This window comes from Daktulosphaira vitifoliae, unplaced genomic scaffold (genome assembly GCF_025091365.1).
Source record: "Daktulosphaira vitifoliae isolate Bord-2020 unplaced genomic scaffold, ASM2509136v1 Scaffold_1, whole genome shotgun sequence".
Classification (NCBI taxonomy): domain Eukaryota; kingdom Metazoa; phylum Arthropoda; class Insecta; order Hemiptera; family Phylloxeridae; genus Daktulosphaira; species Daktulosphaira vitifoliae.
The window spans coordinates 27,403,252-27,475,340 of NW_026099572.1; the positions used below are offsets into that span (position 1 = coordinate 27,403,252).

General features: G+C 30.4%; 1 protein-coding gene across 2 annotated transcripts; it reads right to left on the reverse strand.

Annotated features, from left to right (window-relative positions):
• Window positions 1-698: 698 nt before the first annotated feature.
• On the reverse strand, window positions 699-33,761 carry LOC126903287 (dual 3',5'-cyclic-AMP and -GMP phosphodiesterase 11-like). 2 transcript variants are annotated; one of them, XM_050681406.1, is made up of 22 exons: window positions 33,077-33,761; window positions 12,098-12,400; window positions 10,701-10,923; window positions 8,557-8,902; window positions 7,204-7,621; window positions 5,887-6,113; window positions 4,377-4,484; window positions 4,181-4,318; window positions 3,965-4,075; window positions 3,801-3,895; window positions 3,439-3,502; window positions 3,131-3,366; window positions 2,956-3,055; window positions 2,812-2,898; window positions 2,556-2,723; window positions 2,389-2,498; window positions 2,239-2,326; window positions 2,069-2,169; window positions 1,690-1,831; window positions 1,550-1,624; window positions 1,403-1,486; window positions 699-1,339 (listed from the first exon to the last, which is right to left on the reverse strand). In XM_050681406.1, exons 2-22 carry the CDS (start codon window positions 12,327-12,329, stop codon window positions 1,226-1,228), a joined length of 3,267 nt encoding a protein of 1,088 aa, XP_050537363.1. In that variant the 5' UTR covers window positions 12,330-12,400; window positions 33,077-33,761; the 3' UTR covers window positions 699-1,225. The 2 variants fall into 2 exon arrangements, with proteins under 2 accessions (XP_050537363.1, XP_050537354.1); XM_050681397.1 differs by lacking the exon at window positions 3,439-3,502 and adding an exon at window positions 3,611-3,674.
• Window positions 33,762-72,089: the final 38,328 nt, after the last annotated feature.

Sequence of the window (72,089 nt, forward strand, 5' to 3'; positions counted from 1 at the left end):
AAATAGATTACCAAATATAGTAATATTTTACCTTGTGAACGATGCTGCCGGTATTCCAAACACTGCTCGTAGGTGCATGCGTACCCCCACATATACTTAATATATTATTAACACACAACTTTAATGTTCGCACACGACAAATGTATAATTGCACTAATGTACTATTTAAAAATTTGCATTTTTAAAAAAAATGGAGAATTAGGAATATAAAATTAATTTTCTTTTTTTAATTAATTTTAGTAGGGGGTGCGATAGTCCCATTGTCCAAGCCACGATCCGCCATTGTGTCTGGATATTTATGATTTATTAGTGTGTACTCATTTCCAAAATATGATCAAGTAGATAGACATGGTTCAACTTTTCCAAAAATTCAAATCATTATACATAAATTTATCTGCTAATATTAGAATAGATTTTCACATGAATATGAATACTGAAAGATAATCATATAAGAATCAAAATAGATTCTTTATTCACATTCTATGCGAATAGTTGTAATGTTTACTGTATCAAACACTAAAAAAATTTATATTAGACATTTTGTGCTTATTATCATAAGAACATAACCCAAAATTAATATTATGTCCATCACCAACATTAAATCCTGTCTCAAGTATACATCGTGACTCAAATTTCATAAATTTATTGCCATTATTATAAAAAAAAATATTTAATTAACAATAAAAAAAAACCACAAATTATTAAGTAATCAAAATGGGTACACAAAATAAATAGTTTAGTAAAAGATTTATCTCATATAAATTTTGGTCGAATACGAATTGCAACGGTAAGAACTTAAAACCTTTTTATACAAATACATATAAATTTTCAAACGAACACATACATAACATAAATTATAACTATAATGTATATAAATTAAAATACATCATATATATAATAAGAACAAAGTACAAGGATGTCACTCTTAACAATATTATCATAGTATTTACAGAAGTCTATAACACAGAAAAATACTATAATTTTCTATAACTAAACACAAATTAAAATTATGTTTATGTTCTAATTACATTACATACATATTCATTAAATATTTTTATATTTCAAGTCTTATAAATCTAATGAGAAAAAAGTTAGGTAGGTTGGTTGATTACATAGATATTGTTTCACGAATTTCATATATTATTATGACCATAAATGTTTATTCTAACATTCAATCGCTCACATCGAACACAAATTTTCCAATAACACAAATCATTTTTTTTTTTCATTTATGACTTTGCGGGCGATATGTTTGTTTAGATTCTTCTAACCAGTGTATTTTGTTCTGTCGGACACCTTTGATCAATGGTTCCAGTTTCTCTGACAAATCAGCAATAGCCTAGAACCAAATTAAATACGTCATAGAAATTCTAAACAATTATTTCTATATTAATTAGCTCACCTGATAAATAGGTAAACAAATTGAATCAATAAACCCGACTTGCATCATTGGCAACTGATCCTCTTTTTCTCTATTCATTATGTCCTATAAATCAAATGAAATTGGATATAATTTTTATTTAAATTTCTAATATTCAATAATACATACAATTGGTGTTATATTAAAATTTCTCCTTTCAATATCACCTTGTTCGAAAAATTCATTAGTTACAAGTTCAGCAACCTAGAAAAAATGAAAAAACAATAAATTTAGTTATAAATTAAATATTAAATCCATGTTTAACTTACACGTTTCTCAATCTCCCATGGTTTTGTAATTGCTGCTAAATCGCAAACCGTCATCAGCATCGCCCTCAGCAACTCTCGGTCTTCTTCTCTAGTCCAATCATACATACCAGTACGAACTAATTCCAAGAATGTACCTCTTTTTCTATAAATTTATAATAAATAGTTAAAAAAGAATTATTTAATTAGCAATAAGTCCTAAATATACTGATTAGAAATATATTTTTCAAAAAAACATATGTATTACAGATATGTAATTGTTCAAGATATAAGTCATAGTTTATATTTTTTCCCGACACATTTTATATATGGAAATTTTATTTTAATATGATTTTACAATTTAATTATGGATAAAACTAAATGACACGCTATTAAATTTTACCTGAAATATACAGCTAGATCAGTTGCTAGAATAGCATCTTCCAAAACTTTTATAATGCGGGAATACTCTTCGGGCGACAAGTTACTCAATATCTGATTTCCCTGGAAACCATAACCGTCATTGTTACGTTTAACTCGTAAACTTTTGCAGGTAAACAAAACTTTACATACCTGACTATTCAAGATCATTAGGCATTGATCGAAGTGATGGTGTTCCATGGTAGATGTGGAATAAAGTTGCGCGAGCGGGGAACATACCCTATGAAATCAAAATATAATTGAAACACTCGTATTAAAGCAAAATTGTTTTATAAAACGTACTTTATTTGAAAAGAATTATTTGTTCCACGATGATCCAAATCATGACAAAGACAGGCAATAATTAAAGCTAGACATTCTAAGTCTCCAAATACCTTCCACCATTGAGTTGCCTACAAATAACCCAACAATTAGACGATATCCTTGCAAATTCAGTTTTTAAAGCTTACTGTTATTATGGAAAACATCATTTGAGCCACGTTAAACGCATGCCTCCAGTTATGATAAGTAACCGATCTATAGTTTTTCTTAACACTCAGTAACCACCGGCACATAACATTGTAATCAATATGAAATCTTTCAACAAAATCCATGTCTAGGAACATTCTAATACAAGCCTAAGAAAATGAATATTATACAATGTGACTTAATGCAAAATAAATGAATATGCAGAAAATTATTTACTAAATTCGAATAATTACTTACCAATAAAGTATCGTCATCTGTCATATGAATATCATCAAATGAAAAATTGTATAGATTATAAGTGGCGGCAGACGGAACTTGCAAAGCCTAAATAAAAATGAAATTATCAATTTAAAAAATAAAAAAATGTTAATAACACTTTACTCTTAATCTCTGCGCATCTTCAAGCGAAGCTGACGCATGGTAACTTAGTACATCCAAAGTAACGTTTTGTTTAGCATTTGCTATGATAGCTTTCTCAAACCTGCGTGAATGAATAGTTGCTCATTAATTGGACATTATTATATACAAGAAATCTGTGTTTTAATTGTATACTTACATGTGTGTATTGTGAATACCCATGCCACAAAATATAGCAAACGCCTCAACAAAATTTTCGTCATTTTTTGTGAACACAAGTTCATCAAATTTATTTACCAATTGTATAACACCAATTATTTGTCCATGTGAGTTTTTGATTGGCATACATAGGATAGTGGAGTGTTTGAAACCAGTACCTTGGTCAACGGACTTGTCAAATCGGGAGTCTTCATATGCGTTAGCAATGTTGACAGTCTGGAATAAAATGAACAACTTAATCATACTAGAGCAACAACTTTTAGCAAAATTCTGTACTAAGTGACTTACTTCTCCAGTGGTAGCAACATACCCGGTTATACCAACATTCACAGGAAATCTGCTCTCGAAAGGGCTAAAAAATTATGGGCATTGTTAATAGGTTACCTAAGTAATAAAAAGGAGACTAGGAATAAATCGACTGATAAGTGTCGAAACTTTTAGATTTTCTTCTCCTTTCNACTTCTCCAGTGGTAGCAACATACCCGGTTATACCAACATTCACAGGAAATCTGCTCTCGAAAGGGCTAAAAAATTATGGGCACTGTTAATAGGTTACCTAAGTAATAAAAAGGAGACTAGGAATAAATCGACTGATAAGTGTCGAAAGTGAAAAGAAGAAGAAAATAATGAACAACCCATTCGATTTTTACCTGGTTCGTTCACTGTCTTTTCCCTGTAAATCGTTGGCTTCCAAATCAAATACTCGTGAAAAGCTCGCTTTAGATGCTTCGTGCAACAGTAACACCTGCACAATGATACCAAAAAAATAATAAATATAACTAGATGAACACTAATAGAAATAAGTGTCTCCTACCTGTACTCTCTGGCACTGGATCAATGATTGGGTGTGAGTAAGAATTCTGAAAACCATATGTTCAATGGTACTTTGTTCTTCAAATATCATACGAGCCAGATCCAATAAAACCTGATCGAAAATAAAATATAATTTATAATATATCAATATTCCAAAATTTTATGACGTCATGGTGTCATCCAACCTTTTATGTTAGCTAAATGTTTTATTTAGTACCTGATTTCGTTTTACTTCTAACTGGCTTTTTTCGTAGAGTTGCGCATTTCTTAGACCAATTCCACAAAATTGTAAATAATCAGAAAACACTTTCTCATCATTTTGTGTAAAGCATGGAGCATTTTTCTTGTTGATGACCTGCAAAATATCACGCCTTATTATACTTAGCTTTGAAGTTATTTATAATTTGTCTTACTTGTGCCACTCCCATTACCTCCCCATTAAAGTCTTTGATCGGCATACACAATAAACTGTGCGTTTTGTACCCAGTGCGAGCATCTATGTCGTGGTTGAATCGCGTATCCTAAAATACACCGGGGTGTTAACATATAAATACGAACGTCATATTATACTCTAACACCTATAGATATATTATGTATATAATATAAGAGAGTATTATGTCAGATGCGTATTTATGCTTGTAAAACCCACGGCTTAAGGCCAATGCATATCTTGCATAAGTCGCTACTAAACCTTGACCCAATAAAGGTCACTAAGTTTATCTGCCAAAACTTTTTTAAATCGAATGAATGGTTAAAGGTATTATAACAACTATTTGAAATAGTTTTATCGAGTTGTTCGCTGATTAACTAGTCATTTTATGAGAGGACCATCATTAGAAATTTCCAAAAAACTAGTGTAAAGTATATTTTTCACAAGACATTATAAAATTAGTTCTTTAATATAGGATTTAAAAATACTAAAATTAAATAGAACTTCAAATTTCCACACACATTTTTAGTANGCTGATTAACTAGTCATTTTATGAGAGGACCATCATTAGAAATTTCCAAAAAACTAGTGTAAAGTATATTTTTCACAAGACATAAAATTAGTTCTTTAATATAGGATTTAAAAATACTAAAATTAAATAGAACTTCAAATTTCCACACACATTTTTAGTAATACATTATTTTTTCCAATATTTTCTATAACATATTGTCTCCATCTCACAAATTTAAAATTAAACTAAAAGTTCAATATCTAATTATTGTAACATTCATACATAACAGTAATAATGATCAGAACAGGTTGTTCCGGTTGACGATAATTATTACATGAATACAAAAGCAAGGTTGACTATCCATTAAATTATTACACACAAATTTGCATAGGCCCTAATGACATTTAACTGAAAATTATTTATTTCTATTTAAAAACAAATAAAAAAATCTTAGCAGCATTATGATATGGCATGAACCTTATTTCTCTCCATTCTAAAATTTCGAACTTTGCATCATATACGCCCTTTCTATGCTATTGTATTTAATGAGATCGACTTCTTTTACCATTTTATTAAAGCCAACTTAACTATTATCTTTCTTATTAACTTTATATTTGCGAACTATTACACAAAATTACACTATTGATTTTTTTTTTTTATTATTATTATCCACAACGAAATTTCAATCAAGTGGAAAAACTTTCAACATCAGCCAAGTACTACTAAAAATTTATTCATTTAACAACGCCGCAATCCATAACACTCACTTTTTGTAGAACTGTATATCCAAAAACATAAGATATCATTAAGTACGCACTCGTTAATACTTTTTTTATAATTAATATACGTGATAAAGTATTCAAAATTATAAACAATGAAGATTTATCATTATACTAAAATACTGAGTTTATCTGAAAATCACTAATATGCTATTAATGATATAAAAAACTAATTAAAAAAATCGTTATTTAATTTTTTTTACCTTATACGCGTCAGGTATGTTGACGGGTTCACCACTTTCAGCTACATACCCGACAATTCCGGTTCCCCATGGTATGTGGATCTCTTTTTTCTTTTCCATTTCTTGGAGTGTTGATCGAGAACAAACATCAAATAATTTTGATACCAAACACTTGGACTGACATCCTTGGTAATGTGGTGGTGGAGCAAACGTTGATTTTGGTGCCATTGAACCCACGTTAGTCGAGCCTATAAACATAAAATTTCATGATTTCCATATTTTTAAGGGATAGTGGGCGTTTACTGCCCAACGAGTAAAGTCATTCATATTTATATAGGGCCTTCGAATTCATTTTATAAAAATATTGCCATGACTAACAAATTTTATAACCCTTTCGAAGTTAATCAAATGCATATTTTTGAATTTACATTTAGTTATTAATATTATATATGCAAATTAATTATAATAGGCTATTGATCTAATTATTCGGCTTGATGATTTCAAATGCAAATATTTGTATATTTAATTAATTTAACTAATTTATAAACCATCATTCATTAAGTATAAGTAATATAAAATGTTCACTGGAATTAAATATTTATAACCCATAGTTATAAAATAGTAAACGCTTAATTACAATATAGAGATAGTGGGATAATATCATCTACTGAAAATTTACTATTATTTTTCTAAAATTTTCTCTGAATATGTTAAATTTTGTAAAATTATAATATGATAATTTGATTCTATATTTACAATCTATGTTTATTTTCAATAACGTATTTAAATATGTTATTCTAAATAAATTTAGTTTTTTAATTTTTTTGCTCTTTAATTGATAATATGTTTGTGAAATTTAATATTATTGGTAGTGCTATATAAGAAGACAAAGGCTTAATTAAAATCTTATGAACTCATCTATGTATCATACTTTTATTTTTATAAAGATAAATTTACATTTTTTTATAACTATAACTAAATTTCAAAATCATGGGCGTCATTACCAATACCTGTGAGTGGCATTAGACATATGTGATAGTAATCACAGCCAAAATTAATATTTATTTATAATTAAAATTCATCCAATCCCTTAAAGTGAGATGAAAAATTAATTAAGTGTTTGGTAATGGACAATTTTATCATTTTTTTAAGAAATAAATCAATATTTAATTATTATTGAAATGCTTCTCATTTAAAATATTCAACGATATACTCTAATAATACCGTGTTTTTATTACTTAAATATAGTTCAGGATTAATCATGTGAATGTTGCAGTTTTTTAAACTCATATATAATTATTTTAATTAATATCTGATAACTTTATTATAAAAGCTTACCTATTGGAGATCCAACGATTAAAGCGCCTACTTCTTCAACCGGTTGAATAGATTGTTGGTTAGGAACATTTTCTTGATTCGAATGATGATGAGTGTGATGGTGGTGATGGTGGTGTCGAGAGTGATGATGGATTTGCTGTTCGCCCTTAGACGTTTCTTCGTCTGAAGTTGCAACTGCTGTTGAGGAATGGTCGTCCTTGCTCAAGCATCCAACTGTGATGCTGGCGTGCAGCCTTCGAGGGCTACACATGCGCTTGATCGTTGGAGCCGACCTGTGGTGATCATGCTGACAGGCTGATAGTCCACCACCTTGTACTAAGAACAAAGACCCTCTGTCGGCGTTCAACAACGTGCTAACATTCTGGAGGATCTTGTGGCAAAGTGAACGGACATCTAACTCATTGCAAATATCTTTGACCTACATAAAGCAGTAAATATAATTAAAAATGATCATTTTTAAAAAAAGTTTTACATAATGAAATAAAGTTCTAAAAAAACATATTAAAATATTACGTAACTTAAAAAATATACATGTATAATTTATAACTATAGCTCAAGTAACATTTTTTTGATATCACTATAAAAACTAAATGCTATTACAAGTCAATTTAAAAATTAGACTAGAACGAATAAAAATGAAATCAGTAAAAGATTCATGAAAAAATGTTAGTCAATTTGTATACATTAAATAAATATTTAGAATTTTTTATATATTTTTTTTTATTAAACTTGTAACTTATAATAAAACTTCATCAATCTTTTCTATTTGTGCATATATTAACGAATCATCTTTCACATTGAATATCACTCAACATATTAAAATGGAGATGGTGCGAGTTCGGGTTCATTGCAATTGATTTATACGATATTGTACAAAGGTAGTGGTCTAATTATCATTACATGTCCAAGGTTTTAGTAATATCCAATTGAAGACAGTTTAATTTAAAATTAAAACTATGTTAAAAATATCTAACTCAAATAAATAACTCAAAATGTGCTTAATATAAGAGAAGCAATAGAAATGTTTATAAATAAAAACAATTTAATTCATTGGTATCTTGATCCACTGAAAAAATCATTTTAAACTTGTGTCCACTGGTAAATTGTGATAATATTACATAACAAATGTAATTTTAATTTTAAAAAATTAGCGATAAGAGATAAATTTTTATTTTTATTAAAGACTGTTTAAGTTTGTACCATTGAAAATATATTCCACACCATAAATAACGTAATGATTGACTTTATAAGTTGGAAATAATATAAATACATTTTACACCATTTTCATTTATTTAAGAAACGTCGCGCAGGTTCAAAGTCTTAAACGGTATGTTTTCATTGTTGTACACTCACTAATTCGAAAATAAGCTGTTTTTCGTCAAGCTGCCTTAATTCATGCCGTGACCGCCGTCTGGCCACTGGAGCAGTGGTTGCTTCATCTGGATGGTCGTGGGCTAAAAACGTAGGAGTACCGTCAACTGTGGTCACCATTGGTTTGAGGCCTCCACGTTCAAACTCGTGTGCAGATATTTTCCGAACCGGAGTGGTTGTTCCACTACTGCCAGCTCCCGCACCCCCCGATCCTCCAATAGACTGTCTTTCGTTGCCGTTAGGAGTGGCTGCAGTATTTCCAGCTCCACAACTGCTGGCTGATGCGTGCGATACCAACCAAGCATCCACAATATTCCTCGTTGCTTTTCTATAAAAAAAACGTACAAATTATTAAAATTACTTGTTGTAAATTGTAAAAGTAAAAAAAATTGTTGTACAATTTTCAATTCTAAATAAAGGATACACAAAATTTCTAGGAAATAATTAGTTTCTACGCTCAATTGTTCAAATATTTTAATAGATATAATTTTTTTTTCTTAATACAGTTTTGTTCATTATTTGAGTTCAACTTTCAATTTCACTAAGAATACTTTTTAAGAAAACATTTAATATTTTCAAGAAATTTTAGCAATAAAAATTTCATAAAAAGTAGATTTTATAAATCCCACATTAAAATGAAATTTCATTATAGATCTCATTAAAACGTCTTATTTATTTTCAATCTAGTAATTGCTACACTTAAATGAAAACAATTATAATAGCATATCAAATTTAAAACAACGTATTAAACTATAAAATTGTACCAATAATTGAAATTTACCTCTACGAAGACTGATAAAAACTTGTAACTATGTCGTCTTTGTCCTACTAACTGGAATGGATATGAAAAATAAACTAAATTAGTTGAACTTTTGTCGTTTAACAATTATTTTGTTTATGTGTATCATTAGAGGGTGGCAATTACTTACTGTCACATATAAATGAACGTACAACGTCTGGACTGATATATATTTCAATAATAATGATTTTTTTTAACAGATAACAATCAAATGAAAATTTAAAAAAAAAATCTAATCGATATTTTTCTACAGTATTAAGAAAACGACTGCAAAAAATGAAAAATATTTTAGTAGAACGTTATTTGACATTCAATTATTTCATTAACCTACGCCTAATTCATTCATATGGCTTCTATTTTTGTAACTTTATATAATTTTATTGAAATAATCGTTTAAATTGATGATTTATTTAACAATCTTTTCATTGGTTTCGATTTCAATTGATCATTTAAATGAGTTTTAATGAATCAATTCATTGAAATATATTTATGTATAAATAAATAAAATTTAATTCATCAATAAATTCTAAAAATAATAAATAAAACGCATATACATTTTTTTTATTCGTAAACTGTAAAAATAATAGTTTAAATAAACCAGTTTTCATTAGATTTTCTAAAAGATCTAGCTAGACTTAATAAAAGTTTAGCTAAACCTAATATAAGCTAGGGCCTTATTACCCTCACTTACCATTCAAATAAATAAATCATAACAATAACTAAGTAGTTTTATTTTATACTTTATACGTATCATTACAAATCGTATTTCTTTTCTACAAAACAAATTTGTTGTTATGGATAAAAAATATATTTGTTTTTAACAATCTAAAAGGCTGTTACTTTTTTTTATTCAAATGGAAATTAATTAAGACATAAGCGTAGATAAGACAAAGACTGTTGCATAACATGAAAACTTCGTTAGCTAAAAATAGAACAGAAACCGTTATCCTACCGAATAGAAATTTGAATAACAGCTGGAGGACACGGTGTTTATGTGGTTATAGGCCGAGTTTACCACATGCATCGTCGATGCACGTGGAAACGGCGTTTCCACTGGTTAGTTGAAACTAGACCGTTAAAAATAGACAAAAAATGAGGTAAAATCATTGAACTCGCATAATGCAAAACGTTGACTTCTAACTAAGTCTCAATAATTCTTTTTTAAACTAATATGTTAATATTATTCCATCAAATAAAACAATATATAATTACCAATTTTACAGATATTAATCTTTTAATAGCGTTTAAATTATAATTAATTCAATAGAATAGTAATTTACTTAATGAAAAAAAAAATATGTTTATTGATAGATAATGTTTACTTTACCTGAGGAAATAATCATGGGCAAAGTCTCGGTGCTCATCGAGCCACGCTTCAATCTTAGCATATTCAGGGTCGTAGTCTTGATGATTTTTTGCTAATGACGGTGGTTGGGGTCCCGGCAATGCTGATGGTAACGTAGTGATTCGGGTTAAATCTCCTCCGCTACAAGTTTCAGCAGTCATCCGAAGGTCGTCCACCCCGCCACCGGTGCTTCTGGATTGTAACCCTATATGAAAAAAATCACGAATTCAAAAGTTTACTTTAGACGAAAAAATATTTCTGCAGACAACACGCTTTATACGAAGTAAAAGTTTAAAATGTGTGACAGAGACAAAAAATATATTAGTTCATTTATGATGGACACATGTAAAATATATAACAATCCCATCTACAAATCTCATAATTGTCCATGATAAATGATACGCACACGAACAAATAGTATTGTACATGAAGTATTTATACCCTTGACTTTCCAAATATTAATAAACAAGTAGCAATTTAAATGCTCTCAATTCGCGTCATTCACTTAAATCATAAGTTTTCATATCGGCAAATTTATTTAAACTCAATGAAACACCATGCTAAATTATCATCACAATAAAAGCCCCACAAATATACTCGTATCAAAAAGCAAAATAAATTTTTTGTCATTTTTAAACGTACCTATAAAATTTCTAATCAACTGCTTTCTATAAGCCGTTGTACCAAATACATTAAAAACGCCACCAAAACATGAATGCGTAGCTACTCTTAATCTAAATAATAACTTAAACACTTGAGCCACACTTAGCGTTTACTTTAAAGTAAAAAGTGCATTAACATTCAGAAGCTAGACTTTTTGAGTCTGCTCGTGACTCGTCAAAGCAACAACTTTTTAATGAAAAATATGTTCATGACAAATATTTATATGCCAGACATGGAAATTGGTTCTAGGTTAAGATTTGAAATGGAGTGTCGAATATTTAAGGCCGACTTCCTCCAAAGACTAGGAGCTATCAAGGAAATATTAGATATGCATAATTGCAACACTGAATAATTATACTGGTTCTTGAAATCGAATTTGAAATAAAAACTAGTTGGTCGACAGACATTGACTTTATTGTCGATCGATGTTAAGTAGTGCGTTCATTAATATATTATTTGATCCCAAGTTTAACACTTTTAGCAGCAGTAAAAACTACTCGAATTAATAAAAACTCGAACAATTTCACACTGCCCGAGATAACCCGTTTAGACGCTCGCCCGGAGTTATCTATCGGCCTTAGTTTTCCCCAGCACATGCAACGCGTCGATTCAACAGAGACTCGTATGTCATACGTACAATGCGACAAAGTTAAAAAATAAATAAATAACGGATGTTAACATGAAATATATGGTGCGCTGGTAATATAAACTGATACCTGTATGATCGTTGTTGTTGATGATGATGCTGTTGTTGTGACGACATTTGGTTCGATGGTGCCCCATACTAAAAATTTGGCCCATTGAACAATGCACCATCACGTGTATTCTTAACGGATCACCACCCACTAATGGTCGGCCGTTGCGCCGGACACAGGCGACGACCGCGCGTCCATCGTCAAACGTGTTTACTTTATATTCAATGTTAATAGTACGGGTGTATAAATTCATAAATGTCTCAACGAAAGTGATTCAATTGAGGTCTTTGACTAATCCACTGCCGCGTAACACACTTGATACTTCTATACAAACGCCAAACACCAGACCCAAATGTATTACCATTCATTAGAAATAATAAGTTCAGTTTAAAATACAGTATGTTTCAGTGATTGATACAAAAATACAATTCGAGGACACGGGAAAAAATCACTACAATCAGTTTTACGCTGTTGTTCCTCCCTCCCCTAATTTATCGCGAATTTTACATATATGAACTAAAATTAAACAGTCGTTCTGAAACATACCGTGGTAAATCATTTGCAACCGTCAGTTTATATTAAATTTTAGTGCGATGACCACTAAAAAAATAATTAATGTCCATCGGCAAATTATCTGAAGGGTCACTACTCAATCCCAGCTCAAATTAAACGAGGACATCTATAAAGTTAACACTCGTCAAATCAAATATAATCATTCATAACTGGTAACGGGAAAAATAATATTAATTATGTCTAACATAATATAGCAAAAATGAATTTATTGCAATTTTTTTTAGTGAATTTTAGTCAGTAAAAATAACAAACTACATTTTTTTGGGACAAAAATTAAAAGCTTATTGAAAGTGATAACAATGCAGTTAAAATATGGAAACTTATGGTACAATTAGAAAACTAGGCCAATCTCAATAATAGTATTTTTTTTTTATAAGAAATCCAAATTTTTTGTTATAACAATGTTAAAGAAACATTAATTACAAACTTACTAGGTTTTCTTTTATTAAATTGTTTGCTCGATTTAATTTAACATCGTCAAAACAATTAATATTTTGTAATATTGCATAAGTCTTATTAGAACAATTATCACTTGGTGCGAATATTGACATTATCATAACAATACTATCTACCTCTTTTATTATTAATTTTTTTTAAGGAAACCGGTTTACACTAATTTTCTATGTCTACGAAACAGCTATTAGTTACATTTTATTGAATTAGGGAGTTAGGTTAATGGTGTTAAATGACATCTATGTTTTAACAAACTATTTTCCCAATTTATTTAGTGTCAAATTGAAAAATATTTCTTGTGTTGACCAGGCGAACTTAACACGCAAATTAGAGTTCGACGACACTTTGTTTTGAAAGGTGTTTAATAATAATAAACATTAGCCAAAAATTAGAACAATTACTCTTCAGAAGTGGAATAATTCATTTTCAAATAACAGTAAATAATTATTGCGACACGTTTGTTTGAACTCTCAATGGTAAATTGTACAGTAAAGAATTTCAATAGACTATTGTCCAAAATTCGGTATTTTAAAATAGTATTTTCCTTTTGACTTATATAGACCAATTGTTTTTTCATAATAAAACTAATGTTAGACAAGTTAAATGAGTGTTATTCGGTAACAACGTAACGATAAGTAGATAATAGACTAATATTATTACGAAAAATTCACAATAATTTTCACTCCGCAGAAAACTCCTACTGTGTTCCTAATTAATCACCGCGATTAATTAATGATAATGTAAACTATTAAAATAAAAGACGTTTAACAATACATTCTACGAATACACCGTAGGCAAATTTTCTTAGAGTTTTAAATATTTTTTACGCCGACATTTGATACAATGAGAATTTTTATTTTATCAAATACGATGACACACAATAATAAATCGAGAAGTTTAATAGTCGTATTTGAAGAATTGACCTATTTCGACTTGTAATAAAACTCTATTAGATCATCGTTTGCGAGCACGTCAAAACAATTTAGTAGCCATATCAAAGTGACAACAGTCATTGGACTTTAATTGTTTTCTTTTCTTTCTTTTTTTTTTTACCATTTGTTATTATGTTTATAAGCACTGCCGTCCTATCAATAACAACTCCTTGAACTCAACGCGCGCGACGAACACACACTTGTTGGTCAACAACAATACTCATAGTTTAAATTGCTGTATTCTGTGTAGAGTATCATGTCAATTATTAATTATTGTGTATGTTTAATCGACACTGATACACCGGACAATTGATCAAAGTAAAAAAAAAATAATACAATCTCTTAAGTTATCACTTTAAAATGATTAACAGTGATCCTTCTTTAAATTTGTAAAGGATTTGCAATGAAAAGAAAAAATAACCAACAGATAATTATTCTTAATATGCAAGAAGTCATAAACGACAACTCGACACATGCTTATACTCCGAACGGATAACAGAATTGCGTTAATAATTAATTAAGTGACTAACGCTTCGGTTGTACAAAACAAATTAACAAAAAACTAATGTAGTAGTAAATCGTAAATTAATAATTAATTTTTTCGTGGTCTAAACGTAACACACGCTTATATGAATCTAATAATATAGACAGCGAATCGACAAAACAAATTTTCAGTAAAGTTATGGACAATTTTTTTTTTTTTTTTTTGGAATAAAGTACATTACACAATATTTATCACAATACAATACATTTAACTAAATAATCTAATTAAATTAATAAAATAATTTCATCAGGATCCAAACATGTAATATTAGAAGATTGTTTTCATAAAATATTTTTGATGGTAACAAGTAAACTTTTTTTTTACTGTAAACAAAGTGATAAATTTCTCATGTGAAAATATCAAAGTATCAAGTTTTTTGATAATTTAGTTGATTTTTATGTGCTATACAAATATGATGTCCATTTCGACATGGTGTACATTAGTAATCAGCTTGATATATTACAACAAATATGGTAAATTAAAATTATCACTTTGGTCATTATACACCACCGAGTAAACAGTTTAGTTATCCATGTGGTCATAATAACAAACCATATCATATTGCCGTCATTTTAATAAATACTGATGCCCCTCGCATAGATATCATATTTAATTTTGGACTTTAAAATGAACATACTCACATTCACCTTCATTATTGTTTTATTTATATCAAACAATTATTTAATTAAATAATACTTTAGTTGACCGGATAAAGACATTTATATCGATAATAAATTATGTTGACAGGACAAAAGTGTAAATTATATTTTTTCACTTTTTCATAAACTATATATAATCAAAGCCTAATTAAAATGAAAGCTTGGAACTTATTTCAATTTCACAATTGGTAAAACAACCAGATTAGTCCAACATTTTATGTATTTTTTGTAAAATTTGAATAAGTGTAATATTTGTGCGTAGTTCAACACAAAATTGAATTCTATATTCTTAATATCTGTGAAGATATTTAATTTAGAAAAAAAATTTTACCATTGCTTTTAATGGAAAATTAAAAGAAATTGACTTATCTGGTTGTTGCATCAAACTTTTCAATTTTGAAACCAAATCAAAAATAAAAAAAAATATATCATAGAAAAAGTTAACAAAATATTTTTATTTCTCTCTTGCAACTGTCTTAATAAAAGTATAACTAATTATTAATGTACTCCGAAGAATTAAGCAAGGATCAAGTTTAACTAGAGTTAGTTAGTTAATTAAAAACCATACTGAGTCAGAACACTCTTTTACCACAACATCAATGTTCTGTTGTAGAAAAAAACTGTACAAATTAATTTAAATAATAAAAAATTTAATTAAAAAAATCCACTAATAATTAAACTGCTATACTTAAAATTTAAGTTTCAATACTACCTTTCGCCTTTAGTTTTTTGCAGATATAACGCACGTTCAATAATGTAAGTTTAAAAATATATAACCAACGCACAAATTAGTGAAGAAGTAAGTATAATTAAAAAAAAAAAAAGACAGCAACCGAAGAAGTAATGTTTTCAAATAAAATGATTGCGACGGATTACAAATGTAGGATAGCTTGGTGACCGACGACCAACGCGCAACAAGTCACGAGAATTATAGAACAGCCAACCATCTTGAACGGTTTTGACCGTTTTCTTTTTGTTCTATTGATTACTTTTTTTAAACCATCTATATTTACATAAATTCAATAGACTCCCAGAATAGTAACACAGATCTACTATAGTAACATTCCAAATATAATACTTCGTTGTGACGTTATACATTATTTACAAGGACAATGTTGTAAATGCATTTAAATATTTGCTGTCTTTCGGTTAAAACTAATCCAATAATAAAAATTTTCAATAGTACACAAATCAATAATAACAATAGAATTTTTGAAATAGTAAACTAAATTTCTATACATCCTCTAATAACGTACCACAAAATAGCGTTTTATTCAACTTTATCACCTAAGCGATTCGCATTTGCATAGCACAGGTTAACCATTAAGGTTAAGTGGCGTCAAGTTGCAAAATGTTTCAAGTGCATAGATCAGTATGTCAATATTAGTAATATTCTCTAAATAATACTTACAATATAGTGATCTGTAACAATGTGCTATCGCAGCCATGAATTTCAACAACTATAGAACCCAGCATAGTTTAAAAAATATCACAAAATAAAAAAAAGCTCAAGTCATAAATGACATGTTTTTGACTACCACAATAGATTAAATCACTACCTTTCGAGGTCTTTAAGTACTTTGTTCGAGTATGTGTGTACATGCGATGTCATTGTATAACAATATCGTATAAAAAACTTAAAAAGTTGACATAGAGATGCATGTACAATAATATTTATATTATCACTTCGATGGTGTATAAGATTACCACTGATTCACTAATATATGGTACTGTTAGTTATGTTTGTCGGTTGGGATTACGACTAAAAAATTATATTTTTCGTCGCACAAAAATGTCTTGAAACTAAACGAATTACTATTAAAGTAATCACAATGACCTATTACATAATTAAATGTCTTAATTATGATTTAGTCTCTAATATAATATTTCCATCTATCATTATAATTTATAAGTACATAAAACAGGGTAAACTATACCTAAATACGACATTAAACTTCAATAAATCATAAGTATAGTTTTCAATATTTCCTAGAATTGGGATTTAAATTCAGAATCCATTAATGAATATCATAGTTATAGCGTATATTTAGTTCTATAATTATAGTGTACAATTAAAATAGACCGCACGTTTTGCATCTCAGATTTAAATTTATTGAGAAATATTTTTAATAATTCAAGAGAACAAGTAATTATGAAAAATTGTCCAGTCTCTCATTGAAAATTGCTAGACAAAATACAAAGACATTTGTGTAGGTTAAAACATTCCATAGTTTGATAATGAAACTCATAAAAATAGGGATAGCATAAACATACCGAAAGAACAACTTTTAAAAGTTTTATCAGAAAATTTGAAAATTTGCTACCTAGTTTTTACTTTGACTGTTAATTGCAATTATTCCGACGTTAGTTGTCTTTGGTAGATTATAATGGCAAACAACAACAATGTGTTATTTTAATCAATAGTAACACGAAATATAATTATCTTTTGACTTTAAGGGTCTAGGGTTAGTTAAGAAACATAGCGCGGAGGCGATGGCGCCAGAAGTGGATAAATGCGTAGGTAACATGTTTGTTTGTTTAGATGAACAACAGAGTCCATTTGTAATTATAAATTGAACGTAAAATACGGCGCGTTAATGAACTTCCGAGCGGCGCTTAAAAAAATAAATATTTTAAGTCCATCCACGCGAGGATAGTGGCCGACGGAACAAGAAGGGTCGATAATTTGGATCTAATTTTATCCTAATAGTCTGTCTCAAGATGATTTTGCATGTCACGGTCGACGCTCACGTCGGCAGCTGCTAAAAATAACATTTTTCTCGCCCACACAATTAGCAGGTAGGTTCATTGGGTACGGAAATAGTCTACGCGACAAGCGACTTCTTGGCAAAAATTAATGGGGTGCGTTGAAAATATTTCTGCGTTACAACTGTCTAAAACTCGCCATGTGGTACACACACGTTTCCATCGATTAGACATATTTTCTTCTCCTCCCTCGACGAACCCCACTTCAGTCAAAAAAGTTTCAAGGGCAACGATAATCAGAAACAAACACCCGTCCTATTTATAGACTATAAATTGATGTTTTATTTATTTATTTATTTTTTTTTTTACTAGTTTTTGCGTTTTTTTACATTTTTTTACAACACGCTAAGATTAGAATATGTTAACCAATTAATAGCGCAGTTTAAGATTTGGCAAGTCCTCAGTACGTCTGTTTACATAAAATGTTTCTCGTTATTCATTAAAAAAAACTTGTCTACAGATTGGTATATCGTATCAAAAATATTTGAGGACACAACAAAACTACTCAAATTTAAATAAATCATATACAGACCAAGTAACTATCAAATATCTAGTAACATTAGATTAAAAAAATTGATTATTTACTCAAATCAATCTACGAATTATCCAACTACGGCAATAAAAACTATCAAAAAATAAGGGTAAATTTACTTTTGATAATCGAATATTTAATTTATTGCAAACTAAATATTGTAATCAGTTCTAAAAAAATATTTATTAAGAAACACAAAAGTAAATTTGTAACGATATATTATTATCCCCGTTGCTCATCCGACACCTAATCACCAGTACCATGCATAGTGTGTCAGAATTATATAAAAGAAAAACATTAATTTTTAACAATAATAGAAAATACAAAAATATAAATACAAAATTTCCAGGAAGATGAAATGAAAATAATTGTTAGAAGCATGCAAACGACAAATGATTCTATCAGAATTCATACTAATTGAATAAGAAACAAAAATTTTCCATTGTGTATATTTTTCTCTTTGTATTTACTTCACAAAAGAATACCACACGATATTAAATTTGAAAATCAATCAAAACTTCTTACGTCGATATATCGATGACATGCGCAACATAACAAACATTGGATAAATTAAGCAATAATTTACAAAGTAGTTCGGTGAATAACAACGAGTTATAATTACTAAATTGCGGAAGATAGTTAAACGTATTAAAGGGGACACTCGAAACGACTTTGGTTATCTTCCGAATTGACTCTTGGATTAGATTACTAATTACAAAATGAATTATCAAGTCTAAATGAACAAGTTAGAAACGTGTAATCTATTGAAACGAACAATTTCCCAAGCTTTTAAATCGAATTACTAACAGTAAGGTAAAACAAAATTTTATAGTCAAAATGTGTTCCAACCTGATGGATGATCCAATTTTGAACAAACAATCAAACGTCACTGTAATTGATACAGGAGCAGACGAGAAAAAATTGTAATCCAATTCTGATACAAAATTTTTTTTTATTCCCTAAGGAGTTGTTGCATACGATTGATACAGTACGCGACTGATTAATTGCTTGATGTATTTCAATTATCTAAGTTCAATTTTAATGTTTAGCAGCCAACTCTATAGTTGAAATTTAAATATAATTACTAATTAAAAGCTATCTCATAGGGTAATTTTTTTTTATCGATTACAAAAATCCTTTGTTTACCGTTGTAAAATACGGTACGTATAATTATAAATTGGGCCAGAACATTATGTGTAGTGTTGTTATGTACTTCAATCAATTGTTTTACTGAACACGTTGTAATTGATGTAGTGTTTATTAATTATTAATATACAATATGATTATGTCCAATTACGTTGAACTCGCGATGTGCGCGTTCATCTCTCTTTTTCTTTGCTTTGGAACAAAAATCAGTCGATCTATGATGGGATTCTGTGAAAAATATAAGCTGCAAGTGCGGTGAGGTACTTATATCACGTGCGGACGACGGTAATGATAAAAAAATCCGCGTCATAAACAATATTATATGTACGTTTTGTATACGCATGTTTTTATTGAATGAACTTCATCGATAACAAAAAAACACCAGAGTAACGTTCTAAACGTCTGTACAGATATTAAACGGTAATTATTTACAAATTAACACTGCGTTTATGAACGAAACACAAAACTCATATCACAAATTACAGCCGCCGCTTTGGTGTAATAAAAAACAATTGATTTCTGCTTCACATTGAATTTAAATGAATTACATATTAACATGATCGCTCCAACTCATTAACGTTTAACATTTATACAGTCCCCTCTTCTTATTTTTATTTTAATTATACATTAAGTATTAAGTAATTCGACCAATTTCCATACATAATAATATAATATACTCATTAACTTAGGTCTCAAGACCTCCGTTTAAAACAAGGAGAACGCGACCTCTCGATAATCGCGGTTATTAGTTGTGCTCGTACGTTTAAGGTTCTTCACAATACTAATGTACACTTAAACAGTTAGCCCTTTGCGGTCGTTATCGTCGCGGCCGTCTGGCCTTACCTACTGCCACTTATAATAATAATAATAATAATAATATAGTTTATCGTTACTTTTAATTACCGTATTCACTACTTAATATTACTTGAAAACGTGCATATGTAATAGTCAATTACTACGTTATACCTGGCAAACATTAATTATACACACATCTGAATAAACAAAAATAGAGTTTTAATGATATTCTACTATTGTAAATTCATTTGTTTTAGATAAAAAAACATTGGCTTAAACAATGGAAAATAGGGGTGCAATTTTAGATCGTAAGAGTAAAAAAATTGAGTTCTATAAAAATGACAAGTACACAATAGATCAAATATAACTATATATGAGTTCAATATTCACGATAATGATTTTATTTTGTTGTATTTAAATATAAAGAGCCACTAAAAACATCATTTCGCGTGCCCTAAAAACATTTTTATTTTAATCGTACAACGTTCTACAAAATTGCCGATTTTTAAGTGTACTGTAATGAAACTTCTACATTAATCATAACTAAATCAAGTGAAAGAATTTTTAATTTCATACTTAAACAAACCAATCAACTTAAATTATTGTGAATCGTAGATTGTTAAGTAAATAACAGCTCATATTATGTGAATATTGAGTCTATCAGAGAGCTTCCGAAGCCTTATTAACAATAAAAATTTAACACATAAAACTTCTTTAGTGTACTATAAGATTCAAAGAGGAAATGCTTTCTAACAATTTGTTTTTTTATAAATAATTGGCCGTTTAAGTAAAAATTGCGAAATTTCCGTTAAATATTTCCTAATTGTTTCATTGGGTTATAATTTAAAAATCTTAACGAAATTTTTGGCAGGTATTTGTAATTATATTTCTCTCAATATGTATTTTATCTAATCAAAACCCAAACTACAAGAACTGTATAAACGCAGCAATATAGATACACAATTTTTTTTTTATTCCAATTTTGATTATGTCCCAGGAACATCTGCGTATTTAAACCTAAATCAAATTAAACAATTTTAAATTTAATTTGAAAAGATAAATAAAAACTCCCTGACACTTTTACTTCTCAAAGAAATACGCGGGTTTGATTAGATTATCAAAAATTTGTAAAATTTTTGTTCAATTTTTTTTTTTTTATGGTCTTTCTTTATACACAATCATATCAAAGCGTTTTAAATTAGTGATGTTCATCATTGTCAAGTTCCAATCTATACCGGAATCAATTATGCCGGATCCTTATTATGCTGAGTCTCAACCGTCCTGGATTCTTTTATTGTGGACCTAAACGTCTTGTAAAACAATGATAGTTTGTACAACTCGAAAAATGTCCTTATCGAACACGACCATTCGTTTACTTTCAAATATCAAATTCAGAGATATTCATTGTGCTTGTGTGAAATCCGACCCAAACCTGCACACATATTGATGGTGATATTGTCGCGACAGACAAAGCGGCGAGGGGAACGCGGTCTGCCAAACGACGGTACGAACTATGAATGAGCTAATTGTAGTTGTTACCAAGGCCAATTCTCGTGTCACCCAAAACGTACAGTTAAAAAACACAACCCAACAGAAGATTATCACTATCATATGTATACACGCACAAACGAAACTGTTGGGTGAAAACAGCTGGATTCAGCCTACGTACGAGCGTGGGCCGTGGCGTTATCTCATAACACACAAATTATTATATAAACGAATGTGGCGAATTAGGCGCTTATCAGTCGAATGTACGCATCAAACAATCATACAGTCAATGTTTTATTCAATAATTTCCAATGTACGTACGTGTTCGCATAAATCCATCGCTGACGTGACTGCACGCAGATATTAGCGCTGACAATTCAGTACTCAAAAATATATAAATTAATCATTGAAATAACATTTTTATTGTGAGTTGCATAACCTGACAGTAAAATTTAATCAAAAGTTACTGACGCGATCAAAGTGAGAATATGTTCTGTTAATATGACTTCCTTTTGTTAAATTAGCTCGCGTATAAAGATCGGGCAATTTTACCCAACGGTCGTAATTCAAGTCTCTAACATAACACTACACAGTGACGTTGCCGCCAATCAAACAGCTAACTTTATGAAAACAAAAACCTTAAAAAGCCCCATCAAACTTTTGTGTTGACAAATGTCATTTGGGATTGTTACACTTTTACTAAATTGAAGCGAACAGTCGAAAACAATGCGAAAAGTGTTCCCAGCCAATGATTGTATTTGACATTTAAAACATAACGACAACCATAACACTAAATCAAAAACATCACATGACACGTATAATGTTATCACGCAAAACCCACGCACGGCGTTATCATTCGATTCATACAGTAATTATTCAACAAACTGCAATCGAACCTCGCGTCGTTCGAAGATTGCACGAAATTAACGATCATCGATATCGGTTTTTTTTTACATTATTAAGTTTTTTTTTTTTTGAATTACGAAATTAACACTGATGCGACCAGTGTTCGCAATTTCAATGTAACAAAGACATTTTGGAAAGTCAAAAACGTTTGAAAACGTCGCCTACGTCAAAAATGTACACATCTGAAGTTCTAAGTGACTAAGTGTAAAAAACCCAGCTGTAAAAAAAACGCACGGGCGGACACAGTCGGTGACATAATCAAACAAACGAGACGGTCATCACCAGTCGTTCCGAGGTGTCGTCGTATACAATACTGGTGTTTAGCTTTGATATCGTGTTTGTTTAGGTTCTCCGCCGTTAAATCTTTGCCGTAGAGGATACGGTCAGGCGATCCCCTCGGAAAAAAGTTCAATAACCGCTGTCGCATGCGGTCAATGTTTAACGTCAAAACGTTATTGGCGAAACGACCAAACACCGGTACCGACAGCCACAGCAATTTCTGTAGAAGTCGTGCGTACGTATAGAAACACGCACACATGTATATATGCATCAATACACTTATTAATATGATTATTTCGTACATACGGTGAACCCTCCCTCCCTCCCACACACACACACACTCATAGGTCATCTCCGCTACAGCTTTACACACTGCGCTGTTGCCACTCTCGGCTAGTGCGGATCTATGCGACGCAGTGTGCCCTGCAACCGAAGTGTCGATGTAACATACACAGCCGAGTTATAGCAATGACCCTGCAGCGTCGTGTCGGTGCAATGGAAATGTGCAGAAGCAGCACCACCACACCAACGCGAACAAACGAAACCGGCTGGCGGATGAAACACGGTGGCTACGCTTACAGTAGTCGCGGTGGGCAGTGACCATTACTGTTTTGATTTTCAATTTACTTTATGAATGGAAATCTATGCCGGTAACATAATACGCCAACGACATCTCGCACAATGCATCCCAGATGAACACACGTCTTTATACAATTCATATGTCTCTCGTTTCAGTCATAACGCAACAGTAAAACATTCAAATAAATTACACTAAATATAGTCTGTCGCGCGTACCCGTTTCATTTGACCACAAATCGAAACGTGTGACGACCAGTCCAGTTTCTTTTCGTTATTTGGGAACCACTGTGTCCAGCCGATAGAAGGACGTTATCCAACGGGATAAAAACAGAAACGTTTCTCCTGCACACCACTACCGTCGCTGTCCCTTGGCACACGAATACAGTTCTATTTTCGAAACTTCCTACGGGGTCACGGCAGCAACCGCTGGAGGTTTGCCCCGATCGCCTCGGCCGTAGAGTTTTTTCTGCTAGTCTATTGCATTATTGTGTTTTAATTATTCAGCCGTATAAAATCGATCACAAGTTGGAAAACCTTAAATCAACGGAGCAACAATACGATGTGCATGTATTCATTTACAGGGTGTCCAAAAAGAAAGAAACGGGTCAATTGTTACAAACAATGAGAACAATAGAAATATTTTTCTTTACTGAACATTCTATATAATATACACCATGATCGATTTATCGCTGACCACTAAATTTCTCTTAATATAATGAGAGTTTTTAATAAACTTTTATTGATTTTGTTTAAAATCATTTATTTTGGAATTTTTAATAGTTAAATAATTTTTATGTTCATTCCATTCTCCTTATAAAAGTACCAGCTTAATTCTTTTTAGATGGTAACATATAAAACTAGTTTTTACAATAACAAACAATCTAACTAAAACAAGGTTTGTCGATAGCAACTTTTGAAACAGTATTTCGGGAGTTTCGAATATTTTTAAACTTGGGTGTGAAGAGAAACGCGGGAGAGAAATGATAAAAAAAACTTAACCTATATTTACCTCGAATTAATACTTAAAAATGTTTTAACTTGCAAAATACTGGTTTAAAAGTTGTTATCGACAACAAATCATTTTCTTAATTTGATAATTTCCTAAAGTTTAATCCATTGACAAATATGTATGTTATCATTTAAATAGATTAAGTTGATACACTTATAGTAAACAAGGAATGGGCATAAAAAGTGTTTAACCATTTAAAATTCGATAAATAAATATTACTTAAATAAATAAATAAAAAATTCTCAAAATTATTGATATTTTAAAAGAAATCTAGTGATCAACGATAAATCAAACGTCCTGTACATGTATGTAGACTTTTGTTTTAAATTTAATTACAGTTTTATATGGTTTGCGCCAACGTGTATAATATTTTACCTTGCCAATAAACTGAATAGTAGCCTAAGTTTTGTTTTTTTTTTCAGTAAACTTTATGATCCGAATAGTCATGTAATAAAAGAAGCACGTGTGTTTACTATTTAACACTCCACCCATCCCTCGTCTACAAGTTGGATTTATTTGTGCGATCACAATTGATCAGTGAGTATCGCACTGAAGAAAAATTTGATGTCAGTGACCATCGTATTCGCGAAAATCGGTTAACATATTTTCCCTACAGGCCATGCAACTCAAAAAGTTCATCAGATTAAACAGTTGATTTTAGAGGAGACTGTGAAAAATCGATCGAGATGTTTAACAATGCTGTTGTGGTTCTAAGAATTCACTAGAAACTTGAGCGAAAACTATAGACATTAAGTTAAATAATCTTATTGTAGTACATCAAAAACTAGTTACGTTATAAGCCAGTGTATGGAAATTCGTTCAGGTCATAAAAAATTCCACTGCTAATGGGTTTCACCTAATGTACCTAGGAATTTGTGACGTTTAAAGCTATGCATATATATATATATATATATATTTTATTTGAACAAAAAAGAAGAAGACTAGTTTCCAAATTCAAAACAAAAAGTAACGTTAATGAAAACATTAAACAGGTTCCGCGACGCCGTTTTCTCGGCCTTTGAAATTAATTAACACACGATAATACAATTTGTTTTAAAATTTGTATACCAATCGAGTCCAAGGTCCGAACAGCGACCGGTCAAAACGAGCGTCCGATTCCGGATACGATAATTAACTAGTGTGCACCAGACCAACACACAGCAAGTGTAATGTTTAGTAGTGTTGCAATCCATTTCGGGTAGTACACCCCGAAGCTAAGCGATATTTCACGTGAGTTTTCACCAAACGAAGACGTACAAATAAAAATAATCTTGTTCGACAACCGATCACGCATGTAAAGCGTGTGCATAAAGGATTACCCAAAGCCCAGTGCATGTGTACAAAACCGCCCACGGACTTGGCACGTCAACTTAACAGGGAATATATTGTGACAAGATAATATTAGAAACATATACGGTGTGTCGCAAATCTGACAGACAACGCTAAAAAATCTTCATACAATTATCATTTCTCTTTGATTTTTTTCCAATAATTATAGCCAAAATGTTAAAATCGTTCCTCGAATAGCAATAATTCGGAAATAACTACTATTTTAATACATAGGCGAGAGGAGTGCGGCCAAAATACGTTTAATGAAAAAATGTTGTTATACCCGCGCCTCACCTCCAGTTTATATTAAAAAATAGTAATTACTTCCGAAGTAATTTTTGGAAAGTTGTTGGCGACCATTCTCGTTTTCTATTTTATGAGCTCATATGCGAGTTGCCTAAAAATAATAATAAAATTGACTCCCTAATAATGTGAAAGGGATAGACTGAAAACTATTGAAATACATGAAACTGAAAACAAAAATAATCTACCTAACATAATTTTAAGAGAAATCGAGTGGCTAACGTTGAAAAAATCACCTTGTATAATGAGTTTAGACTTTGACCGCCGAAATGACGACGGTGTTTCCGCTTTGGACTTCTACGTTGTAAAAAAAAAAGTTAGCACGCGATTCATAATCACCAGCACGGGCAACAATAACGTAGAACAATAACACTTTCGCATAGATATTATGTTATTTACATTTTAAATTACATCAGCGGCGCGAATGGAGGAGGGCCGAAACTGTAGTGCCGGCCAAAAAGCGGTGTAGTAACATTGACCGAGAGACATGATTAGAACAAAACAACCTCAGAGAAACGACTGATTGCTACAATGTGTATAGACACCGGTCGGATGCGTTGATCATTTATGAGTGCGCGCGAACCGATTGTCAATAACCGTAAAGTCGACTCCTTCTCTAGGAATATTTTCTAGCCAATTGAAAATTGCCAAATTTGCCAACACAATAACACTGAGCCGGTGGAACGAGCAAGCGACAAAGGCGATCGTATGGGGCACGGTAACTTCCTAGCGACACATTTTCAACTAAATGACACCTACCGTAGCGTTTTCGGTTTATAAGCGTTCATGATTGCAATGGACACACGGTACGGGGGGTCATTAAATATTAGTGATATTCCAACTGTCCGATTTTTGAACCGAACATTTTCTTTGTAATTTGGTTCAAATGTCGAACTGGTATAATCAAATATTACGCTGAATTTGTAGAATATTCAAAAATAAAAAAATGTGTTGCCTAATAACGATAAAAATTGAAAGTTTGATTCTCACAACGTTTCATGTTAGTATGCGTTCTCCTTTTTTTTACCAACCCGTACNTAGAATATTCAAAAATAAAAAAATGTGTTGCCTAATAACGATAAAAATTGAAAGTTTGATTCTCACAACGTTTCATGTTAGTAGTATGCGTTCTCCTTTTTTTTACCAACCCGTACACGATGTTGCGCAACTCTACAATATGATTACCTTTGGACTAACGACAAACATTTCCGACGAGGGCACACTAAGACGACTTAAATTCTGTTAAGGTGCGATAGTAATTAAAAAACTGTTATCTTACACTCATTCCACTGTGTGACCTTATCTTAACACTATGCCACTGTAATCGGATTTATATTGGAAGCGATCTTACGCATAACCTACGCCCCTCGGTAGACTCATTTCAATTGAACTATGTCCTAAATTCCTCACAATTTACATGTGTAATTTTTAATCTATCAGTTTTGCCTATTTTTTTTTTTTTATTCATTATTGAATCGTCAAAAAACTGTTTATAAAAAATTAATAATCAGATAGACCTAAACACGATTCTTTTAGCAATATCTATTCCAATTGGGAAGTTCATATGCAAGTGTCATTCGCCTTTGAATATGCTTTAACTAAAATCAGGTTCTTGATTTATTCATAGAAGAAAAATGTAAATTTAAACACTAGACGTCGAATACACGGAGCATCCATAGTTTATTTAACTAGGACCTATTTGATCCTACAATCAATTATTTTACACATAAGTGGCAAATTCGCGAACAAAAACCCAAGTTAATTCGAATTCAAGAGTTTTGCATCACGTTAAAATTGCACGAGTATTGACGAAACACAAGCTGTTTTACCTTTCCGTCTTCTCATTATTCTCTTGGCTATCAGACGTACTGTACATTGGTGTTACTAAGCACGGACCATTAATCAGTAGATCAACTAATAGTTTCCACCTTCTTGCAAAAAGAACAATAACGGCCGTAAGGTTAAAAGTGCGATAATAAACATTTACTACATAACATATTTTGTATATCAAGTAGAATAATAAACACAGACAATAAATGACGTCACCATCTATTATACTGTTAAATATCATCAACGAGTACTGTTCTACTTATCTGACAGTCTCACTATCAATGCAAACATAATGCCTCAAAAAAAGGTCTCGATTCATTTAACTACTGGTGAAATGGCAATTAAAAAAAAAAATACATATATATACAATTATTTATCTCAGACGATAATTCTTATGAAATACTAATCATTATCTTGAAAATAATAACAATTCATCATATCGTCTAAAAAACGATTTCAAGTAACATTTAATTGATTTCTTAAATTCATATCTTAAATATTTAAAATATTATTACTCAGAGTGACTGTTGAACCGTTTAGATTAAGTACTCGTTGATTTACACTTAAAATAAGGAAAAGGCGTCTGGGAAATGTTAAGTTTCTCGATTACTTTAAAAACCGAGTCTTTCGACTGGGTTTCTGTTATTAATAAGACAATCTATGTAAATGTATAGCTAACCGAATCACAACGATATTTTTTATACAACGGCAATATTCTAAAATTGGATTCTAAAACTGAAATTGAACAATAAGACGGGGAAGAGTGTTCGTGAATATGGTCGCTGGTCATATTGAAATTCAGTCGACGATGTTTCTTTACATTATGCGATGCCAACGGTATTCGTAATGTGTTTTATTACTGCACACAATGACGACAACCTAAGTATTTAACCTGCGCCGAATCGGCAAAACTCAAACGTATTTTCGTTATTGTAATAGCAGACTCGACGACGGCTAGGTGTTTTTTTTCCCATGCGATTTATTATGGAAACTTAATCGTCTGCTGCTTGTTGTTTACTCGTTGCCCATACGAGGCGTTTAGTTTACAATATTATTCACATGTCAACACACGTGAATAGGCTGCGACCGCGTTTTGTCAACATATGGTCATCCGACGACTATTTCCTTGCCAATATGACGAAGACTATTTGTAAAAAAAATATTACCCAAACAAGTCAAACTTCCGAGTTCAGAGAACTTATTACCCAGACAGTTTTTATTATATTGATAACAACAACAAAACGGGTCTTGTGATTCGCTCGAAACTCCCGAGGATCATCACACGACGTTTTAACTAGTTAAGACAAAACCGTTTACCACTAAAGTTTTTTTAACGATTAAAAAAGCTGCTCGTGATACTCAAGAGTTTATACAAAACCTAAGACTTCATTTTCGAGAATTTTGAAAAAAAACAACATGCACAAAGCTCGCTTTCATAAAGATGTAGTGTCACAGTTGTCAGTAGACAGGACCACATCTAGGAACACTGGAAACACGTGCGACGGGTCTCAAAGACGGCACTGGAATGAATAGTAGTAAGAATTAAATAGCTGAAGACTTTCTTCAATTAAAAAAGATAGCGATGCAGGGAAAAATTGATTTGACGAGCAAAATAATAAGGTCATTGGCGGCGGCGGCGGCCCTGCATTCGTCCGTCTACCTCTCGGCGGCGGCAATCGTCATCAGATCGAGGGAATAGTCGAACATCAATCCCTTCCCGGGCGCAATTCCATTTGCAATTAAAACGCGGATGCGTGCCGAGTAATCGACGACATTAGTCGTGGAAAACTCGTTTCCGCGGTGTAATCGTCGAAGTATCAATAATTACTCAATGGACGTTTTGTGGGGTTATCTGTTGTACTGCGGTGCCGAGAACAAATCGAATTCACGTTATATTATTAATGGACCGTTTATCGTTGTAATATACCGCGCGCCAGTCAGTAGAGGAAAACAACCGCACCGACGGTGGCACATTATTATCATTGTAAACAACTTGTAACAACAGCCATCGGTACGCAAAACGCACAACAATCCTATTTGACGATATTATCCAAAGCGGTTGCAATGAAGTAGCTTTGGATTAGTGGGAAACAAGCGGGCCGATATCAGGTTTTTAGTGTAGGCGTGATAATTTAAAAAAATAATAATAAATTGCGTCGACGAAGGTGTAAAAGCGGACCGACTCAACATCCGCCGAAAACGACCCGAACTCGGTGTAATCAGTTTTGAGTAGCACGAATCGTGCCACTATTTTTTATCTTATTATATTTGGACTTAAGGGGTGAACAATGACCTTGTAGTCGAACAAAACAGACGTGTTGAATTATTATTTATTATGTTATTGGAGCCGTTTTGCGCACGTGAGACTTTAACGCCCTAAGAAGCGGGTAGGTAGAGATAAAACGCTCTTATTACAGCAACCCTCGTAAAAGGTCCACAACGCACATGTAGCCCAAGAAATGATTTCCGTTTAGTGTTTACAATATACAGCCGCCGTTCTGTGAATTCTATTACATAATAAAAACAATATTTAACGCGTAAATATTCTACACTAATATAAAGAAGCCATTTAAACCGGACCTCGCTCTTATTAAAAACGGATTTGTGAAAACTATAACGCGGCGGCGACATTGCATGTTCCATCATACGCGTAAAAAAACAAGGTATTATGATTTTATAAAAATCCCCAGGAAAATATGAGATTTACATTTAATTATTTTAGGGTTTGCCATTTCGAACGATACCTGCGCTTACACGCCATAGTCTCATGAAAATCTATTACTATACCGTTTCCTTAGTTGACTACAAATCCCTCGTACGCTACTTCATTTTAAAATTAGCTTTTATTATTGTTATCATTTCGTTTTGTACTCGAAGGTAGGACTCGTTCGATTTCAACTCGTCTTGGGACAAACATAAAAAGAAATTGAATCATCGCCATATAATTATTTTGTAATGCGGAGGATATGACACCCATATTCCTTCGTAATTACTCCGGTGCAACTAAACGCGACCGATAAGTTCCAAAAAGCCAACGGTCCATTACAACGATATAACATCAAATATAATAACAACGAATTGCGCGCAAAAAAAAAACTGACCGACTCGTCTTGTACTCATCTCGGTGCCGGAGTAATGAAATACCCGTGCGCGTTATCACCGTGCTAACTGTGTGTTATTGTTATTATGTTTTTGACAACGGAAAAAAACAAGTCGGCAATCGATGTTTTCTAGGTACTTCGTTATCACCTCGACAGCGGTAAAACAATTCATCGACACAAAAACAATCAACACTTAATACGTTACCGACACTAGTTACCAGTTTCTACCGCACTCGTTGCAGTGCGTCAATTTTCTCATTAAGAACAAAAACGTTCATTTAAAAGTTAATGGCGTTTCCGGAAATTACTGACGTCCGAACTAGTCATATGAATTGAAAAACGATTACTTAAATGATTATTATGTGCAGGGCGGATTGCGATTTGAGTACCCTGAGCCGGTTCGTCGCGTTAAGTAAACGGCACGAAAGTTGGCAAGTCGTCGCCGCCGACAACAAAAGGGTCGGCCAAGTAAACATTGCAGAGTGGCGCTCGCGTTATATTATCAAGTCGACCTCAACAAGAGAGAAAATAATAAAAAATAAACAAAATAAACGGATAAAAAGCAACAAACGTCCTTGGAACACTAAACAAGCGTAAATAGTGTATTATTTATGCGAAGGCACACCGTCAGTCGGAGGAGTATTAAGTGGCACGCGTGTTATTTCCCACTAATAAGTAGTTTATCGTCCAACTATTGCATTAACGATTATTATACGATTATTTTTTTTATCGTATTTATGCACATAGCACCGGTATTACGTCTCGGAAGAGGGGACGGGCTTACTAGATACCCTTCGCATTGCCCGCCGGGGTCTCGACACGATATATTCAATCAATTCCCCGGTAAAAAATTATGTAGGAAAAAACGAATGCGTTCAAACTTCACACGACTTACCCGGCAAAATATAGCGTGCAATTTTAGTTCGGAACCAGACGACAAAAACCGTCCAAGTGACGGTGACCCGAATCCGGAAATTTGTTAGGACACGTCTATCCCGCGGAGATTTATTTCCCAGACAAAAGATCACGACAACGATTTGTCCGTGGCCAGAGTGTAGTAATTGTTTATTATTTTGTCGGGCCACGACGTTGTGTACGAGTAGTCCGAACGTGTGTACTTTCAACGTGATCGGAATATCATTTAGTATTTATAAAATACATAGAAAAATGACTGACTAATAATAAAACACGCGGTGTCGACTACCACCGTTTAGACGACATCCCGCAAGACAAAAATAATAGTATTATGAATAAGATCGCATAGGCGCAGTCAGAGGGTGGATCGATTAAAGTTCCATAATTTTTACAGCTGTTTCGTTCACTTATGTTAATCGTATGCGTCATGTTGTCGCACTGTCGTTGTCACACACGCACACCACAAGGCGACAACAACACCATGCCGCTAATTATAATAGTTAAGGATTATTTAGGCGCGTAAAACGATCATTAATTATAATTGCTGTGTTTACATAATAATACTATGGTTGTGATATGTTACGTTCATCGGATAAGTTTACAAACCACTCGGATGTGGTCGATTTCAGTATGCGTACCAATAGTACTCATTTTACCATTTCATTGTAAATAAATATTGCTGTCAGACATGGAAAAAAATACCCGAAAACTGAATATTCTTCGAACCCGAGAGACCCGGTATCTCGTACCTAGCGCATCCGTTCCTACGACAGAGACAGAGAGCTGGGATTAGGGAGAAACCCCCCTGGTCGTGGTCACCGATATAGACGTGTCAATGTCGACGGTTGAGCGTGTTTTTACCTTTTTTGTTCAGATAGTTCTTGACGCATTTCAGGAACTCCGGCAACCGGAATGTGTGCATGATACTACTGCTACTGACGACGCCACCGCTACTGCTATCGCTAATACCACCGATGCTGTTGTTGTTAATACCAACAAACCGGTCGTAAAACCGTCGCCGTTGTCGTCCACCACAGTTACCGTCGTTTGTTTTCTTGCCAAAACCCGAAAACGCAATCGTGTCGTCCGCTTTGTCGCCGGCCGTATCCGACGGTGCGCCCGGACGACGCTGTCGACGGCTGCTGCAAGCACTGTCGATCCTCGTCCCGTCGACCGAGCGATAACGAAGCGCACTGCGAATTCCGGCCGCGTCGTCGGCCACCGTGTTTATTGGACGAAAGTACCGGTTCAGCAACAATCGCTGAACGAGAAAAGTCGAAAAGTGCACTGTTGCTCAGATAAGCTTACTCCCCCAACTCAACGGTGCTAACGAACGACAGGCGAAGACGGTAAAAATTTTACTATTCGCACTCGTTAATTATAGTGTGATATCGACACGGCATCAATTATAATTATTACTATTTTTCCCACTGGTAAACAAAAATAATTATAACACACTTATCGTTATACTTGTATCGTCGTCAAACAACGTTAACATGGGTGTACGGCGACGTACCGTCCGCAACAAACTGAACCGATTCCGAAGTCAAACTGAGCGACGGCAGCGGCTACAGTGGCGGCGGCGGCGGTCACGGTGGCGACGGCAGCGGCAGCGGCAGCGTCGGACGCGTATATGTTAGTAACACATTATGACGACGGGGAGGGGGAAAGGGTTACCCGCCGTCAAATAAGGCAGCCACGGCAACAGCAGCTCCACTATGTGTATTATTAATGTTGTATTATTATAGTATCTACACTATCTTGCATGAGTATTTTTTTAGGATATTTGTTGTGGTGTTCCCGAACGAGTGTCGGTGCAGCACGTGGGCGAATGCGCTAAAATATCCGTTGCCGATGTGTTTTATGAATGAACGTTTTTGGACACACGAACGGTTAGAATTTTAGGAGGAAACACAATATTTTATTTTCTCACGAAAAACATTGAAAATCTCGGAACGCAATTAGTTTTTTTTTGGCACGTTATTTCGCACCGATAATAGCAAACCAGTTTCTGCGCTTACAAAAACAATTGCATACTATTTTCAATAGGTAACATTGTAACGTAGTAAATTTTACGATTCGATAATAACGATCAAGTATGATCTCAAGTGTTTACCACCAACAATAAATCATCAGCGAAATTGTATTGTTAATATAACTCTACCAGTACATTTTAGTAATGTACAATGTTCGTCGAGATTGAAATAAATAAGGAAAAAAAAACGAAACGAGAAAACTTTACATAATTGTACTTGAGTTGGGTTAGGTTAAACACTCGTCAATGTAAAAAAAGAAAATTAATTTTTTATCCCAGCAAAATTCATCACGTAACAATTACATTATTTCTCTAGTTACAAACGATATTTTTTTTATTTTAAAACGGACGAGAACAATGCCAAAAATTCAGAGGTCATGGACTTTAATCCATTTGATAGCTATGACACACACGGACTCGGTATCGATCGAGTTGAGCCAATAAAATTCTGAGATCATTTCGTCTAAATTTAAAAGTTTTGTCATTTTATTGCTCGGCGCTGGCACATGACGAACGGGTTTATTTTTAGGCACATTAATAACACTATGGAGTCGTGTAATTTTATAATTTTTGACAACATGGTCAAGACGATAGATCTCAATCGGAGAAAAAAAATTACAACTACGAACAACATACGCTTGGGCAGACCTTGTGAACGCCGAGATCGAACAGAAATGTTCATTCCACACTCTGGGAGATGATTGAAGAAAAACAAGAATTAATTAATGTGTTTTTGGGAGTAATGTAAACCACACTCGAATAAATTAGAATCACGTGGCTATAGAAACCCAACCGCAAGGCCCTGAAAATGTTCGATAGGCGAACGGCAGTCGACGACACTGTGGATGCTTTCAGCTATTGATATCAAATAACGTCGTCAAAAGCTATTTTATATCCGTTACACATTATTATCTTAGGAAGTCATGATTCATTTTGAAGCCATACGCGCTAGTAGTTATTAAAACAATTAATGTCAATTAATTACTTAAGTACTTACTGTTAGTGCTTACGTAGGCTCCAATATGTACAGCATGCAACATTTACATTTAACGTTATATTTTATAATAATACTCATCCAGTTATTACAGCCGCATGTATTTCTTAAAACAATCAAATATAAAATTTTAATTATGCTACTTCTTGCGATTATACAGTTTAAATACTGCTGCGATGGATTAATTAATTGAAAAACTAATAACACGCTAATTAATGGTATTGGCTTACGAGAAAAATCACAATAAGCAAAAGGTATTCCCAATCAAAAGACAACTTTTGGAATAATTAAGAATTATTTAGTTATAATAATAATAATAATAAATTATATAAGGCGTAAACGACTAACACCAGTCATAAAAAATAATGATACGAGGGTTATATAAATGAAAAGACCTCAATTATGTAGACGCGGTCACAGGTAGTTTGTTTGACTTCATTTATCATAATAGTTTCAATCGATTAAATTTTTATTTTTAGGGTACATTATAAGTTATAGGTTTACTTTTATCCCAATTATTATTTTAACACGTACAATGCCCCGGGTAGGACCATAACAGTGGTTTGATTCGTAATGGATAATATATATGTCATGATTAAATAAAGTCTATAATTATAACCGTATACTATACTTAGAAAGGTACCAACTGGCCATACGGCTTACGTTTAATTGAACCTCGAAAACTTGTGTTTTTGCCGGTATAACCCGCGACGGACAATTATTTTTTACGAGCTTTTAATTTATTTATGCTGGTAATTATTTACTCAGAGTCTATTTTAAGAGAGTTATAAAAATATAGGACGTCGGTGTACCTAAATAAATAGACCTTTGATGTGTTACCGCTATTATTAAATTGGGTTGCCGAAAGTTAAAACGATTGGCACGAGGAACAGAGACAATCCCTAGCAGTGCCTCCAATATTACTCGGGTAATGGCAAACAATAAAACATTAATCCACGACCTTTGAGAATATGAGCTCAAAAATTAATCGCCATTCGATTTAATAACAACTAATGAACGCTAGATGAAATTAACAGGTAACTAAAACAATACAATTATTCGGTCGTTGACGTACTAACAGAGGAAGCGGCGCGGCGAAGGTGACGGGCAGAGGTACCAAAGGATTTGCAATATTACGCCTTAAATAGAATTATATAGGCCACTGATGTATTAGCCAGTGTACGTGAAAAATAAAAAAATTGTTGATATTGTGTTAAGGCGTGACCAAACACTAAGATAAGATTTAGAATTTTTTTTTTTCACCGACTAGCTTTCATCATACTTAGCAATAACGATATGATAACTACTCGACAGATAGCGCAAAAACATGAATAATCTCAACATGTAGAATTCACATTGCGTTTGGCCGTTTTTATGAATGAACAGAGCAACCGGTGCAATGTGTTAGTGTGTCCTCTGGCCGAGGAGAACGATGGAAGCATGTGCACTGAATGTAGAGGAGGCGTTGCAAACTGTACGCGCCGCAATAATATTATGTGCTTTTTAATTAATGATATACCACGAGCGTTGTATACACAACAAATAATGCTGTTGATTTTATTTATTAATTTTTTTTTTATCTAGTGCGCATTTCCCGTACATTGGCATCGAGGGTATCACTAAAGTGAACGATAAAAACATATAAGTTCAAATTGCTCAACACACTTAGTACAACACTCACTCAACATATTTTATGTTGCGTCGATTATGTTACTTTAAATTAATGTGAAATTGAACTCGCATTTGGATTAAACACATCCATAACGGGCGCAGAACAAAGCGAAAACCATTATGTTAATATTTGCACAATATTAAATAATCCTTTTAGATTTTTTGAAAGCAGAAGAGCATGAATTTGTACAGCGACTCACCCTTTATTATTAACAATGATATTATCGAGGATTTCCAGAACCCATCTGGTTGAAATCTAGGTCATACAATGAAATATGTAAACCTCATTTCTCTTTGATTAATCAAATTAGAAATAGTATGTTTCTACTTACTAATAAAAATAAATGTCTAGTTTTAGGGTTAGAAATTATATTTGTTTCAACTGGAAACGATAGTTAATCGATGTCGTTAATTTGTTCGCATGATGAATCATGAAATCGTGTTCGCGTTTTTATGACTCATAGTTAATTAACTTAATCTTAATTAAATACTTTGGCGCGTAGCCTATAGTTTAAGTACAACAAGCTAAGTAGAGAGTTACCAAGAAATGTTTAGAGAATAAAACATAATGAGTTCATCCGTCCGCACTTAGAAGTAATAAAGAAACCAAATTAGTAGAATAAGTCAACATTATAAGGTATGAAGATGAAACAAAACAAGTGATTGTTCTTGTTCGTGAAAAATAAAATAAAATCTTAAAGTTTTTCTAACGTAAGAAAGTTTTTTTTGTAAACATTGTGAGTACAGTATCATATTATATCATGTAATATTTTTTGTAATATGATTTTGTGACCTTTACGTTGAAATGTCACATGTGTTACTACAATAAAGTGGTTTTTAATACAAATTTAACATGAATAATAGCAAGATTTCATAATATTATATCAAATCAATGCGCTAACGCTATCTATCTCATAGCAAAACTCTTAAATTGATACTACAAAAAAAATCATCAATATATGATAATTTATATGATCTATGTTTTCATAATATCTTTTATATTTTAATTTCGAAGAAAATTTAATTTTTTAACAGTTCAATTTTCAATAATCTATAAAGACACATACGTTCGGATAATTGATGCTCGTGTCATCAAATTTTATCATATTTTTGTTTCAAATATTTCACTATTATAAGATTTAAAAATACAAAGTAATATTTAATATGTTTTATGTGTCACGTGTGTCTTTAAATACAAAAATACATAAATGTATGCTTGATATTGCTACAATGCGTTACAATTTTAACTTAAAATCTACATCCAAATGTCACACGTGTATATAAACCACACAAGCAAAACATTAACCGTAAGACATGCATGTTAATCGTAAGCACAAACGCATATGTATTAAATTATGCCTATTTTGAGATCAATAAATTAAATTATTATTTTTAAATGTCTTACCGTGTTTCCTGCGGGATATCCATAGGATGGGCGGAGACGGCAATGAACGGCTTCTGCCCGTGGGGAACTCCACGATGGGGGTTGGATATAATTGTCCGGAATACAAGCTAATACCTATAAAGAAAACGATAAATTGTAATGTTACTATATTTAAATCTTTCAATAAAAGTTTAAAAACATATAACATAAATCTATAGTAAAATACTCTGACAGTAAGTCAGATGAGAATTAAGATATTGTGGGTAAAATACAAAAGGGTTAACATCTAACATAATGTAGTTCAACATAATTTATGCCATGATAATGAAATTAATTTTTTTTTTTTTAATTACTATCAATGATTATTTACTTAGTTTAATAGCAGTTGCACGAAGTCATCAAACTTATATAATATGTCGTGTTACGACTAATAAGATAACTAGTCATATTGGTCATAAAATGTACACCACGTTTAAAGTAATAAAATCTCAAAATAAGATATTTCAAAAAAGAATTTAATAAAAATACGATTCTCTAAAAGATATTTATCAATTTGAAAAAAATAATAAAAATCGAGAAAATATTGAACTCCATCGGAATCAAAAAGATATTGTTTATGTACAAAATATTGGAGCGTTAAAAGCGTTAACAAACATTATTCAAATACTTTTTTCTAGTTTTTATGAATGCCATAACGTTTATAAAGCTTTACATGATGTGCTACACGAATAATATATGAATTCCGTGTTCTCGATTGATGACATGTAAGTGGGTCGGTTTTTTTTCAAACTATGTCAATATTTCGCGTGTTAAAACTGATTTCCTTGAAACTTGTCTGATAACAGCGCGTGATATTACGTAAAAAATGAAAAAATTTAATAAATTTATTCGCTGAAACAAAACGCGCCAGTTATCTTAATCCAACAGTTCTCCGAGTAAAAACAACACAACATGTGCGTCAGTTACGATAATGTATACCGATAACTATAGTCGTCTAACAACCAGACTTACGGCGGTAAGATAACGAGAGAATCAAGAGACCATAAATATAAGTGTTTGTCTCATCCGTTTTCACTCATTTTTCTTTGACGATAACTCGACTACTAGGTAATTGAGGGGTATAAATAAGAAAACAGCAAGAACTTCACACTTACCGTAAATTTTAGGATTTTAATTAAATGTGAAAAGACCGAACAAATCATACGTTTTGCTTCGTCTATTTGTACAGTGCGCTTTTATTAGCAGAGAAAGTGGCGAAATATGTGGATAATACACAAGGACTATTCATTATAACGAAGTGTTTGTTTATTAAAAAGTGTCATCTGTTGAAATGAAGGCAGTTAAAATTGTGGTTACATGATTATTTTTTTAGATGTCAAGAGCTAAGATGTCCGACCAGGGCGAGGTATTTGTTGTTTAAGTAACAGTATCCGGCATTCAAATTTCACATTTTGAATACCGGATAGCTTTTTGGTTAACGTCAAGGTCGTCTGTAAAGATATTTATCTTAATGATACTACTGGCCGACGTGCAAAAAAAACATTGATAATACTATAGAAATCTAGTACAATGATTTTATGAGCTCTGTACCGCCCTAATATTCGAAATCCCATGGCTGCACTTAAATTCAATATTTAAAAGTCAATACAATCGGTATAATATTATTACATACACTACGCGAATAAATCAACAAGGAAAGGAAACTATAAATATTAATATTACTATGAATACAATATCTATAAAGTAATAAATCATAAATTTTGATTTCGGTTTTTTAAAATGTAATTATAGGAATACATTTCTAATATTGTAGCTATGTGCTAGGTATATGAATACTAGTTAACATTAACCATGTTTTCATGATTTATTAAATTCATTTTTAATTAACGTTATTTATACAATATTTACAACTAATATCTATTATTTATCAACTAAATAACAAATAAATATTAACAGTGCCCAATATTAATTGAATGGTTAAAAGACCTACTCTTATTGAGATTGAGGAAACTTAAATTTTAATTTTTTTATAAGTTCCAATTCCAAATCTTAGAATTTTAGAACATCAGTGCGAATTCAATAGAGAAGTTCTATGCCATTCCCACACTTAATTTATAAGTTAAACACCTTACATGAAATACATATTGAAAAAGCCCAGCACAGGGAGGGTCGCGGTACAATGGGGGTATGACATAGTTGAGACCAGTATAGATTTAATCTGACAGTGATTAAATTCACTATCATAAAAAACGCTTTGATGCAAATCTGTACATAGTGTTTAATTTTAAAAAATTGGTGGATTATTCCAAAAGCTACATGATCTCCTATTTCCTTATTTAAATCCTGATTACAAGTTTTATGATTTATAAGTGTAATATATATATACACACAAAGGGAAATGGTTTTATTCAAAAAAAAGTATGTCGAATGAAACAGGTTTATTAATAGTATATATCACAAAAAATTGTATTGATCCATATATTTTTCAATGAGTAGAGCACTATAAAATTAAAAATATAAAATAGAATTTTTTCACAAAAATCTTATTTTTTATTAACTTTGATGTTTCACGATGAAAACAAACTAATGTCTGAAAATTTTCTTTTTCATATTAAAGTATATTACATAAGCTTTAATTTAAGATATATATAAAAGTGTCTGAGTACCGGAACACTTTCAAAAGTTAAGTTAAAAAATTAATTTTTTGTCAAAAAGTTGTCATTTTGAATCCCCCCCGTAGACAGTAAAAGGTCAAATTTATAAAAAAAATATATCAAATGATAGGTAAATACCTCATTTATCTATATAAAAAAAAAGTATATCAATTTTGCCATTTTTAAAAACTTTATGGCAATTTTAAATAAAAAATTTTTTAAAAATTTCGATAATTAGCGATTTTTAAATTTTTTATTTTTTTTTTTTTTGAGATTTCCCCCATTTATGGTGAACGAGAGAATCGATTCGGTGAGAGCTGAGAACTGAGAAAAAGTGGCCACAGACACACAAAAAAAAACACATCATAGTAAAACTTATACTTTCTCAGCTTCGCATCGAAGCTAAAAGGGATTGAAGGCTTATAAGGCTGTTTTATCTGATACTTCTGATATCTCTTAGTTATTTTCTTTATATTGTTTAAATATTTTTGTTAACCAAAAATAATAACGCTTATTTACAAATAAACTATTTACACGCTAATTGTTTATTTATAAATAATAATCATAATCACTACCGCATTGAGAGAGACCACGTAGTATACAATTAATATGATACAATATATGTTAACTTCGGAATATTGTTCAGCAGTCTGGATTCGGACGAACCATAAAAATTATGCGTAATTGCAAAACTTTGTCTTCGTATGACCAGTAATCAGGTCATATATAATTTAATGGGGTCACATACAAGTTTAATATTATATTAAATATAAAAATAGTTCATTGCACAAAACATTATAGCAGTTTGTTTTTTGTACAATTAATACAAAGAAATGTTCTTAAACTGCTCAATTCATGTGGTTTAATATTCCTATCGCGATTCGACGGGTTCCGACACCCACACAAAAAGTTTATTTTATTTCATAGAATAGCCCATAGGAGATTTTATAAAGGAATCGAATCAGCAATTATACATTATATCGAACGGAAACTCGGTGACTTTATCGGTTTTTTCCAAACCAAGAAACACGTTTCTTTAGCCAAATCACGTTACATATTTTCGAAAATATATATCACTAGAACGAGGTATTACTAAGAATGTTTTATATCTCCCCAAAGTCATTAGCTTTAAAATAAAACTGAGAAACTATTTGCTTCAATAATTTCCCTTTTTTCAATTAACATTTGTAAATATTTATGAGCTCTATGTAGTCTGATTATACAATTTAATATTTCATTAGTTCACTGTTTTTACCATGCAGGTTTCATTAATACGAATTATTTTTTTTTTTAACTTTGCCCACGATTACTGAAATTGACAAATAAAATAATTTATTAAAATTATACTTCGAAATACTAAGACATTATTCAGTCACGGAATGCAAGTTTAATGATTGATATTAAAAACGGTATTAATAAAAAATTGTACCCTTTTTGCTATGTATTATGGAAATAAGAACGGAGAATCAAAAATATCACCAAATATTTTACATTAAATATTCAGAAGTATATTCAAATATGTTTGTATTTTATTTCTTTTTATAATATTCTTAATCTCAAGATATCCATATGGTAATAAATATTAAAATATCCACTAGAGATTCGTAATACTTAAAATAGCGATATGTTACAATAAAAATGTAATAAATTTATGTTTATGTTACAAAATATAACATCATATGAAGTAAAAAAAACTGGGAGTAAGGCAAAAAATTCTCTTTTCCTCTTTTGGAATCTCCCACTTTAGAATATTTATCTTGACGACCAATGACGCATATTCAGATTTTGTATGATTTATACAACGTATCTGTATAATGTGCACATCTACGTCTTATATATATATATGCACAGAAAATATTGTTATTCATCACCCTTGTGAACTAATCGAGTATCCTCGAAATCGAAACCACCAGAGAACGTAAAATGTGTGCAGGATATTTGTACAGCAAACAAATAAAAAACTACAGCAACCACTATAAATGCGACAACACAAAACGTCGTATGGGACCAAAAAGGATAACCATTTAAGCCCAGCACGTATTACTCAAAGCATTTTGCAACTGAGGATCGTCCCGTTTTTACACATTCATAAAAAATAGTAAACATTTTACGCGTGTTATTATAATATTACAGTCTTTTTGTACAAATAATGTGTTGATGTCAGCGACGCGTGAACTCTAGTCGTCGTAGAGCTTGAAAAATACTTATTGTTGAATGACAAATGCGTTTGTAAGTATTATACATGAACTATCGTGTAAAACGTTATTGATACTTATCAAGACTCTTACTTCGATTTTATCGAAACAACAATTTGTAGGTCGGACGTTATTTGAGAAAAATCATGTACCTGTGCAATTTTTATTTAAACGTGTAAATGTTTGCACTTTATGCCACTCAAAATCCGAAGTACCGTAAATTATTCAAATAGAAGTTTTTAAGCTTTTAATTAAATGTATTTAATTTTAAAATATATATACATTGTGTACCGTGTTTTCAATGTTAAAAATTAATTGTTATATATACATGTGAGATTTTATTTTGGGCCGAACCCGACTATTTGCACCATTTCACTAAAAATTCACCCAAGTGCCATTACTCAGCTAATTTTTCTTTTTAGGGAGGATATTCTTTGATAAGTAAATACTACTCGAAAGGTTTTACAAAACTAAGACTTTAAGCCGATGATTTATCAAAAAAACTCCAGCACCTTCCATTAAAACATTAAATATTTATACGTCTTCTTAGGAAGTTTTACTTGCGTCAACTCCAAATTTAGACTAAGTAATGCAAGCCACGTCAGTTTTCATTACTAGAGGTAAAAAAAGTTCTTTCTGTCAACCCGATCGGGTAATTATAATTATCAGAACCGTTAATTACATTATCAGGTTGTGAAGTGTTTTGATACCATTACCTGGAATATACTTCGATTTTCAATTTAATTTATACAACTTACCATACATTTAATCTAATTTTATAAATAAATCAAGACAAAATTACACTTTCATAGGAGTTTTTGAAGATTTAATGTTAATTATTTAATTATTTCATAACTATATTCAAAGGAAAACATTAGTTTTAACTAGTATTTAAAAGTCTAAATAATTAACGAAGTAATATTCTGTAATATCATTATTATTTGAGCAATTATTACTTTATTTAGGTCGATTAAAAAATAAACAATACAAAACTTAAATACAACATTAAAGAAGTAAATAATTTAAAGATATTTTTATGAAAAGTTGTCAACCAATTTTCTATCTAATATAAATAAATCCCACAATCAAAGTTGAGGTATTTTTTATCCTTTTACTTATAACTTTTTAAATATAATATTTAGTATACCCCTTGTCACAAGAATAATTAGTTCATCGTTAAATTTAATTCTGTGGTTGGCTTAACACGAAGAGCAATAACCGTAAAATATTGTCTACGTTTCGGTAATTTACTATGAGGTGAAAACGTTTTATTTTTTTCAAAATAACTCACATACCAATGGATTCATTTCAAGACACTAACCTAGCCCAAAACATTCTAGTTTATGCGCTATTCACACGAACCTCATACACCATAACCACAGTGTTCATTTCATGAAACCAAATCATATTATAAAAATAAATATAACGGAAACGAAAAGTTTTCCAATATTTTCTTATCTTAATAAGTAAGATTTTTTTAAAACAATAAATAATACCCAACATCGTAGTTCACCGATTACTTTTGTACTTTTTGTATTCATTACTGAACACGTGTTATATTTACAAGCCAATGGTTTAATATTAACATGCAAATATTAATAAAATAAGTAAGGAATGGGCACGATTCCAATTGCAGCACTTAATAAAATAAAGTAGTGTGCCTAAATATTGTAAAAATTCTTATCGTAGCAAATGAGATCTTACTGACCTCTTTTTTTTTTCTCTGCCAGTAAGAATGAATGTGAAAAGGTTTTGTTAAAAATGCAGTTGAAATAAAAACAAAAACATGTAACCTTCGTAATGGCAAAATGTTTCCAATCCCATTTAAACATTTGTTATTGCTTGTATTTTGTTACTAAGCTAGACAGATAGTATTTTGGCTTTGTCAGCTTACGTGCATAGACGTTTGTTGTGATTTTCGTTATTTCATTGATTTTTGAAAATGTACATTTAGTATTACACAAACATTTCTTGTATCGAAAGTCAAATACTCAATAGTACAATGAGCAATTCAACGACAATTTGAATTTCTGTAATACGAATTGTATTACCCGCGAGCAATTTTTATCAGCTGAGTAAATATTGGCTGATATGATAAATTTTGTTTGTGTAGCACTAGTTTCATTGTTAGAAAAAAAGCGATGGTTTTTCGTTTTGTTAAAGCTGTTCCGTATGGCCTTAAAAAGAAAGTGTAAGTAGGTAAATGTATACACACATCCAGACCGGATCCCACTAATATTACCACAATTAAGTACACTGTCAAATGAAAGTGAAACACATAGATTAAAGAGGGAAAGAACATTTGCTCACGGAATTTGGCTGTCGTTTATCTTTTTCTACAAATTATTGGACAAATCCACTGTTGATATCATGCGTATTATACATTTTAAACAAAAGTTTATAACATAAAGTCACCAGCGTTTTGTGTAATGAAAGCTTTTACGCAGTTAATAGAGAAAAATATAAAATTGCAACTTAAAAACGGAAATACGCAGAAAAAGCTCATAAACTTATCTGCATTTGTTCCGATTACGTCATGATATATTAGATGTTTCGCAAGCGAGTCAGTAAACTATGTTTCTCTTAAAGTTTATGTTATAGCATCAGAGTGAGGTTTACAGCGCAAGAAATTAAATGAGGCATAACCAATAAAATTAATAATTAAACATTATTTCTATCGTTAGAGCTACTACGGAGTTGACTATTAACGGTTTGCTGGCAAAAACTTCTTCAAAATCGTCATCACAAATGAAAATTAAATTAGCCATAAAAAAATATGCGCTTGCGTTTTGCTACACACGCTTCAGAATCTCATTGAATGGCAAAAACAACAACAATAACAATACCAAAACTTTGGTTGTTTGATTATGTTAGATGTTACAGTGTCACAGCATGTTCAGACTAATATTTTGACATGAAAAGTAAGGCTCATTTTGTTAAACAATAGCAATTTTTGAATACTCATTAGCATCAACTCCTGGCATCGATAATTTTGTATTGGAGACAATTAGCTGTACAAGCCGCATCGTCTGGTGTGTTGATTGTTAATTAAAAGAGTTTTGCGCTATGATACGTTTAATAACTCTATTGCCAGTCTGAGCACGTTTTGTTTTTGCAACAGTGGCTAGGTTCCAGTTGTCAGTCATCAAAATGTTGTACCCTGTTTATTATTCAAGTTTTCGTCAAGAGACCACCAAAAGCTCTAACTTTAAGACATAGAAAACTATGAGATCGAATAGAAAGTTACTGCGATATAAGTATTGCTTGACGTTATCCACGACGTATCAGCCTGAAAGCTTTCGCGTATTTTGCAATACCCTGTGAAATCTAAGATCTAAAATATCAATATAAGTAATCTGATATATCTAATTAAATAGAAACAATATAATAAAGCGCAAGTGGTAAAACGAAAAAATCCTGTTCTGAATCGCAATAAGGTGTATGTTATTTTTATAAAATATTCAATGACAGTAACATAATACAATAACAAAATTACATACAATGCAGTCAATGTGGTATTATGTGCATCTCTTTAAATTAATTAAACATTAATAATTTAATTGGCACGTCCAAGGCAAAAATCGAGATCCTTATTTGCGTATACGTCTGTTGGCGCCACTCGGCTGCCCTGACCATACACATGCATAGTACTGGCACAATTATACAATGGTTCAAGTATTATACAGAGTAAAACAGATCTAACTGACAATTTTTATAACTATTGATCCAATTTCTCTATAATTTTTTTTTTTTAACAATTGTTGCATTTGTAGACTACGTGTATTATTTGTTGTTAATAACAATAAAAAACAAATTTAATTTCAAAATTTGAAACTATTCATTTCTTAGCTCTTTTCTTATAAACAAATGTCGATGGGTCAATAACAGTTTTAGGACTAGTAATTATTAAAATACAAGCATTTTACTGCGTAGAGAGAGTATGTGGTGTGGGTGGAGTATACGTATTTCAAATACTAGCTGCACTACTTAGTAAAATGCTTGTAACTCAATAATTACTCGTCCTAAAAACGTTATTGACCTATTAAAAAGGTTTGTAAGAAAAACTCTAAAAAACAACTAGTTTGACAAAGTATTTATATATATATATTTAACTTTTTTTTATTATTACAAACAAATAATAAAAATTATGAAATGATAATTTTATAAAAGTTATAGGAGTTGTCAGTTAGATCTACTCCACCCTGTATATGCTATTGAATAAACGCCAGGTGACCGCATCAAGGTTGCATGTTAGTTTCGAGATTATTGACCTATGCATTCCATTGCTAATTTCAAGATACGAGTCTGACGGGGGACAGGTCCACCGAAGATACACCTTCGGGTTCTGTTCAATTCTATCCGCAGGCTACCGGCAAATCATTTTTCGATCGGAACTCAATGTTACACATGCAAAAACAATAACAACAAGGAAATGCAAACACGTGCCGAACCTAATAATGCGATTACTTCACAAGTACAAAACGCATAAGCAAAAAACAACTGCCGGCTCCAACGATTATCTCGCAAATTCTTAGAACATCTCTTAAAAGTAAAATACCGGTAGACATTAGTCGAAGCATATTTACATTTCTTTGTTGTTGTGTAATCAAAAAAATATTAATAAAATTAAGTCAAAAACCACATAATAAAGTAATACGTTTTTTTGTTGTTTTTAGACGTTACAATTAACGATGTAACATTAATTAATTAACATCAAATATTCATCTTCTAGTTTACAGTTTAAAAAAATTCAAATGATTGTATAATTAATGAAGTGTGCACATGGTATATATTATGTTTTTTGATTTTAATCTTGTACATTGTACAGAAGTTTAACATTATAACTGATGATATCAAGAGGAGTAAAAAAAAATTGCTTGATTTACTTTTTTTTTTTTGTGAATTAGTTACATGTAATTAAATCCTATCATCATCATAATTTATAATAAAACTATACCTACTCTGATGGAAAACAGAACTTTTTTTATTTGAATAACGTTTAATTAATTGTAAATCAAAGTTTTTAACAGTTTGCTGTAGCATCTGGTGCAAAAATAATATAAATTTTAAGATTGATCAGCTTATTTTTGTTCGTCGAATTCACACAAATAATTTTAAAATGAGATTATAATTTGTGTACCAATATCTCAGTAGTAGAGAAAAATATCAATGATAATACATACTTCTTAATTGGTCTCAAATGGCTTAAACGTGGTTATGTAATAGATATATGTACACTACATGTATACATATAGTTAAAAAAATATGAATTTGTTTAATTTACTTTGAAAAGATATCTTGGTCGTTTAGTATCTAGTAACTAGATAATCAACAATTTATAATAATTTAATTCATAATACTAATTGATTGACGTCATGCATAATTTTATTAAATATGCAGCCGTTTTTAAAAATGTAAATACATAATAATTTTGTTAAAATTAAGAAATTAACATAATTAATATGTTTACATAAAGTCATTAAATCGTGTACTTTCTCTTAGTATTGTTTTTAAACCCATAGATCATAACAGGAATACTCAGAAAAATTGTGCAGTAATAAATGTTTATATAATTGACGCAGTTATAATAAATTGAATAAACGACTAAAAATTGTTTGATTATGTTTTCGTCATCAAAATATACCAATGATAATAATAATTAAGATAAAGGTTCGCTTCAGTATTGAAGTTAATTTTAATTTTGACATAACCAACAAGATCAAAAGAAAATTTAATTATACTCTAATTAAAAAAACAACGCTATGTTAATCGTACTTGTTTTACAAAATAGAACGTTATCCAATCAGTGATATTTTAATTTTAAGAAAAAGTTACTGACCTCTCGGGTATATTATATTTTTTTTGAACGTTATAAATGAAAAATAACGGTAATATCTCATTACAATTACCATAATACATGATAATGCATTATAATAAATGTTATTAACCCCTAACCGCTACCTAAGTCTAATGGGTACCGTAAAACAAAACAATAATCAAGTGATAACTGCCGATGGGTTAACTTGCCCTAGATGCTTTGACCACTGGAAAATATAATCGAAGTCTGTAACACATTTTTGTATTAACGAAAAATACAAATTACGATCCAGACGATCTGGTGATGTTTTAGATAGAAAAAAAACAAGATTCAAATGAGCTGAAATCAAATCTACTTCGACATTGGATTAATTAACAGTTAAACAAAGTTTTATTGATGATCAGACAGCAGCTGCACTGTAATATTAATACATGTATAGTGCGCATATATTGTAATAATGTAATATTAAACATTAATTAAAATAGTCGTTTCGAACATTACGTCAGCGAAAATACAATAAAATGTTACGATGAATAGCGATTTTGGATAATTGATTGTTCAAGGCCACAGTTTTGATGAATTTCTGCTGATATTATTTCATAATATAAAGTTTTTGAGGGTTACAACATTTTTCTACTTTCGAATAAAATGTTTTTTTTTTATTAGCTTTCAATACAGAAGTATTATTATAGCTAAACGATTAAAATAAAACTATACAATAGAAACTAAGACTATACAAAGGAAAAAAAAATATTGTTACTGAACACAATTAAACATATCGTTAAATTAATCAATTAAACATACTCAAAATACTAAAAAAGAAAGAACAAAACAAAATAGACCTAGGATATTAAATTAACATACAGAAAAGAATAAAATGTTCAATTCATTATTTCAAACACATCGGCTATATGTGCACAAAACCAAAAGGCTTGCAACATTTATTTATTTTCTAACATCTTTGTGTATAAATTGAAAGTTACACGTGTTGTTGCACACGATTGTGCACACGTCTTAAATATGATCACACTACTGAGTAAATTACAAATACTTGGCGCAATTCGATGGCGATTTTGTAGCATCGGTCTAAACAATCAATTTTTAAAAACTTTAGAAATTTTGACATCATCTTAAATTATCTTGAGTGTTCTTTTCTTTAATTTTCATGAAATAAAAAAATACAAAAGGTACTGTCTGTGATTTGTAATCCAAAAATAATTTCATTTTAGCTAAATTATATGAATTAGTGTGTTACAACTAGTATAATATAAATAATAACTCATTAGCTATACCTCTACAATAATTTGGTGTTATTTTGCTTTTCGCTTTGACAGCGATGGAAAACCAAAAATAGAATCGAATTTCTAACTGTCAATCAGCCTTAAGCTAAAGCAATTTACTACCTAATAAACACTTATCTTATACAAAGTACTACTTTAACTAAAAGAACAGAAAAACATCGAAATAATGAATTTTACAAATTCAGATCAGATCTTTAGCAGAAAATAACTTGTTGCTTAAAGACATAAACTAAAAATGAAGTTTAAAGAGTGTTATATACATAACTTAAGAAGATCACAGGAAATAAGGACATAAGAAACTTAACACATCAACGATAATTCTAATAATTCGTTCAAAATAAAAATGTTGTACTGAAATTATTTAATAATAAAATAATTAAATGATTAAACTTTATTTAAAAACTTGAACCTATTAAATAATAGAAGTGTAAGAATATAAGTTTCACGCACCTGAAACATACAGTTTTGTGGCGCAATCTATGCACTAGTTTTTGAGCCATTATAAATTTATTATTGATTCTTGAAAATAATTTTTGATAGCTTAAATTGTTTCAGTTCTCCAATTTACAGTAGATATTTATTTATTTATTTCGACCAAACGAATATTATTACAACTAGAATTTGAAATAGATCATTTTTATTGCAAAAATGAAAGATCAATTAAGCTTGTAATTAATAAAATAAATTTGATTTCCGTGCGATTCTGATTACAAAGATAGTACTCATACAGTAGACTATAAAACTTAGAGATTACACGTAGTGCGTTTTGTATGAAAAATAGTCTACAACTGTGTATATGTTAAACGCAAGTTGACTTACTTGCTTACTTTTCGCACATATGAATAGTTTTGACACCGTAAAAAATTATTTCTCATTATTATGTGGCTACTTAAATATAATTTAAAGGGTGTTTATTGTTTAGAAAATTATTTATTTTTACAAGTTATACCATAGTTCAAAGAAAATATATTCTGATTTCAATAAAAAAAACACAATGTTTACTTAAATTAGTAAAAAGCACTTTAACGAGAGGATAAAAAAAAGTTCGTTAAAAGAAAAAATAAGCTATTAATAATTTTTGATAGTGATTTAATTATAATTATCTAAAATAAACTATAAATGAAAACGTGGTACACAACCCCAACTATATTTGCATTAATGGAAAATATTACAAAATTAAAGCTGTTGTTTACTTTTAAAATATTCAATATTAAAACATTATTTTTTTTTGAATGACATTAAATTAAGAACTTTAAAGAAATTTTGCATTGGCGAGATATTAAAAATACCTTATAATAACTTTTTAAACATGACTTACAATAGTACCCGACATAATTGTGTAATGTAAAACAGTTATATTAAGGAATAATACTCAAGGAATAATATGAAAATTAAACAAAATGACGAATTACATCCAGTCATATAATTGACGATGTCGCCTTAAAAAGACATTCGTATCCGGATTGTCGATTACACGTTTCCACGTGGGATTTGCATTTGACGTTCACCGGAAGTTATTTATTAAGAAGAATTAACACCAACACTATCTGTCGAAATTGAGAACTATAATGAATAGTAATGTTTCTGAATGACTCATGTAATTGTATTTTGCGTACTATTACTATGTAGTAAAAAAAAAAGTTATCTATGTTTATTTAAGATAATAAGAATTGCGTACAGGTTAAACACGTTAATTATCCATGTTGCCAATTTAGAAAAAGTTAGTACCCTTATAAGAGATAAGGGATAGACTTTAAAAATAATTAATCATGTATAAATCGAGAAATAAATAAAAAAAACAAAAAAATATGCTCAAGATAATTATTATTACTATTATTGGAGAAATTTAGTGATCAACTCCCTCTATATATTAATTTATTGGTTTCTATTTTTTCTAAAAAAAAAAATACATTAAATACATCTATATTATTAAAAAAGCAGAAAATTTTAAATTTAAATTTTAAATTTAAAAAACATACATTTTATAGTTCTAAGTTCCGATATTTTAATGGTTTTATTAATAGTATTTTAGTACATTTTTTAAAAACATAAAGACAAAAAATGTGTTATTAGTTTTTATTTTTATTATTCTTGAATTTCAATTTATATACAACCTTGTTTTGCTTCAAATACAAGATAAATTAGCCGTTTTTCAATTAATTATTATAACATTAAACGACGTACTTACTCCCCTTGTACATGTATAAAGTTAAATTAGCAGACGCTATTATTTTGAGAAATTGATAAAGGAAAAACATCCAATAAAATGTCTTTATTATAGATTAATAAAGAGTAATAATTTTCTATATTACAATTTTTAGAATAACTTAATAGATATAAATAATATATAATAATGGACGATAAGGACATTAATATATATTATGGATTTTATTTCAACATTTTATCTGAAAGCCAATAATTGAAGTCATCACTGAAAATGAACTAAATTTGTATAATGTAACATTAGTAATAATCAGTAGATCATAATAAGCGTAATTATTATTTACCATCAAATACAACTTTTTTTCATTACAAATACTATTTTAAACAGACACAAAACACTTATATTGATTGCAACTTCTGAAGCGAATAATTGAATTATTACTATATAGAGGCCTTCTATTATAATGAAAAATTACATGTCACTAATTGTTGGTAATTATATTATTAATGGCCATTTAAACTACAATTTAATACACCACAAACAATAATATTAATCAATAAATAAATAATCCAAATAAAGTGTTATAAAAAATTAATGATAAATTGTTTTTCTATTAATTATGACTTTAAGTAATTCAAGTTTCGTTTAAATTTATTATATTTAATTTAAGTATAATAAATTTAATTTATTGCGTTAAGCTATTCTATTGTAGTCAAATTTATACTTTATTTGACTACATTATTTATTTTAGCAAAAGTTAAATAGAAATGATTGAAAAAACTTTTTTTTATCAATTCCATTTTACTGAGGTTATTGACTGTAGTGTGGGTCAGATACGTAAAGCTAGTGCTTTATCACAGTTGCACGCAACCATTAGGATAAACTGAAACCTTTTTTGTAATATTGAAAAACTTCTTCATTTTTTTTCTTAAAGGTCTGCAGTAGTGTATCTAAAATCACTGAACTACTATAATGCTATACACACTAACAAGAGCGCACTGTGATCACCATGACAACAACCGGGACCTGAGTAGTCGTTTAAGTAACAGGTTGTCGATAAAATAAGCTGACGAATTTATGATATTATGAAAAACAGCTCATGTTTTCCTATCCTAAATTCAGATTACACCGTTTCATCAGCCATTTTAAGTACGTCATAAAAGCGTCGATGAGTAAAATATTTGGACGATTTGCGTTAACCCGTATTGTAAAAATGATCATAAAATATACTTAATTATTTATACACGTGTAGAATATAATCCTATTACCTGACGGATATTCAATATTAAAATACGAGTATGGGGAAAATAAAAATCTTATCTGACATTGCAAAAAAATATTCAGTTTTAATTAATTATCCATACATTCAAATAAATATTAGGTTACCGTACCAAATTTCAATAAACTCTGACATCAAACAAATCTATCTATCGGTGCAATGTGCTTAACAGACTTAACTCCTAATTTACAAAATTTAAACAAGACTAATTAGACAAAAAATGTTCATAGATTGATTAATTATGTAAACATTAAAGTATACCTATATATTTTTTTTACATATTACAAGTGAATAAAACCAATTTATTACACTTATCGGTTTGGCAAATCAATACTGCAAATTAAATTGCACACACTTCGTGGGGCTCTGGAATGGGCACCGCACAGTGTCGTGCCACAAATGAAGACTTAGAGTGTAATGAGTATTTCCAGAGAATTGAAAAAAGTCGTATCGTCAAAAACTATTTGGAACGTTAACGGCTCATGTGTTAACACTACTCGACTGCAATAATAATGAAGTTTTCCCCTACACTCGTCCGACGAATACAACCAAATTGACTGTTGTGCGTTTGAATCTCGACTTCGATCCATACGAACAGTTCGGCTCACGGACCGCCAGAGATTGCCACCGTAATAAAACTACAAGTTCATAAAATACACGAGAAAACTTGACGATTCCTCTTAAAATTGTATTCATTTAGTTGCCGTTGATAGTTTTGATTTCTCGTTTTCGTTTTATTTTACTCGTATCCGACTTTGTTTTTGGAAACCTTTACGTTTAAAGATAATTATGTTATTCTTATCGCTGTTATGTTGTCCACTAATATTGAAAATCCAATAAACGTCAGTGTGTGAAACATAAAACTTTGTGACAAATGGTGTGTTCATTGTACACTGCTGCCGTTACGTACACTGTGACCGCCTTTTATTTTTATCTGTGCCGGTCTCGAGAAGTACGTGCGTCAAATGCGTTTAACGCGCGATAAATTATTGCCAATTTTACCGATATTCGTGTAAAATATGTTATTGAACTTCAGAAAACATCAGAAACGCCGTTTAAAACATTTACATCCGGCAATCGCAATGACGACGTTACGACCCTGGTCAAGGTGTCGCTTTACCCTACGCCTTCGTATCAGTTGTTTTGTGTTGTAGCACACAAGTGGGTCAAGAAAAATGACAAATGAAGTGACAGGCCTTATGGACGGCGTAATACTAATAGTAAGAATGGCTGTATGTGAGTTCCGACAAAATAGACCCTTCCTAAATTTTACACGTGATAACACTCTGACAAAGCGAATTTGTATGTTTTGATTGTANCGTGATAACACTCTGACAAAGCGAATTTGTATGTTAAGATGTTGTCTAAATTAATTTATAAAAAAGCGCCCAATACAATTCAATTCAATATAATAAATCAAATAAATATTAAAATATTTATGAAAATTAAATAATTAAATTTATTGAATAATTTAATAATTGTAATAACGATTTAGTTGTGCTTTTATAATATTATAATATGTTAGGCTAATTTTTTTTCTCAAAGAGTAAAAATGTATTAAAATTAATAAGACAAAAATAAAATAAAATATTTAATTAAAATAAAAAAATTATTTGGCTAATTATTTTCGATATAAATACTAAATGTGTATTATTATATCTTATCCGATATAAATTTTCATTCAATAATTTTTATACCACCAAAACTCTTAATTTGATCCACATACATCAGACTATAATTTGAAACGGTAGTAAGATATTTAGAAAGTTTCACATTTGTCGGCTTTGTATAATTTTTTATTTCTGTTGGAGTAGTACAATTTCCCGTAATAAAATACATTTATTAACATAATTAGCGTAAATAAAATTCTTAAACGGGTTGGAAGCCACTCAGTTAATCTTTTATATGTATATTGTTAACTACTTATTTCGATATTTCCTCTTCTTATGTCTATGTATGATAGTCACGTTCAAGCTACGATGTAAATAGTGTAACGACGTCAATAAGTACTGCAAGAGATAATAATTTTTGAGTAAACAACGTGACATCGGTCAGTTTTCAAAATAGGATATGTCCTCTCCGGTCTTACTGTACGTCATAATTGCTTTACGTTCATATCGCCGGAAACGATACCATCAATATAATAAAATATTAATCATATAATATTAGATTAAATTTGCAGCCAATAGGACGACGGTCATGACGTATTTGAACGAAGTATGACTGAGAATAAATTTAAAAAGTTTCTTTGTCAAAAAAATACCAGAAATAAACACGAGTCGTAACTTGAAGAACACTCGACCTCTATGATAAGTATTATCTTTGAGACAATTATCTATGAATCGATCATCTTGAATTATGTCTACATAATACACCATTCGTAATATCTGTCAACTTGTTACAATTGGTCCAACTATATTGCGACGGTTGGTTATAACGTCATGATCATTAATCAATTATTAGTATTGACACGATATCACGACTGAACTGCATATTGGGTATCTCAGTTTAGTTAGAATTTAACTACTAATAAATAGAGAAACAAATGCAAAACTTTAAAGCAATTTTATACTTTTCGATTGTAATTTTCGAAAAAGTATGTATTTGTAAACCACTTAACATTAACTGCATACGTTATTATAATGCCCTCTATTAGGTGAACTTGTAACACATCCAACAGCGTCTAGTTTTTCCTAGGGCTTTTCAAACGTTGTGTAATGATTTTGACTCATGTTGGCGTCATGTATAGCTTTTTTTTTTTACACCGCCTTTGTTACCGAAGAGTACACCAACTCATACATACATGCATTCGTTAAAAATAAAGAACATTGAGTTATACAATGGAACAAAGTAAAAGCAACAATAAGTCATAGTAATTAGTATGAAAAAATTCTCAGTGTGCGTTTTAAAAACAATTTCGAATGAGAATTTCACCGTTATATTGGGACACAGCATCACTAGAATAAATATTGTATTCAACGCAAACGGCGGGTTTTCTAAATTTCGAATGTACAAAATTGTACAAAACATATAATTGACTGTAGCGCGTTATTATTATGTAGATATACACTTTATGCAATATACACTTAATAAACTGTATATTTTACCTAAATTAGCGTCTACGAACGGAAGAGAATTTCACGATTAAGTTTGCAATAATGTGGGCGCGTAGGTTTTTGTTGGCGGCACAGTTTCAATGCGGCGTTTCAAGTATTTTACAAATAATTATAATTTTTTTCGAGCCCGTATGTTTCCCAATTATTCAAATTTATTATTGTAATCGGTTTTCGATTAACCGCGTGGAGGCAACTCGAAGCAGCGGTGGGGCATTATCATTGGCGTTATATTAATCAGGTCATGAATAATAAATACGATATCGAGTCGCGGATTCAACGGGCCAACGTGCAACATTCTCACACACCTTTTGTACATAGTGCGTGTGTTACGCTTTATTTTTATTGATATTATAGTAGTAGTAGTAGTAGTAGTAGTAGTAGTACTATAGTTTTACAAAAAGATAATGAAATATTTTACCTTCGTTCGTTCCGCATGGCCAAAATACGGGACCCCGCGGTTTTTCATGCTAAAATGTATTGTATACATAATGTTACTGCGCGTAATACATTCAAATACTTTACTCGAATGATATTTAAAAAACGAGGCGGCCGATAAGAGAATAAAAAGCCACACGCATACGACACGGCGGCAAAACGACATAATTTAAGTGTGCATGTGCCATTGTAAAAAAAAAAAAGCTGTAACGGTGTAAAATATTCGAGTACTTTGGCTGCGAGCAACGCAAAAAAAGCGATAAGCAGAATAAGACTGATAAATAACAACCGAGCACCGTATGCAATTTGCGCAAATAATTTTTTTTCGTAATATTTGAATAATATTTTGATACGCAGTAGTCGTTAATGATTTATGTCATCTCTCCCACTGCGTACAAGCTCATAGAGAAAAAAAAGTAATAATAAAAATCACTATATACTCGCATCGTCGTCGGAAACCGAGACGCTTTATGTACGAAAGAGGATACACTGTCATATAAAACATCTCTGTCGACAGTAATACAATTAGCTTTCCCTTTTAGTCCACAGCCGTAGACGTACACGTTGGCGCCTCGCGTGATATCGTCAAAGGGGTGCAATACACTTGATAATACTGCCTATCGTTGTGGGATCCGTTGATTGTTCTAATAAATCGCCAAGACCGATTGACGTCATAATATTCTTCGAGGTCCGGAATGACACATTATGACTTTTTGTCATGCGAACGCTTGTGTGTATGTGAATAGACATGCGGCGCGGGACGCGATTTGTAATACATAATATGTATTATATTCAACATGACGTATAAAAAACGTCTACGACCTTATAATGTGCGGGGTCACGGTTACCCGAAACCGTACAGTAGTGTTTCATACGTGTGTTTTACGACTTGCGCCGACATAAAACAACGTCGGCGACCCTTCTCGATTACATTTCAGCTTTGACCGCAACACTTGCCAACTTTATACTCAGTCCGTTTACCCCGTGACAATAAAGCCGCATAGACGTATCGTAATAACAGCTAAAAACCGTGACGACACTGCGCTTTCACTATAAAACCTTTCCCGTCTATCTCTCGGGGATGCAGCTGTTTTTAATGCTCATCAACGCGCATAAAAATTATAATATTCATAAAATGATAACATTCCGGTTTTTCGAACAAATCCGTAATAGGCCCACGAATAATAGAAAATGTAAACAAATTTGCATTGAAATCATAAAAACTTTTTTGTTCTAATGTGTGTATGTAGTTTACTAAGCGCGGACTAATAAAAAAAAACGTGACATTTTTTTTTTTTTCAATAGAAAATGTTACGATATTTCATAGCGACACTAAAATCAATCTCTTTTGAAGTTGATTATTATTTTTTTCGACCGTTTTCATTAATTAATAGAGTTAAAAAAAAATTTAATTAAAAGTATTACCGTTTGAACATCAATCAACATTGTTCTAAAATGATTTAGCTGTTAAAAGTTTGATGACGTCAAATATTAATGTTACATCATCCTTAATGTTTAGTATAATTCTATTTTTAATAGTCAAATATTACAATAAAAATTATTATGAATTACAAGTATTATTAAATACTATAAATATATTTATTTTTAATTGTGTAGTAGACGTAGATAATTTATAACTAAAGCAAAATTTATTTCAAGTAACGCTTCATTCATCTTCAATAGCAGTAACCTAAATTGATATTCATTAATTTTTCTCACGGGACACCATATGATTTACTATTATTATTTTCATATCACAAAAATATTATTAACGTGTCTACACACCTTTACGTATGTATTTCTACTTTCATCGTTTCAGTTCATGAATAGTTTATCCGAATAAAACACTCAATAATTAAATATTAGGCGAATAAAATAATACTATCGGTTAACTAATCGGTAATTATCTACCGGATAATTTTCAAACTTCAGAGGAAATAAACAAATATTTTTCGAGATAACTTTTAAAAATATTTTATATACACTTCTATTATATGATAATTTATTATACAAAGATTGAACAATATTATCGTGTTTTTCATTGACACACACGCAAGTTCGAAAGTCTTTGACGTTAAATTAAAACTTTGATAAAGCCATAGGTGTAATTGCTGCAGATTCATTATGAAAATTGCGTAATTCTTTTTTTCATTTCCACAGTCCTAATGTAAGGACTAGTAAGAATTTTTCATAGAAAGGGACACTTTAAAGGTCACACGGGGTAATAGATCTTTCAATAATTATACGCATTTCAAATCATTAGCAAAAGGCGAGAATCGTCTACTACAATACCTACACGTATTATACTTGTAAATATTATGTATGTACCGCATGAAGTAGGTATATAATCAGAAATGGGCTAGGCGTGCGTGTGGGTGCTGTAGCCTCAGTTAACCTTAGGTATTAGTCAAATGTATAATATTAGTAATTAACTATTACAGTTTATAGCCGGACCATAAACTGGAATATGTCAGGTGGCAAACATGGAAGTATTTAATTAGAAGTAAAAAAAAATGTTGTAACTTTCAAACGAATGGCATCCTTAAGCAACAACTAGAAAGTTCAATATAATTATGAAATGACAATAAATTAAATATTTATAGCTTTATTTGTAATTAAAATTTTTATAAAATTATTTTGTTTTTTAGCGCATTTTAATTAAAAAAATATTTATATATATATATATATATATATTACTGCTTTTTAATGAAATTTTAACTATAATTATATAGTACCTCAGAAATTAATCATTTTATCTAAATCATCTACACAAAAAGCGGATAAACAAAATAATATGCGATAGGGACAAAAACCAATGATGAGATTATAAACAAACATGAATGAATATGATAACGATTATAAAACGACGTCAACTGTCGCGATTCTTGGTGGTTGAAAATATTAAGTAAACATAATTAACTTTTGAGTGAAGGCAAAAGTATGACGTCACGTAGTACTTGAAAAGAACGTAATATAAAAAAATCATAGTGCATTATGCACAGCAGCGCAGTTGTGCTGTGTGGATCATCAATACCGACTAGCTTTAACAAAAGCTATAATTGTATCGCAATAAAAGAACAAGATGAGCCACGTGCGTGAATGACCTGTAAAATCTAAGATGACCCTATTTAAAAATAACAGAACTGAATAATTATAAATTCCAGCACATGGGCCAATTCGATAATAACACCTTTGGACTTGCTAGCAAATAAAAACAAAATCAACAAATGTTTAAATTAAACTTATGTAAAATAAAATCTATTCCAGTTTATTTTATCACATAACAAATTTCAATGAACAAAAAATGGCATCCAATTAAAAACAAACGTAAATTATACGTGCAAAAATAATACAGGGCTAACCTTATGAACCCAGTTTAAATTGAATTTCTATTCTATTGCCACAATAATGTATTACTAAATTAAAAATGCGCAGTGAACTTTCGTCAATACCTTTCATATTATTTAATGTAACCATAAATGAAATAATAGTATTTGAATAAATTTTACATGTTTCATTCATGCTTTTTTAAGAGTTCTAGTTTAAAATAGAAAAATTAGGGTTGAACGCATTCGCATTGTGTTAGTCAAAATGGAAAATAATTATTTAAAAATAAAAAATATTACAAATAAAAATATTAAACCACTCATTAAACCTACACACATTAATTTATTTCAATTTTTAATCAATCAATATTATACTCCAGAGTAGAACTAAACTTATTTTTTCAATGACACGTGTGGTGATTACTTACCAAAAAGAGGAATGGGCATAATATAACAACGGTTCCTCGATTTCAAGAAAAAGTTCTTTAAAATTAATTTGATTACTTTTAACATTGTAACTAATTTAATGATGAAAAATTTAATAAAAATATTTGTAATCAACAATAATTTTTGTCTGTATACTACAAGTAATCAGAATCTGACTGTACACTTTTTATAGTTTATTTTATACTCAATTTATAGTTTATATGTATATTTTTATGGTAGTGACGCAATGAGAAATAAATTTAGAGCTTCTCACAGTGCATCACTTGTTAATTAAATAAATAGAAGTTATTTGCATTATTTGGTACATTTAAGCAATTAAATATATCTAGTGACGTTTGAATATTATTTTTCCATTTTGCAGATGACATAGCAAACAAACTACTTGCAACTGTTTTTATAAAAAAAAATGTCTTTTTATTGAACTTGTACCTTGAAAAATAGTTGACACAATTCAGTATCATTCACCTACGACAGACATAATTTTCTAAGAAAATCGCAGTTGAATGAAAAAATAACCCGTACAATGATAATTTTCGATTTCATTTATTACTGTCGCGAGAGCTGTACATGCAACTACGTTTTTCTCATTGTGTCTTTGGAACGGGGTAACCGTCTTCGGGTTAATCTTGAAGTATTAGTTAAGCATCTCAAAATGATTTATTACGTGAAGTTCCAATTTTGGTTTCGCTATTAGTAAGGCCAGCGACTGCGCTCTGTGAGTTATGGGCAAACTTTAAAGAAATTTTACATAAAAATGATATTAACAAATATCATATTTGCCGAATTTCCTGCTCGGGCGACACGTGTACGCCAATGACACGATTAGCAGACACAGCGAAAGCCAATGCCTATTCTATTCAACTGTAAATATCATATTATGTGTATGAATTGATTTTTACAAACTGTAAAGCACGGTACTAAGAAATAGTTTTCTATGGAATTACTAGAATTATCTTTTATATATTATAAAAATAATAATTAATTATAATCCCTGAAAAATGTCTTTCACAGTTAAGTAAAATAAGAGTCCAGAAGTCCTGGTGAATGACGTACAATACTACTCTATAGTTTTTGCAAGTATAAAATTTCTGCAAAATAATTGATGACTATAAATGAGTGTTTTTAATTATCAAATTATTTATTAAATTCATGAAAACGATTAATTTACATCTGATGATAATGTCGAATTAAAATCAATAAATTTTGTTAAAACAAATAATTTACAAAATACATGTATAGTGTATAATAAAGGGGTCAGCCTGTCCTAGTGGGTACGTTAAAGCGCACGGGGTCTAGGGTTCGATCACCAACGAGATTTTTCTTGTGATTTTCTCGTTGATGGTATCTGGTATCTGGTACATAATACCATAATACCATAATACCCTTCCGTCCACCATTGATATAGCTAAGAACTATCTTTGACTTCCTAACATGCGAAGGAGGGTCACCACCCTCTGTACCACGTTGAGTTCGGAAAATAGAAAAATGTAAAACTGATCAATTTTTACATGTATAATTAATGTTATAACGGCCATGCATTTCATACAACGGACCGTCGTAGATCGTAATAAGTGTATGGTAAAAAAATAAAGACTTTCGTAAAATGTTACGTATTTTTTTCAATTGAATCAACTTGTTATGACAACGTAGATTAATCAAGTTTGATTGATTCATGGGTATAGTTCGGAGATAAAAACGATATGATGTGTGGTTTATGTGCAATGATAACAAATAACTGCACAATTTTATATCATATATCTTCTATGGCCATAAATCAACTCATCAGACCATCGCGTAACATGCAATTATTAGGGTTAAACGGCGTTAAATGTCAAAAATGTTATTGCCTAATTCGGCGCAGCTGTAGTTTGTTAAAAAAACTTCTACTGAGATTCGAATAGTAATACCGTCATTTAATACTAATATTACTGTCAAAATTTTAGTTAAATTACGAATAAATAAGTAAAAATGTATTTTATATTAATTTATCCAAAATAATTGATATGACATATGAGATTTGAAGCCAAAAAGTCTACTAATGATTAATATATTAAAATAAAACTTACTCGTAGTGGGTTCGGGTAAAAACGTATCGTCGCTTTCGTTGAACAGCTCAGGCGTCGGCACGGTGTCCGCGAGTCTAACCTGTTGAGTGCCGGCCGTTCGCCGGTCCGTTTCCCTTATAATGTAATTCGTACTTACGGCGGCCAGGGCTGTGGCAATGTCGTCGGAGCACCACCGATCTCGCGCGCGCGCCCGAGCGCGTGCCGTCCCACCGGCGGCGGGGTCCACCGCCTTTCCTGGGACGGCCGCGTCCACCGCAAACGACGTTTCGTTTCTTTTAGTAATTTTTCTGTCCAGAGTTTGTTCAGCAATAGGTACCGCGCGCGTTGTTGTTTCTGATGATAATAAAAGCGTGAAAATCTCGGGGTGAAATGGGGACCGAGCGCCCACGCCGCAAGAACAGCCGGGCGCGTTTATCAAAACGATGAAAAAAAATTTTAAAATACTAGTTACGGTTTACTCGATAGTACCCGTTGACGAGGAAAGTTAATTTATTTAAATGACCAAAAAATTCAAAAATAAAAGTTTTGCACTTACAAAAAAAAAATTTACTGTCGTATACGACCACTTTGGCGGCGTCGCACTCGCGTGAACACGCGTAACACTTGCACAGTACTAACTACCAGTACAGGCGATGGTGGCGGGCGGCTTCACCGAGTTTATGCATATTATTATTCTATGTTTGTGTCCGCGTGTGCGTGTGTATCAACGTGTATATTCGGCATACACACACATGCATCGCGTATTTCATACGATAACCGTGGCCGACGGCAGACCGATTGGAGTGAGAGAAGTACTACGTGTCCCCACCCTATTACCGAAAATTCGTAAGCCACCCATATGTCGTTGTGTGCGCCAAGGGGAAGGCGGTATGGTGGGTGACTGCGACTGTCAAATCCGACGGCCGAGATAAACATTATTTAGTATTAAACCACTGCGACGGCGATGACGATTATGGGGAAGGGACGAAGTGTGGACTATCACTAGTTATGTGGTAAACAGGAGAGAAGTGGAACGAGTATAGGCAAAATGTATGCCCGGCCACCGGATCATGGCGATGGCAACGCCACCGGTGGATGAAAATGTTAACATTAAACTGATTAACGGCAGTGATTAAAAAAACACGTGGTCGGTCGTCTGCTGATAAATTATTACAGACAACCCACAACTGGTGATGGCAAAGCGGTACTGCTCCACTAGGTGAACAATAATGCCGTTTATTTGCTCATTAAGCTTAAATTTACGAGTACTTTTTGAATAGTCTTACGCAACAATAACAGCCCGTAAATACATATCGTTAACTATGACATGGTCATTACCAGAATTAGTGTAAAACAGGTAATACTCAGTATTGTTTTTACTATTAAAAGTACTGAACAATAAACAATAGTATTTCGATTATCGGCATACACTTCACTATCGTAGTCATGACCTCTCCTCAATCATATATATCGTGTTTACCGAGGATTCACTTCAAATAACAGTTATGAAAACTACAAAATCTCACGATTGAAAAACTTGTAATGATTAGTAATATCCTTAGTATATTTATATTAGAATAAAATAAAAAATTAACTAAAATTCAAGAATTAATAAAAAAATGGCAACAGATGAGAGATTAATAGAGTACGATTAAATTAAGGCAATTGCTTTTGTTTTAAAAACTTTTGAGTTCAACTTTTTGAATATAAAAAGCGAATTACATTCATATTTTTAATTCAATAGTCTTATTAATTTTTAATTTATACATATAATTAAAACGGATAGTTTTTTTACTTTAACGAATTTAAAGACCAACCCATTATGGCCTTCAAATGTTCCTTAAGTTTTTAATTCAGCAAATGTAACATACATTTTATTTTTTTCAATTTGCTTTGTTTCCGTAACTTGTAGGTTAATAAAAAATTGTTATTATCTAATTATCAACAAAAACTTTGTTTGTAAAATGAATTTTTACATATGGTATTTTCAATTTAACCATTTCCAATTAAATTTATCTCTTTAGTTTATTTATTTAAGGTTGTCAACTCATATACACTAATTAAAACTATTGACTTTATGTAAACGAAAAAAACATGTTGATTACTGTTGTATACGAATTACATTTTTATATGTTTATTTTTATTAAATATCAATAAAATATTTAAACTTTCTATATGATTTTTCTTATTGAATAAATTAAGTATTATGTGCAACCGATTTAATGAAATAGATAAAATTAAAAATTTCTTGTAATGGTATAATTGTTTAAGTTAATAATACCACCCAGACAAATTACACAATACTACGAAGTCATTTTATGAACCAAATTAAAAGCTAACTTCAATCATTATCACAATAATTTAATATTTTTAATTTATGTATGCGACCCTGAACTTTATTCATATGTTATTGATTTAATAAATTTGATTTTACTTTGCCTATAAAAATAACGATATTTATTGGATTTTAGATTACAGAATCTTATAATTATTTTTTACATATTGAAAAAAACTGAGTATTTTTTTCCAAGTGAAATCAATTTATTTCATATTCGAAGGAATGAGTGGAGTTTGTATTAAGTACGCCGAAATTCTATAACTTTGAGATAAACTTTTCGATAAAATAAAAAATTCATTGATGTTCAAACACATTTTCAAAGATACAACTCAGCACAAATAAAGTCAAATTAATATTATTCAAATGAGCTTTAAGTCCAAAAAAGTTTATTTAATTCTTTTTTTATAATGCCGAATCACTTATGTTCTATTATTATACTTGAATAATTTAAAAATTATGTGCAAAGTATTTCATTACTAAATTCATAAAATTAATATTATTGAGTAACAAATGATAAGAATATATAAATATGAGTTTTATCATGGGCATCATTTAGAGGGTGACCTATTTTAATAGCCTTGTTTAATGACCTGTGAAAATTGACCTCTTTACATTATAATAAGACTAGATATCGTTTTTTTTGTTTGTATAACGTTTATAAAATTTTAAAAATAATTGTTTAATCTGATAATAAAATACAATAATAATTAAATAGTATAATAGTTCTATGTCTCTAAAAAATGTTACAATTATTAATAATAATTATAAGTTTCATATTCCAGTTATTATTTTTGAAATAATTTTTTGTTTTGTACAGGAATTTTCAATTTTTATATTTTTTTGGATACATTAAAAACCAACAAAATTTCATAGTTATTAATGAACTATAATGTACACTAGGGTGGTCCTTATTTTTTCGAATTTCGAAATTTCTTTCGGGACACCACTCCATTTTTTTCTTTAGTATAAAAAAATAATATTCTGAAAATTTAAAATCATTTGGAAAAATTTAAATAGAGGCGCACAGCATTTTAAGGTTTTGACATCAAATTTTCGAAGAATATTCTATAAAACGATAAAATAAACTCATATTAGAGGTTTTCAAGTGATTTTTTCAATAAAAGTCAAGAAAAAAAAAAACCTTATTTAAAGACAAATATTTTGATATATTATTTTTAAAAATTTATTGAATTTTTTACATGCGATAACAATACATTGGTAATTAAAAAAAAATTAAACAGCTTATTTTTTATACTTCGTTACTTTAATAGTNAAAAATAATTAAACAGCTTATTTTTTATACTTCGTTACTTTAATAGTTTCAACGCTCCATTATAACCTTTTCAAATGTTTATACTGACTTGAATATAAATTAATTAAGTTATTAAGTTGAATTTTATAGCACTGAACTAGTATTAGTTGAAATAAATCATAAAAAATGAAATAAAATTTAAAAATAGCTTTAAATTAAAAAAAAAAAAATTTGCTCTACTAAATTTGTTTATCTTTAATTTTATATATCTTTTTGTTTTTTTTTTTTAATTTAATTATTTGATTATTTATAGTATTTCATTAGTACCACGAGTGACTTTTCTTTAAATCAATTTTAGTTTTATAATATTCAATCAACACATGACCATTTTCGCATTTAATCATAGACAAGATCGATAAATGTTTATCTTATCTTGTGTTGTATTAGTCTAAAATCTATAATTGTAGAGGTTTACCTATAACCATGATAAGTTAAATGTAATATTTTTAAATTTTCATCATTCAAGTCGAATTTTATTCTATGTAGTACAGCAAGCTACTGGGTCAATCCATACCAAATCATCCAGAAGTGGTTGCACGACCACCTCATATTTTGCTTAATTTTTCAGTGTTTATTATTTATGCTATAATTAGATAAAAACAATTTTTTTTTTTTTTTTATGACCTTCCGATTTTTATGGCTATTTCAATGTAAAAAATGTTAAAAATAGCCAGAACGTTAAAAAACACAAAGATTATTCAATATTAACTCAATCGACTTAAAATTTTAGGATTGACCTTATTATAACTTAAAGTTAACATTAAAATAAAAATTTATTTGAAATTTCGAAAATTAGCGATTTTTAAATTTGTAATTTTTTTGGAGGTTTCCCCCATTTACGGGGAACAAGAGAAATATTTTCAATTTTTGAGGGTAATGTCTTCGACTAGATACGATTTGTGATCTTTTGACGTATCGTTAAAAAAAATCCGTTTGGTGAGAGCTGAGAAAAGTGGTAACAGACACAAAAAAAAAAAACACATCATAGTAAAATTAATAACTTCTCAGCTTTGCATCGAAGCTAAAATATCCACAATATAACCTATAAAACCTATACAAAGTTCTCACAAAAAATTTATATGTAATAATTATAATATATAATAGTTACATTGTATTGTAATATATTACATACACAGTAATATAAAAAAAATTACAAAAACATGGTTTGAAAACAACAAAAAACTATCATTAAATTACATGATTTTGAACGGATTTTCACTGATTTTCTAATGCTAAATTTTACATGTTAAACTTTTTTCTCAAACTTCAAATTTTTATGGTGTATTATGCAGATATATAACTAAAAAACTAAAAAAAAAAATTTTTTAAATTAGGTCCTCCAACAGAGATAGTGCACCTAGATACGTGTCTTTTTATAAAATTTCTAACTTTGTAGGCCTCTAAATCCCAAGAAAATTGTTTTAAATATTTGAAATTTAGTTGAAACATACATTATTTACTATACAATATCACATTTGAAAATCATTATAAAATAATAACTTCTTAATGGTTTAGGTGAGCTCAAAAACGCCAATTTTCTCAAAAAAAGCACCATTTTTAGAAAGTCATTTAAGTTTGAAATTTCACATAAATTTTTGTTTTTTTTGTTTTAATTTATTATATTATTTTTTTATACTAAAGAAAATAATGGAGGGGTGTCCCGAAAGAAATTTCGAAATTCGAAAAATAAGGACCACCCTAATGTACACGTACAGACCTTAATTTCAAATCATACCTAACAGGTTCAATCTGAGAGGTGTAAATGGTTTTAGCCTCTTTCCATCATTTTTTTTTTATTTTATGTAGTAAATAAGTTGTACTTAAATATCTCAAATTTCCTAAATAACAATGAAGTATTACAGATATAACCCGTGAACATATATGAACATGATTTTGTAACTATTTCTCCATAAAACAATATAAATTAAATATTTTTATAAATTTTACATGCTCGAAGAAAAAATGATTCATAATTTATAGTAATAGTTAATAATAATTATAATAAATTAGTGATGTTTAATAAGAGTAGGGTGGGGGGTTATGCTCTCCGTTTTCAATTTAACCTCCTCCCAGAAATCATCAAAATTATATGCATTATTATATAAAAAATATTTTTTGGAAGGAGACTAATTAATATAATTTTATTATATGAGACTAATTAAATTTAGCAAAAAAATTGACCGCTATGGGCGTTAATTAATCAAATGATCTACTAGATTTTCTTGATATAAAATTAACAAACACAATTATAATTTTGAATAATCAATAATATAAATGCAAATCCAAATTAAATTATAACATTTTGAAATTACTATCTTAATTATAGAATTCAAAATTTTTTCTATAATATAAAGAGAATATAAGTAGTCATTAGTATATGTACAAATCTATAAAAAGAACATATAAAAAAAAATTTATTTTCCCAGCACATCAATTGTGGTATTAAAAGCAAGAGGACACAACTATAATTTAAACCTTAAAGAAAAAAAATATGGACGAAATAAAATTAAAAAATTTAATTAAGCAATCACTCGAGGAATATTATTTCAAAGTTTTATAGCAGATAACTTTAACTTTTGGTAAAAGTCAAGTTTAAACTTTGATTTATTTTTAAGTTTTTAATGCTTGAAAAAGTAATTAACAAATAATACAAATTTAAGAAAATATGATAGTAGCTTTATAATTAATGAAGATAAACTATGAATAAGATCAGCAAATGCAAACAGTTGAATTTAATTTAAATTTTAATATACATTTTATTGTTACACTTTAGTATAATAAACACATTAAATGCTAATTTTATTACACATTAGAATTTTGAAACATTTATTTATTGTAAATTAACCAGAGAATATAATTCAATTCAAGTAGTTTTATTCGCTTTTTATACGAAAACATGAACAAAGTTATTCTGACTAAGTTATTTGTACAACGTAATCATATCATAAACTTACATTTTATAGCTAATTGCTTTAAGAAAACTTAAGAATAAGAAATACTTTAAAAAATAATGTGAACGCTGTACATTATGATCGATTCGTTTTAGTATTTACTTTCACAATTGTATTTAATCACCGTTTTAAAATTTAGAATTTTATTTTACATAAAATCTGATAGATGAATTTTCGACCAAACAGAAATTAAAATGCTGAAAATATTATGGAGATTTACTTTATTATTATATATTTTTCAAGTTAATAAGAAATATATAAAAATAGAGAATATCTTATTTAATACTGTATTTATTAGTGTTCCTATATTTTAAGTTTTACACTTCATTACCTTTAGGAGAATCACACCAGATTAAAAAAAAAAAATTAATTATTGAATATAATTAAATTTTTGCGAACAGGATGTTATCAGCTAGTCGACTGTGCACTGTAACTGATACCGCAAAAAAATGAAGTTGTCAACAATTTTAACATTGTTATAACTTATTTCAGGATAGCCGGTTAAATGACCGATTAAGGTGTTAAGCTGGTCAAAAATATGGAAGGTTGTTCAAGTTTTTCAATGTAGACAATTTCGAACAAGTATGTTCTTTTTTATTGGTCACAAAATCAAAATGTAAAAATTATATAATGAAGTTTTGTAAACATTTTAACAGAAACTTCTGTAAAATTAATAGAATTAACTAGTAATCAAATTAATTAAATCAAACATCGAACTATTCTATAATATTTTTTAGAAAAGTTTATAGATTATTATTATACATTAAAACTACAATAATCTAAGAGTCCATTTTTAATTTTGTGTATTATTCTATCTTAATGTACGTCACATTTTATTGTAATCAGTGGTGTTTTCGTAGTAAACCTTTTTTTCTTAGTTTAGGTAATACAGTGATTTATAAGCATATACACTTCAATATAAATAGTACATACATATTATTTTTTTAATGGTAAATGTCAATTAATGTAGGACGGTGCGGCCGAGTAAGTAACGCAGCAGTGCTTAACGCGCACTGCCTCAGGTTCTAAACTCTGTCACTTGCGACTTCATTTGCCGAACGAAAGATCAGTTCAGTAATTGGAGTCGCCATACCACTTTTCGGTGACGGACAAACCACCCGTCCAGGAGTATCAATGGTTAAGAAAACCTTCCACTTGGGAAAGGTAGCTATGAACAAAAAACAAAAAGCAAAAAACAATTCTTTAATCTATAAAATTTTTAATGCGTAATCCCCAAAACATTCTTTATTGTAATCAATGTAAAAAAAACCCAGCACAGGGGGGTCGCGGCACAGTGGTGACGTGGCATAGTTGGATCAAGTATAATGATATCTGACAGTGATTAAAATCACTATCAAAAAAAAACGCTTCGATGCAAATCTTTAGATAGTGTTTAATTTTAAAAAATTGGTGGATTATTCCAAAAGCTTCATAAACTGCTAGTTCCTTATTAATATCCTGATTAAGACAAAGTATGTAGAATAAAAAAGAGATTATTAGAAAATAGTATTTCCCATAAAAAAATTATATTGATCAATACACTTTTCAATAAGTTATAGCATTATAATGTTAAAAATGTAAAAAATAAAATTGAGAATTTTCACACAATAATAGCATTTGGTAGCCATTTTCACCTTGAAGATAAAATAAAGTCCGAAATTTTTTTTTTCCATGATAAAGTATATTACATTAGCTTTAATTTAAGATATATATAAAAGTGTCAGACTTTCCGGAACACTTTCAAAATTTAAGTTGAAAAAGTCAATTTTTTGTGAAAAAGTTGTCATTTTGAATCCCCCCCTGTAGGCAGGTAAAAAGTCAGATTTATAAAAAAAATATACCAAATGATAGGTAAAGACATCATGCATCTACAAAAAAAAGAATTATATTGATCCATACATCTTTCGAGAAGTTATAGCATTATAAAGTTAAAAATATAAAAAAGAATTTTTTTACAAAAATCGTATTTTTTTTATTAAGTTTAATGTCTGTTTTCACCATGAAGATAAAATAAAGTCCGAAATTTTTTTTTACCATTATAAAGTATATTACATTAGCTTTAATTTAAGATATATATAAAAGTGTCAGACCTTCCGGAACACTTTCAAAAGTTACGTTGAAAAAGTTCTACTTTCTATATGCATTTTTATGTTTTGAATCCCCCCTGTATTTAGGGAAATGGTCCGATTTAAAAAAACAGTATGTCGAATGAAAGATCTATATAAATACTACTTCTCATAAAAAAATTGTAATGATTCATACATTTTTCAAAAAGTTATAGCATAATAAAGTTAAAAATGGAAAATACAAAATCGAAAATTTTCACACAAAAATAGCATTCGGTAGCCATTTTCACCATGAAGATAAGATAAAGTCCGAAATTTTTTTTTTTCATGATAAAGCATATTA

Excerpts from the sequence above, each read along its gene's own strand:
- LOC126903287 (XM_050681406.1), bottom strand. The coding sequence starts at position 12,329 with ATGAATTTATACACCCGTACTATTAACATTGAATATAAAGTAAACACG. Across the intron at positions 6,114-7,203 it reads AATCGTTGGATCTCCAATAG|GCTCGACTAACGTGGGTTCA; the intron begins GTAAGCTTTTAT and ends TTATGTTTATAG. Across the intron at positions 1,832-2,068 it reads GATCTAGCTGTATATTTCAG|AAAAAGAGGTACATTCTTGG; the intron begins GTAAAATTTAAT and ends ATAAATTTATAG.